Consider the following 60,948-nt stretch of genomic DNA (forward strand, 5'->3'; position numbering starts at 1 on the left):
GCTACGCGGGGTCTTTGTGCAGCGTTCCATCCAGCAGAAAGCTGTCATCATGGACTGATTTTGCATCTGGAAAGCCATCGGGATAAATACGCAAATCTACGGTGTCTCTGCCCCGAAGGGCTCCCCCTAGAGTTGTCCTTGCACAGTGCACAACCGGCACTCCCGGGCCCTGCCTCCCTGACTTTCCTCTCTGTATCACGTAGTTCTTCCCAAATCCACCCTTGTGACAAAGCATTTCCACATCTGGGGAGGAACTCTGAGGTCTAGTGGCCAAAATCGACCTTCCATTAGAGAGATCAAGTAGCCACCCTTCCCAGTGAGGGTGACAGCTTCCTGGTTTAGCCTTAGGAGGTCAATTGCTTCAAAGAGATCATGTTAAATGGTGGAAGTGAAAATGTGTCACTCTAAATATGTGCAAAAATATTTTCTCCATTGCATGCGCTGGAGACTTTGGTCCCCTGATCTTAATCCTCACACCTTTGTGAATTCATTCCTTCCCCCATTTTATGGATATTGAAGTTGAGGCTGTCCACGACCCAGCACCCCCTGCAAGGCTACCCTGGGGAATGCTATGCTCTGTGGTCCCTTCCACGGCCAAATCCCCCGACAGCTCAGTAAACTGGAATAAAAGAGACCAAAGAGCAATTGTGTGTCCTCCAGGAGTCCTCGCCTCGTTTTGAACGTGGCTGCTGGGCATTTTCAGCCATGGGAAGGCCTCAGCTGTGAGCGTGGATGTCAGTTTTCATTTAGGGAAAATTTTTACACTGCAGTCAAAAGCCATTTAAGAAACAAACGCCAGGAAGATGATAATGGACGTGCTGGTGACGGCTAACGAACGCGGCGCTTGCGAGGCGTTCGGTTCGGGAAGGACAGACGCTTAAGCCAGAGCTCTTGTTAGAATCCAGTCATCTTCAGCAGCCGACATGAGCAGGAGGTGCCTACGGTGAACAAAAACACAGGAAAGGTTAATGGCCTTTTCTGCTAAAACAGTTCTGGGTTTTATCTCACATTCCAATTCATCCCCCAATCGTGATAGGCTTACGTTTGCTTTTTTTTTTTTTTTCCCTTTTTGATAATCAGGAGAAAAATTGATTACTAAAATTATAATTAAGAGCTGGGAAAATATGCAATAATTGGGCTGCTTCATTTCACACATATTTCAGGTTAATTGCATGATTTTACTAATGAAGATATTTGCATGAACATTTTCAGTGGCTACAATCAACTTAGTGTGTAATGAAAGATACTCTGCTAAGCAGATGACTTCATTTTTCGTTGGACCCAGGACAGAACCAGGCCAAAACCCATCAGTGAGATGTGCAGAGACACTGATTAGGATCACGTGCTAGGGTTTTAATTAGTAATCCATTACTCTCCCCCGGTAGAGCATACACTGTCTACTCAGCACAACTGGATCCTTTTCTAATTTCAAAAAAGACCGCACGATACCAATGAAAATGGAAAACCCACCCCATTACCACTTTTTAAGAAGTCTTTTAAAAAAGAAGTATGTCACTCATCTTTCTTAAATTCTCCTCCCCACAGGTAATCACAACTTGTTTCCACTTTTTCAATAACAAATGTGGTTCCTATAAAATTATAGAGGAATTTAAAAATACATAAAAACAAAATAAAATAAAATAAAAGTTATCCATAGTGCCACTATGCAAACCACTATTTAAATTTTGGGGTATATTATTCCTTTCCATAAGCGCACTCTTTACTTTTCACCAAAATGCATTATACTATACATACAATTCGGTATTTAAACTGTTTTTTTTAACCAAACAATTCACTGTGAACACTTTTCATATCAATGTTTTTCTGCCATTTGTGTAAAGTTTTTCATAGTGTGGATGTGTCACAATTTACTTAAATGATCCCCTTTTGTTGGACATTTCGGTTCAATCCAATCGTTCACTGTATAGACAGTGAACATTCTAAAAGTTCTTTTAGTGCCTCTATAAATATTTTCTTATGATAAATTCACAGATGCCAAATGATTGAAAATCCTTGAAAGATGTTGCCAAATTTGATCCCTAGAAATACATAAATTTAAAATCCTACCAGCAGGCCCATTTTCCTTCAAACTCACCAACACTGGGAAACAGATGCTGTCATTTGAAAAGGATACATAAAAATGTAATCTCTTTGTTGATTTAATTTGAACTTCTTTAATTACTAGTGAAGCTAGTGATTGTTCATTGGACATCTACGGTTCTTTTTTGCAAATTGCCAACTCATGCTGGGCCTATTTTTAAACTTGGGTCAATTTTCCTTTGACTGTTTTGTAGGATCTTTCTGTGTTTTAAGAGTATGAACCCTTCATCTGCTACATACGGTACAAATATTTTTCCATTGATTTTAATATTTTTTTATTTGTGCAGATAATAAAATGATGACATTTTGGTTCAACACATTCATTCTGTGTAAGAGATCCAGGCGGGGACAGAACGGATCCCAATACAGATTGGCAAGTCAAAGTCACACACCTGCAGACTCCACACCCTCAAGGCCATTTACCTGCAACAGTTGTCTTAATTCTCACCGTGTTCTCACCAGCATGTTACACCTCAGGGACCCAAGGTTCAAAGGGCTTTAAGCACTTGCCCCAGGTGACTCAGCTGGTAAGGGAGGAGCTAGGATTTGAACCCGAGATACAAACACTCTGTCTGCAAACTGTTGCTAATAGCAACAAACAACTCAGCAAGCATCCATTGTTGTGAAATACAGGCTTCAGCCAGTTGTATCTGTAGCAACACGTATCAATTAGGAATGCTTGGTGCAAGGAACAGAAAATCTAACCACAGTGGCTTTAACAAACATAAATAAAAGGCCATTTAATTATTGCTACATTTGACATGTGAACGGCAAATTGCGCGTGAGCGTGTTTGTCAAAACCTTGAAGCATCTCTGAAGGTGTCCACGACAATGTGTTTTATAGCTATTTGGGCATCAAGAAGGTGGGACCATAGCTGTATCTCCTGAATCCTCCAGGCTGCTTTGGTGGAAAGCCTTGAGTGAGAAGCAGCAGCTGAAAGAATCTGTAAAGTCAAAAGGATGTTGATAACAGAAGAGCCCAAGGAACGATGGTGTAGGGCGCAGCTGACGGTGTGCAGCGGGTAGAAATTTCAGGAGCTTCTCCACTTCACACCAGTTGCACCGGGTGGGTCACGGATGCTGTGTGAGGCTGAACCGGAGCCCCTACAAGGATTTAGAAGCATCACCACCCAGCTCTAGTCAAACCAAGGTGCATAGTCCTCAACCCAACAGCCCAGCTCAGGTGCAAATGCCCCTGGTGAGGACAGAAACCCTCACGATGCGAGAGTTTGGGGTTTCCAGTGGCTTCCTCCTCCTGCTGCATATGAAAAAAGACAGCAAAGGCTCTGAGTGCCAGGAAGCCAAGCAGGGGCCAGCCCACACAGACCCCTCACCTGTCCCCATAACTGCCCCTCACCTGTCCTTGCTTCCCCCTTGACCACTGTCCCCTACCATTCCTCTCACATAACACCCCATAGACATCTCTTTCTTTATAACCATGTTGTCTGGAAGAGTTCACATGTCCAGATAAAAAGAGAGAACACTGTGATAAACGCCTGTGTGCTCCCACCCGGTTTTATCAAATCTCAGCCTGCCATCACGTCGCCCCAGAGCTCATTTTTTGTAATGAATAAAACATCACTGATTCTGCTCAGGCCCCTCATGTGCCGTCCCCAGCCTCTTTCTTTCTCTCTCTCCCCCAAGGTTCTTCTAGTATAAACTTGGTGTTTCTCCTTCACGTGCATGTTTTCATACATTTAATACATATGTATGCATCCATAAACAATGTATTATTGTCTTCTAGGTGTTTAGTCTTTATATAAATATTATCATTCAGAACGCATCCTCCCATAACTTGTTTCGTTGGCTCCAGATTGTTCCTGAAATTCATTCAAGTGGATATATGTGGTTCTTGCCCATTCAATTTACCTTAAGCCTCGAATTTCATTGAATTTTAATATATCCTCACAGCAAAGCTTTTATCCTTTCTCCTGTGGATGGACATTTAAGTTGCATCCAATTGTTCCTCTATACAAACAATGCTGTGGCTAGCATCCTCACATCTTCTTGAGCACCTTGAGAGTTTCGCAGGGGTAAATTAACCTTTTAAGGAAATAAACCTGGTGGGAGGGATGGCGTTTACCAGGAAGCCTCCACCTAAGTCTCAGACAAAGCATCCAGCTCAACATTTGGGCTACGTGACTCACATCCCCATTCTCAGTCCCTTCTCCAGCTATTGTGCCTTGTCACCCAGTGATGTAAGGACTATATCAGTCAGGTTTTTGCTGCAGTAATGCTGTGTAATAAACAATCCCAGATCTCAAAGACTACAACAAATATTTTTTTCCTCATTCACACATCTGCATGTGAGCTAGGTTCAGTTCTGTTCCCTGCTGTGGGTTGAGTTCCCATTTGCTTCATGGGTCTTTTATTGCAAGACCCAGGCTGGAGGGCCAGTAGCTCCCTGGGACATGGTCTTCTCATGGCAAAGGGCTGGGGAGCACGAGGTCAAGCCAAAGCACGAGAGCACATTAAAGCCTCTGGTCCAGCTTGGCATACAGTAGATCCACTCATACTCCATTGGCCAAAGCAAATTACATGGTGTGTCAGTTTGAATGTATTGTGTTCCCCAAACGCCATTGTCTTCGTAGTCTTGTGGGGCAGACGTTTTGGTGCTGGTTGGATTTGCTTGGAATGTGCCCCACCCAGCTGTGGGTGATGATTCTGATGAGATGTTCCCATGGAGGCGTGGCCCCACCCATTCAGGGTGGGCCTTGATCGGTGGAGCTATATAAATGAGCTGACTCAAAGAGAGGGAACGGAGTGCAGCTGTGAGTGATGTTTTGAAGAGGAGCAAGCTTGCTAGAGAGGAACGTCCTGGGAGAAAGCCATTTTGAGGCCAGAGCTTTGGAGCAGACGCCAGCTGCCTTCCTAGCTAGCAGAGGTTTTCCAGACGCCATTCGCCATCCTCCGGTGAAGGTACCCGATTGTTGAGGTGTTACCTTGGATGCTTTGTGGCCTTAAGACTGTAACTGTGTAGTGAAATAAACCCCCGTTTTATAAAAGCCTATCCATCTCTGGTGTTTTGCATTCTGCAGCATTAGCAAACTAGAACACATGGCTAAGCCTCAAGTCTGCAGAGAGAAAAGTATGCTCCACTGACAACGAAATCTTGGTCAGGGTGGGACAGAAAGAAGAATTATGTAGAAATGATACCATCTTTCACTTCTCTACTCCTCCCACCACCACACATATACATACGCACACACATCCACACACAGCCACAAACATGCACACACACATGCACATGCTCACACAGGTGCACACACATACACACTCACACCTGTAGACACATGCACATACACACTTTCATGCATGCACACACACCCACACACACTTTCAATCACAATTCCTCCTTACCCTTCTTCCCCCAGTTACCAACTGTCTACTGCCCCATCCCCACTGATTGTTTCTGCAGCTGAACTGGAGTGGGGAATGATCACCCAGACAGGTGCATGACGCGCCGATAAATAAAGGAAACAAAAATACCATCAGATACGTCACAACATGGAGGAAACTGAACCTGCCCAAAACCTTCCTGGAAGACCGAAACAGCCAACTAGAAATGATAATATGATAAGCCACTGATGGAGAGTGAGACCCCACAGGAGAAGTTCAAGGTACGGTAGAGGGTAGCCCCACTGCCCTCTCAGGAGGCAGGGTTTGGTTTGCCGCCAAGCCTCTGTGCTGGGGATAGATGTTGCCCGATGAGACTGAGATGAATTGCCTGGGGCAAGAAGAATGCTCGAGTGGTGCCAAGGCAGCAATTCTTTCCCACTGTCCTCACCCACTCAGTGTCCCCTTTAAATACAAGTTGATTAAAAAAATCAAAGAATATCCATTTGAGGGGTTTCGAGTATTATTCTGCCTGAGATACCCATATATCCCTGCTCATCCTTGACAATAGATTCTGGAATTCTAGTGTGATTTTCAGGTTTAAGCCTTCCATTCTATCAGGAAACATATTTCAATGAAGGATTCGTTGTGGATGTTTGCTGACTGCACATCCAGCATCCGGGCCCCCTTCTCCGAGGTCCATGGCCCCATTTGAGGCACTGGACACTTGGACGGTGCAGACCAGTGAGCAGGAGTGAAGCCACAGGTGCGGGGGGAGCTCGGGCCCAGGACCCAGGCAGCTGTGTCACCAGCAGAACGGAGTCAGCCTGAAGGTAAAGTTGACATCAGAAGAAGTAGAGCCAATAGGTGAATCTTGGTGGTGTCATCTGAACCTGGACACAAGCCAGAACCTCCTGGGAGCTTTGTAGCAACATAAGCCAATGCATTCCCTTTTGCTCCAGCCATGTTAAGAACGCCTCCTTATTGTTCCCGACATACAGAGGCCAAACTGATCCAACACCCAGGTCTTCCCAGGCTGACACTAGAGGAAAAGCTCATTGTACGGAGAGGCAGTAGCACCTCAGATTTCAAACGCTCGGAACCCTAAGCCAATCCCCACCGCCAACGCCACACAGCCCTCCTCCTCCAGAGAGTTAAAAGGAAAGGAGTAGTGAACATCTGGGGAGAATTATGAAGCCCCAAGTGGAAACTACCCTCAAAAGTTCTGGAATGCATTACACCAAGGGCGCTGGCCATTTCTTAAATGGTCATGGAGACAAGATTTCAGACTGGACTGAAGACGAGATGGGGGCTAAGTCGGGGCAGATAGAAAGACACTGGGAAACCACCTGGGCAATTGCAAAGAGAATACCCTAATGTTTGCTGAGTTCTTTCATGGACAAGATCTGAGCTGCCAAATGGACAATTGTTTTGATTAAAAGGACAAGGGACGAGGTGGACAAATTGGTCACCCAGAGCCCTATGCTGAATAAAAGTAGGACACAGCACCTGCTGCTAAGAATCCCAATCATCCCAAGCAGTTGAGACCTCCTGAAATAAACCTGCTTTGAAATGTCGAACCCTGTCTCACAGTGCTGTGAGAAATTAGATTCGCCAATGTCAGTTCTAAAGGGCAAGCTGTCTTCTCTTCAGTTGGCAACAGAATTAAAATATCAGAGAGGACATCCCTTTAAGTATTTAGCCTCGCATGACAAATATTTATTGAATGCCTGATATATGCAAATGCTCCTCTTGCCTGATGATTTGCAACAAGGGTTATTTACTAAGGATTTGAACGGGGCCGTCTCGCACAAGACATGGCATGTGAGCTACAAATTCCACCCTGAACTGTCACAAAGCCACCACTTCCATGCACACAGAGCTACGACAGGTGTGTGATAGCTCGTAGGTGTCAGGCCCCAGAAAAAGAGTCTAACATATAAAAGGAATGTCTGATCCACGGGCCCTGCTGCTTATCTCATAAATAGCAGGTGTGCCATAAACTAAGGGTTGAAGGCTGCTTTAGGAATCCCAGTCACAGTGGCACCTAGACTCCAGGGGGAGGACAAGGCAAGATCAGATATCCCCATAAAGATGAATGACCGCAAACAAGCCAAAAGGCCTGCTTCCTCCACATAGATAATATAGTGCACATCAAAGAAGAGTACTGTGTTAAAACCCTAGTAACCAGTCAGCAGAAACTGATAAGCACTCACCCAATCGAGGCCCAGAACACACTCAGCAGGATCTTCCCCCCAATACCCAACGTGGGTTTTTCCTTTAAAAAATGCTGCTCTCAGATAGAGAGCCGGAGCCATTTTTCCTTTCTTTCTTTTCTGATGGCTCCCACCTGCTTTCTTCTGCTTTCTTCCTCTAATAAACCTTAAATTGTCTACTTAAACCATGACTCGCTGCGTTTGTGTGGATTCTTGAACGGCTCTGAACCTAACAGTAGGTTTTCCATTTAGCTTGTTAATGAGTAAAAAGCCGTGTGGCTGGAGCACACCCAGGGAAAACGGTTTGTTTAATTAAACGATAAAAGAATGGCATCGAAATCAATACTCAATCTATTTTTAAAAGTCAGAGGCACCCACATTCTGTATAGGTTACTCATGCTGGGCACTAACATGCCCCCAAATAATAAACCAAATAGCCATCTTTCAACATACCCTGGCCTCTTCATTTTGCTCTGGCTTGGAAAAACGGGAGCCGTTAGCTGCATTATTCAGGGTTAGGAAATCGATAATGAGCCAATTATTAATAGGCACACACTACTAAGCAGACTTAAAAAATTGCAGAACGGCTTTCAGAGAATGATTGCTGTGTTCCTTAGAGCAATGGCCACACAATTCTAGCTTTCAATTCCTATAACATATTCACCAAGATTTATGGGGCTTTTGTAACATCTAATTGGGATTGGGAACAAAACCCTTGCTTTCACTCTGAGTGCTTTAACCACCCATCAACTCCAGATGAAAAGGACAGAAATAATAAAATCTCAGAAATCATGGGGAGGGGACCTCAGAGTAATTGAAGGCCTCTCCTACACTATCACAAATTGTCTCACTTAAGTTTCACAATCAACTTATTGTCATCTCCACTTCACAAAGGCTCAGAAAGTCTTGAAACAGGGATCAGAAAGGTGAACTAACTTGACCAATGTCGCTCAGCTAAAGAGTGGTGGAATTGACATTCAAACGGACATCTGGTTGGGAAGGCCGCTCCCTTTCTACCAGGCTTTGTTCCAGGTTCTCTCCAAGTCCCATTACTTAGTGATGTCAATAAGATGTTCATGGAGTGGGAGGGGCAACACCTTCAGGGAAGGTGGAGGAACTCAGTAATTGTGTGATTTGCAAGTCAAGAACTACTGCCTCTCCATCAGCACCATCCCCTCCCTGCCTCTGCAACCAATACCTTGCTTAACATGGCCAACGGGTGCTTACTTTACGGCCATCACATTCCACTGTTGGTCTGGAAGTACCAGTAACTCCCAGAGCTTTTCATATGAACTCTTAAGCTAGTTCTGTCTCACCCTATACATGTGGGGATTGGATTGGCAGGAGTTGGGTGGGGGCGGTGGGGGTGGTATTAGTGTGTGATTGCATTAAGACCAGTTGTTAGCATTCACCCTTGTTTAATTTACTTGAGTTGGTGTCCAACTATCATTTCAAACTTTTCAGATGTTTTTGAAACTTAATTCTGTCATTTAGTGTAAGAGTCAGCTCTTTGTGGTCTGTCCCATCTCCAAGTCTGATAAGTAAGTCTTCTATCTCATCTGAGATGGGCAGAGTTGAGTGTGCCACCGGAAATGGACTGTCAGCTCTAGAGGAACATCTTCTCATCAAAGGGCCAGCAGCCATTGAAGATGTGCAAAGTCCTGCCAAAGTCCCTTTACTCCTTCCTGTATAACCAACAATAGTGCAAAGCTCCCATCCATCCAAATTACCAAGTTCCTCCTTGTAGCTTGTGCTATAATTCTGCTCCCATCTGGGTCCCCAACACCCAATCTGCACAAGCTTGTGCACAGATGTTTGTTGAATGAATGACAGGTTGAAGGAATGACATTACACTGTCGCTCCTCAACCTCTGCCCATGCTGAGCATCCCAGCAGGTTGGTAACTTTGATGGAGCCAATGCTGTTGGATTTCTAGGGTGCTGTTTCCTGATGGGGTAGTTATCACCCTCTTTGGAAGTTTGTCTGGGGGCGGTTCTGGTTGTCAAAATAGCTGGGGTGGGCAGTGGCCTTCAGAGGGAAGCTGGACATCCTGCAATGCATGGAGTGGTTGCCATCAAGAAAAATGGGTTGCTGTCCTTCTGTTATCTCAGCGGGCATTCCTGAAGGTGGACACCTCTGTTTACATGTAAACCTAAGGCACCTCTTACATGGTTTTAATACACATGAAATGTATTAGTTTGTATTCTCATGTATATGAATACAAACATGATCAAAAAAGACACGGCTTTGTTCAAGGAGATTACGGTCTGGTTGAGGAGTGAAAGGCGTAATGAGAGAGAATAAGGGGAACTCTGCCACCTCCGAGTGGATGGAGGAAGTCTTCCTTGAGGAGGTGATTTTGGAGCCAGGTGGGTGAGTTAACCAGGCGAGCAGGGAAAGGGAGAGTGGTCCAGGAAGTGGAAACAGCATGTGCAAAGGCCCAGTGGAAAGCTGTATGAAAGCAACTGCTACTTTTTCTTTCTATTCTGCCTTATGGTGCTGCTCATTTCTTTTCACGCCTGACCCCCACGTTGGATCAGAAGAGTCTTGAAGGCCAAGACCATGACTCGCCTATCACTGAACAGTACCAGGAACCCAGTACCCACTCAGAGAGTGTTAGCTGTTACTGATTTGCGGTCAGGCAATTCTAGACCTCTCCGGATTAGAGGGGAAGGGGCAGCTGTCAAGGCCCCTGGGTACCCTGTCCACAACCTACTGCTTCTTTAGTTTGATGACGCAAGTCCTATCTTTGGGTCTCAGTTTCCCCTTCTACAAAATGCAAGCTTTAGGTGAGCTGATTGGGGGGCCCCTTTCTGCAATAGCAGAAGAACCTCGTTGTCTAGCCTTACCTGAAACACACAAACCCAGGCTCTGATTCGGCATTAACGTGACATGTAGAGACACTGATTTTAAGACAAGATGGATGACTCCACATCAGACATGGTGCTCTATTTTGAATCAGGAACTGACTACTTGAGAGGTAGAGATGGGGAAGAGGAAACATAACCAGCTACCAAAGGCTCTCTGCTCATGATTAGTGTTGAGGCTTTGGAAGAGAAAGAGAGGGTTTTCCTTCTCTCTGAGGGCAAACACTATTTGTTTCTTATTCCCAAGAAGGAAACTGAAGGGTTTGTGGGGGCTCAGAAATAACCACTAAGGGACCAGGAAAATGTTCTGGGGGTTCTTTGTACCACCCTATGGGCTTTCAAATGCTTGCTGTTATAGATGTGATCATAAATAGAATGTCTTTCCGGAGATCTCTGCATTAATTGCCATCACTGGAGACACATTATCTATATTTACATAATAGCCTCCCAGGTTTTGCTAGTTTAGAGTCAAGCTAACAAATTTGTAGTGATTAAGGAACACAAATTGCCCTGGTATGTTTTAAATTCTGCAAAAGGAAACCCTTGCCTGTTTAGAGGGGTGGCTAGAACCCTCAGCAATTATATCTAATAATTCATTCATGTTGGAGAAGCACAAAGATACAGTTTAAAATATGTTCCTTAATGTCATACATAAAAAAAGAAAAGCATTTTAAGAAACCATAATCCAGTTAGGCATATTAATCTGATTGCATGTTTTTTATAAAATGTAAAAAACTCCCGGTAGATTTTAAAAAGAGACAGCTGGAGCCTGCACCCTAACTTTTACCACCGAGTTGCCCTGTCTTGGAGACTAACGATGGGCAGGTTTGGGGTTCACTATGGCAGGATGGAACTGGAAGAATGGCTGGATGCAGGGGTCAAGGGTTGAAAGACAGGTGGAGAAGGTGGTTATTAGGGGGCCCACTCAGTACACTTGCCTCAGTGGAGTCATCACACCACTTGATCTGAGCCCTTGCAAGCTCCCAGAATTGATTTTCTCAAACTTTGTGAGGATGCACACCCAAGGTGCTCAATGACATCCAAGCAGGAAGAACCCAAAGAGTCCCACACCAGGCCATGTTATAGTCAAACTACCGAATGTTGAAGATAAGGAGAGAATCCTGAAAGCCACAGAGAGAAGCAAGATGTCATACACAAGGCAGCTGATTTCTCATCAGAAACCACAGAGGCAAGAAGGCAGTGGGAGAGCACATCTAAAGTGCTGAAAGCAAAAAAAAAAAAAAATTGCCAAGCAAGAGTTCTGTATCTGGCAAAACTGTCTTTAAAAACGAGGAAGGAATTAAGACATTCCCAGATAAACAAAAGTTGAGGGACTTCATCACCACTAGAATGGCCCTATAACACATGCTAAAAGGAGATCTTCAGGTAGAAAGGAGAATAGACAATTGACAATAGACAGTTGACTGAAGCCACATGAAGAAATAAAGGTCTCCAGTAAAGATAATGACATGGGTAAGTAGAAATATAGTACCATTGGGTTTTTGATTTGTAACTCTCCTTTTTACTTCCTACAAGACCTGAAAGGCAAATTCATAAAATGTAATGATAAATCAATGGTTTTGGACTCCCAAGATATAAGCCTGTGATTTGTGGCAAGAACTACATAAAGGAGTGGGACATGGGGTATAGGAACATAGTTTACATACACTATTGAAGTTAATTTGGTATCAAAGCTGAAATGTTCAATTTAAGCCCAATGGTAACCACAAAGAAAATATCAGAGAATATGCAAACTCAATGAGAAAGAAAGTAGTGTCCAGGTTACCAGGGGCAGAGGTGGGGGGCAGTGGGCAATGGGGGATTAGTGCAAAATGTGGGGTTTCTGTTTGGGGTGAAGGAAAGTCTCTAGTACTGGATGGTGGTGAGGGCACTGCAACGTTGTGAGTGTAATTAATCCCACTGAATGTTACGCTTGGGAGGGGCTGGGGTGGGCAGATTTTTGTTGTCTATATGGCTCCACAATTTAAAAAAGTAGAAAGAAAGAGAAACTAAAGGGATAATGACAACTAAATGCAGTACTTGATATTGGATGGGATCTAAGAATGGAGCAGAAAAGACTCAAAAGAACATTACTGGGACATAAGAATAAATTGGAATATAGAGTGTAAGTTTCAGATCAATGTTAAATTTCTTGCACTTGGTAACTGCACTTAAGGTGGCTACATAAGTGAATGTCCTTGTTTGTAGGAAGTGTACATGGAAATAGTATATGTTCAAGGATTACAATTTGTGCAACTAGCTCTCAAATGTTCAGAAAATAGATAGATGGATAGATGGACAAATAGATTGATGGATGGATGGATAGAAAGAATGATATGGCAAAGGTGGCAAATGTGCAAATTGGTGGATCTGGGTATCTGAGGTTTGGAGTTCTCTGTATGGGGATTGTATCATTTTTTAAGAGACCAAGTTTCATAAAATTTTTACTTGAAAAAAAAAAGTTTTACAAAATATCATTCTTCCACAATCAAAGAAACTTTCCCATCAGGTACATGTAAGTTTGCTGTCTCAGAGATATAGCATGACATTCAAAGGGGAGAGGCTTATAATAGCCACCTAACTGCAAAACCTACAAGATAAGTAGGTTTTATAAAGTGTCTTTAAAATGCTGAAGCAAGTTAGGAAATATAATTGTTTGAAACTGTTTGAAATTTTTAAAGTTTCTTTAAAATCATCCATATGGTATGCACAATATCACAGCTGGTACAAAACTGCCTGTATTGAAATGCAAAAACAACGCATAAGAACAGTGCTCTTTGAAAAATAATTCAAAATGCTGCCACTGCATCATAAGGCGAACTTAGACACGGGTTTTGATAGTATTCAAAGAATTAACAAAATAAGCTGAATATTAAGGTATTCAAACATTTACTTTAATTTTAATACCACTCTAAGGGTAAGAGAGCTTGCTGTCAAATTAACTCAGGATCCCTTATTTCAAACTTACATGTCACATATTTTGCTATATATACTCTAAACAAATGCAAAACTAGGTTTGGGGATGTAACCTCCCATTTCCTAGGCAGAGCCTAGTTTTCCTGTTGCAATCTCACAGCTTTGAGCTTTGAAATCCTCTTGGAATTTCTTCTGGCACATCTAACAAAAATTCTTTTCATTCTAGAATAGTGGGTAACACGAGATGAGCAATGGCTAGATGAGGTGTTGAGGGTAATAAAATTTCTTTTTCCATTACAGTTCCAGAAAAAAAATCCTCAGGGTGTTCCTGATAAGGGCAAAAGTTTCTTTTGATGATTTGGTTGTTATTGTTCTTGCAAAATGCTCTCCCCGGTATCACGGTATCACTGCAAGTGGCTTCTCCACAGCTAACACTCCTCAGAATCCCGTCTAGCATCCAATTCAGCAACGCGGCTCTCACTGGGTTCACTACAAACCCTGTTTCTCTGCTTAGAAACTCCAGGATTGATTTACAAATTCTCCTTTCACAACCCCAACAAAGACTGAAAATCCAGCAGGATTCCTAAAGGCTGCAAGTTCCGGGGCAGAGAGACCACTGCCAGAGCTGTACTTTCGCTTAAGTTTGGCTTCTTTCTTTCCACTAAATTTTAAAGTGGTGTTCTTTCCAATTTTTATTCAGACCCTCTTAGGTTCAACAATATGAGAAAAATGCATCATCAGTACACAACTATCTCCAAGCCCTAAAGCATCATGGCTGTGTTCATTTTCACCCTTGTCGTCACCATCATCTTCTTCATTACTCGGAGAAGGATTTGAACCATTCACTGAACAATTCAACTGACTATTCAGTTGACCACTAAACGGTTCTGAATTTGTAAAACCCTCATAACAACTGCTGCTCCTTTATGAGTCCCATTCCCATTTGGGGTTTGATCTTTTTCCTCTTCAGAAGAAGTTGTATCTCTGCCATTTGCAATCCCTTAATCAGGATGACTATTGTGTTCACCCAGCAATTTTTCTTGTCGCTCTAGTTATTCAAGTTGAGCCTACAGTTCGGCCTCAGCAAGCAAATCGTTGGATTTTACATCATTTGGAGAAAAATCTGCTTCTAAATTATCTAAAGTTTTGGTTTCGGAGTGAGGTTTACAGGCAATTTGGTGTTTCACCTTAAATTCAAATTCACTTTTAATTTCTTCTCTTATGTCAACAATATCACCTGCAGCATCCCTCATTTTCTGCAAATCTGTGAATTCAACTCAGGATTGAAAATTTTGCATCACTTTTAAAATTCATCTATTGTTTTTCTTACATGTTCTTTCCTGGACTCAACTGAGCCTTCAACCTGCTTTGCTGGGCACTTTGCAAGCCAGTTATCCCCAAGGGAAACAGTGACTTCATCAGCATGGCCAAGTTTTCCTGGCATGATGGCTCAGGGGCCAGACAAAACCCAGGGATCACAGAAACTTACCAGGCGACATGCTGAGTCCTTCCTGAAAGCCATTAAATACAGTCATTCTCTCCCTTCTTCGAATGCTCATGGTTGGAATATATACACCCTAGGGAAAAAAAAGTGTTTTTAAATCTAATCCATTCCTGTGGCTGTGAACTCATTATAAACAGAACTTTCAATGAGGACACTTCAGTTAAGGTGTGGCCCAGACCAAACAGGATGGGTCTTAATCCTATTACAGGAGTCCTCTATAAACGGAATGAAATTCAGACTGGGAGAGAGAAGGCCACAGGAAGCAAGAAGCTGAAAGAGAACCTAGAAGAGAAGGGAGAGACCAGGAGATGCCACCATGTGACAGAGGAACCAAGGATCACCAGCAGCCAGCCCCAGAATGCCACACTCTTCTGGGAGAAAGCATTGCCTTGAGGGGGCCTTGATTTGGACATTTTCCTGACCAGTCAAGAGCAAATGCATTCCCACCATTCAACCCAACCCATTGCATGGTGTTTGCTTAGGCAGCCTAGAAACTCCAACAGTTTGATAGCATTGCTTCATCACATATCTTTTGATCTATCCAGCCCTCTTTCTGTTATCATTTTTTGATGCATTTCAAAGTTACAGACACTTTCACCCCAAATTGCTTTGGCATGCATCTCATTAAAGTTCAATCTTTTTTAGTATTTTCTTTCTTTCTTTCTTTTTTTCCTTTTTTTTTTTTTTTTTTTTTTTTGGTGCTATTTTGAGAACATTTCATACAATTCACATACATGGAAGTGCACAGGACTCAGGAGTGTCATTTGCTGAGTTTTGATAAATGCATACAACATATGACCAAAATCCCTATTCAGATATATGTTTCCATCACCTCAGAAAGTTCCTTCATGTCCCCTCCTAGTCAACCTCTGCCCCCTTCCTCCCCAGAAACAACCACTCTTCTCATGTTTTTCACCCCAGCTTAGTTTTGCCTGTCTAGGACTTCAAATGATCAAAATCACACAGTATATACTTCTGGGGTGTGGCCTCTCTCACTCAGCAAGCTTCTGAGGTTCATCCTTGTTTTTGCTTTTTCAGTAGTTCATCCCTTTCAACTGCTGAGTAGTATTCCACTGTCTGAATATATGGTTTGTTTCAGAAAATTCCTTCTGTTGATAGACTTTTCAATTGCTTCCCACTTTGGGATAATTTAAATAAAGCCATGATGAACATTTTTTTACAAGTCTTTGTAAGAATATTTTCATCTCTCTTTGGTAAATACCTAGAAAAAGAATTGCTTTGTCATAGGGTATTTGGATATTTCAATTAAAAAGAATATTCCAGACCTTTTTCTAAAGGGTTGTCAATACATGAAAATATACATGGGCACTGAATTTGTGATATGCTGACACAAGTCTTCGGGGGTAAGGCCACAAATCAGATTCCCTGCAATCTGCCCAAGTCTGAGGTCCCCCTGTCTGTTGTAATGCCTGTGTCAGTATTTTCAAACTCAAATTTCTCCAGGTAACTAGGTATACACAAGGTTGCTGAGGTGGCAAATCCTCCCTTTTCCCAGAACTTCTGCAAAGATAAAAAATAAGAGGCACGTGCTCTCACCACAGTGTCATATTAATACATTTAAATCACCATACATCTACCACACCCCTTTCTAAGCCTCTGTGGATATACTGCCTGCAGAATTGAAGCCGTCATTCTTAGCAAGACCTTGAAAAACTTAACATCCAGGACATGAAGATAAACCTGCACAGTTTTTAGAGTAATATGTAAAATCAGGCAGTTCTCAGTCTAGCCCTTTACAAACTTATACTGAATTTAACTATAGTTATGCAAAAGTGTCTTTTGAAATTTCTCAGCAACAGAGACACATACCACTGGAGAAATGCTTGGTCTTCCTCCTGCTTAAAAATGGGTAAACTAATATAAAGAAAAATGCAAAAAGTAAAATGCATTTCTTTGTTAGCATTGCCATTGGAAAAGGCATAGAAAACATTGAAGAGTTGCAAAAACTAGAATGAGAAGACAGTGTGCTGTGTGGGAGGTTTTCCATACAATTGGAAGAAAGTACAGATTGTTAAAAAATATGTCAGAGGTAATGGTATTTGCTAGATTTTGTTTCAATAAAGGAATACACAAAAGACTACTTTTTCATGAGCCATTAAATGAAAGATGTACCAGCGAATATATATTCTCAATAGTATGCTACTTTGTTAATAAGACTAATGTTTTATGAGAAAACTGTATAAGGATAACTATGGTGGAATAGGAAACCTGAGACACTTGTGTGAGTGTCTGTGTGTATATATGAAGATATATATATACAGATGAATTTAATATACAATAAAGGTAGCACCACAAATTAATGGATAAAAGGTAAATTGCTTAATAGCTGGTATTAGGAAAAATTAACAGAGGAAAATAAGACAAGTTCCCTATGTAGCACCACATATGAAAGTGGACTCCAATGACTTAAAGAGTTGAAAGTGAAAGACAAAACTTTAAAGCTAATAGAAAAAGCCTAGAAAAATATTTTTGTGAGCTTGGTTAGGGGAAGAATTGTTCAAAAAATTTTTTCAAAATGGAGACAAAATCAATGAATTTGACTACATCAAAATTAAGGCTTTTTTCCAAATAAACAACACTATGGAATAAAGTTAATCAACAGGGGACAGAATGGGAGAAGACATTGACAACATCCAAAATAGACAAGGGCTTAATATCTGGTCCAACACTGTTCACTAGAAAAATCATTTATGTAATTTTCAACTTTCTAGGAGCTACATTAAAAAGGTGAAAATAAGATGTGGGGCAAGATGGCTGCAGAGGGAGGTATGAAATTTAGTTGGTCCTAGCTTATGGCCTGGAACAACTAGTAAATAGTCTAGAACAACTAGCATATAGTCTGGAACAACTGTCGGGGGACATCTCCGACCGAACACCCATCATACACCAGCCTGGAATGGGTGGAACGGCTGAGAACTCAGCATAAAAACTGTAAGTAAAGTTCCCCAAACTGCAGAGCTAGCACCCCTTCCCCACTGGCACAGTAGGCTGAGCTGAAACACTTCCCTGTGGGAAAAGAAGCAGTCCACTAGAAGGAAGGGAAGAAAGCTCAACCAAGCTCCAGTTGTGGTTTTAGTTAATGATTTTGGGCTACTGAATACAAGCTATGAGCACAGATAAACCTGGAGCAAGCAGGAAAGAGCCCTGAGGTTTCTCCTGGCAGGAAGAAGACGGGGCTGATAGGAAAAAAAAATACATAAATAAATAAAAACGGAGGCTTTTGGAGTTGGCTGAGCTCAGAATACTGAAAAACGGCTGTGTGTCAAGTAAAGAGGCACAAAAAAACAGACACCAACACTGGTTCTTGACTGGTAACTGGGGTCTGAGGACTGGCTCTGAAAATGAGATTTCTTTCTTTTTTCCTTTTCTTCTCTCATTCTAAGCAGCTCATTAGAGAAAGCCTCGGGCATTTTCAGTTGTCAGCACTGACCCAGGCAAGAGTGGAGTTAAGATAGAGAGACAAAGGAAGAAGTCAAATGTAGGAAATAAATCCCTAAAGGGCTTGTCTTCCCTAAGAAAAGGGGGAGGCAGGGCCCAGCTCAAGTGGCTGCCCTCCCTTAGAGAACTCAGACCCTGTGGCCTGTGGGGTGCGGGGTGGGGAGAGAAAAAACTTAAGCTTGGCTTCTGACACCCTCGGTCCCTGGCCAGGACAGGGTCTACTGAGAATTAAAGGCAATGCACTGCTTTATGCCAGTGGGGAGCTGCAGGCTGACAAGCACCACCTGCTGGGCAGGTTAGGAAAAGCACCGAGTCTAGAGGCCTCACAGGAATGTCTGACCATGTGCTGAGTCTCATCTTCAGGAAAACTTGATACTGATTACACCCTCTTCCTGAGACCTGGGCCCATCTGGTCTGTGAAAATCTGATTGGGGTAATTAAGGAAGTCAGATGCCTTGACAACAAAAAGATTATTATTCACACTAGAAAAGAATGAAGATATGGCCCAGTCAAATGAACAAGCTTACATTTCAAATAAGATACAGGAGTTGAAACAACTCTTTAAGATCTGCAAATAAATATGCAAAATCAATTCAAAAATCAAATCAATGAGTTGAGGGAAGATAGGGCAAAAGAGATAAAGGACATAAAGAAGACATTGGGGGATCATAAAGAAGAATTTGAAAGTTTAAAAAAGCAACTGGCAGAACTTAAGGGAATGAAAGGCACAATAGAAGAGACAAAAAACACAATGGAGACTTAAAACAGCAGATTTGAAGAGTCAGAAGAAGGGATTCAGGAACTAGAGGACAGGACACCTGAAATCCAACACAAAAGAAAAGAACAGATAGGGAAAAGAATGGAAAAATATGAGCAGGGTCTCAGGGAAATGAATGACAACATGAAGCACATGAATATACATGTCATGGGTGTCCCAGAAGGAGAAGAGAAGGGAAAAGGGGTAGAAACAATAATGGAGGAAATAATCACTGAAAATTTCCCATCTCTTATGAAAGATGTAAAATTGCAGATCCAAGAAGTGCAGTGTACCCCAAACAGAAAAGATCCAAATAGACCTACTCCAAGACACTTAAGAATCAGATCATCAAATGTCAAAGACAAAGAGAGAATTCTGGAAGCAGCAAGAGAAAAGTGATCCCTCACATACAAAGGAAGCTCAATAAGACTATGTGCTGATTTCTCAGTAGAAACCATGGAGGTGAAAAGGCAGTGAAATGATATATTTAAGATACTGAAAGAGAAAAACTGCCAACCAAGAATTCTATGTCTGGCAAAACTGTCCTTCAAAAATGAGGGAGAGTTTAAAACATTTTCAGACAAAGAGACACTGAGAGAATTTGTGAACAAGAGATCTGCTCCACAAGAAATAGTAAAGGGAGCACTACAGGCTGATAGGAAAAGACAGGAGAGAGAAGTTTGGAGAAGAGAGTAGAAATGAAGACTACTAATGAGAGTGAAAAGAGAGAGAGGGGAAATAAATAGATAAATAAATATTTATTTATTTTAAATATAAATAAATAATAATATATAAATAATAAAATATATAAATAAAATGAAATATGACATAAAAAATCCAAAAGACATTGAGTTACCCCAATCAGATTTCACACATTACATTGAGTGAAATTAGCCAGAAACAAAATGACAGGTACTCTATGGACTCTCTAATAAGGACTAACATTGATGAGCAAAATTTGACAGTTAAAGTTAAGAACACAGGTTATCAGGAGATAGAAAAAGGTTAGAAATTGAGCATTTGATATTGAAGGAGTACATAACGGTAAAGAGGATTGATTGTATAGATCCAGAAATGAATAGCATAATACTGTGTGATGGTAGCACAATATTGTTTATTGCAAGTGCTCTGAACAAAGATGAGTACGTGGTTAAAAGAGGAAGGCTAGGGGCATGTATAACACCAAAAGGACAGATAGAAGATAAAGAGTGGGATGGTATAACTTAGTGAAACCTTAAGTGGTCAATGATGGTGATTAAATGTACAGATATAAGAATGTTTTTAAAAGAGGGAGAACGAATAAATGTCAACATTGCAAGGTGTTGAAAATTGGATGGTGAAAGAGAAAAAACAGCAATCAATGCAAATTAGAGTCTATAGTTAATGGTAACATTAACTGTAACAAAAGCAATACACCAAAGCTAAAAGTCTCTAAGAGGGGGTTATAAGGGACTGATATGGGATTCTTGGTGGTGGTGTTGTTGCCTGACCTTTTCATTGTATTTTATTTTATTTTTATTTTTCTTCTGTCTTTTATGTTTTTACTCTTAATTTTTTTTTTCTCCTTTTCCTCTTTCTTTGCCAAAGAAATGGAAACATCCTCATAGAGGTTGTGGAGGTGAATGCATAACTAAGTGTCTATACCAGGAATCATTGATTTTTTTACTTAGAATGATATATGAATAAAACTGTTTAAAAAAGACGGATACAAGTGCTGGAGAAAATGTGGAAGGAGGGATGTACCTATTCCCTGTTGGTGGGGGAGTAGAATAATGCAGCCCATCTGGAGGGTAGCGTGGTGGTTCCACAGGAAACTATCTATGGAGCTGCCCTATGATCCTGCAACCCCATTATTGGGTATGTGCTTTTGGAAGAACTGAAAGCAGGGACATGAATGGACATTGCACACTGGTATTTATGGTGGCAGTTTTCATGATGCACAACAGATGGATGTGACCTAAGGGTACATCAACCAATAAATGGAATGGTAAACTGTGGTGTATACATTTAATGGCATACTGAACAGAGGCAAGAAGAAATGAAGCTGTGAGGTATGCAACTGGGTGAATGGACCTTGAGGATAGTATGCTGAGTGAAATAAGCCAGAGTCGAAAAGATAAACATTATGTTGCCCCACTAATATGGACTAAGTATACTGTGCAAACTTTGAGAATTGAGTCTGAGAGCACAGGTTATCAGGGGGAGGCTTATGGTAAAGGTTCCCAGATTGTAAGCTCTTACAGCAGTCACATCTATTCATGAGTTGTAATGGTTATTTCTAAATTCTGAGATGATGAACTGTTTGTGTATAACCTGGTAGGTCCCTAGAACTTTGGGTATCTGTGTGACACCTGAGACTCAGAGCTGGAGTTTGGCATCTATGAATGTCAGCATTACCCCATACAGCAAATATTAAAGAAGCTGAAAAAGAGATCAGACTTTAATTAGAGATATGAACAAAATGGACTTGGTTAGGACTAAGGTAAGCCAGACTAAAGGGAATAGAATGATATTGACTGTGTTTTAAAACTTCAACTTCTATGTGAGACCAAAGAAAGAGATGTTTATTTAGTGGAAAATCTATACTTTCTGTAGCATGCTATATGATTTAACTTTTATGGTCAGTTTATTCAAACACCATAATTACATGGATCCTTGAATGGGGGTGAGATCTGATTGGTTTGTACAGGTTAGCATGAAGCCCTGATACATCCCAGAGTAATTTAGGCAGAGAATAAAAATGTATTTGCAAAGCCCGTTTGAGGGCCTGATGAAAAATTGGAACTATTAACCTTTCCCGCCTAGGGAATTCCTGATATTCTTGCAAGCATTGTGGACCACTATTGTGGTGGGCCAAGTCCTCGATCTGGGGGCTTGCCCCTATGAAGCTTCTTACTGCAAAGGAGAGGCTAAGCCTACTTATAATGGTGCCTAAGAGTCACCCCCAGAGAACCTCTTTTGTTGCTCAGATGTGTCCTTTCTCTCTAAGCCAACACTGCATGTAAATTCACTGCCCTCCCCCCTGCATAGGACATGACTCCCAGGGGTGTAAATCTCCCTGGCAACAAGGGACCTGACTCTCATGGATGAGCCTGGACCTGGCATCATGGGATTGAGAAAGCCTTTTTGACCAAAAGGGGGAAAATAAATGAAACAAAATAAAGTTTCAGTGGCTGACAGTTCTCAAATGGAGTCAAGAAGTCATTCTGGAGATTATTCTTATGCATTTTATATATATATATATATATATCTTTTTTTGTTATTAATGTATTAGAATAGCTAGAAGGAAATACCTGAAACTGTTGAACAGCAATCCAGTATCCTTGATTCTTGAAGACGATCATATAACTACATAGCTTATACGGTGTGACTGTGTGATTGTGAAAACATTGTGGCTCACACTCCCTTTATCCAGCCAGGGTATGGATAGATGAGTAGAAAAAAGGGAGACAAAAAGTAAATGAATAATAAGGGGGAAAGGTGTATGAGATGTTTTGGGTGTTCTTTCATACTTTTATTTTTATTTTTATTCTTATTTTCATTTTTATTTCTTGGAGTAACGAAAATGTTCAAAAAATTGATTGTGGTGATGAATGCACAACCATATGATGATACTGTGAATAATTGATTGTATACTTTGGATGATTGTATGGTATGTGAATATATCTCCATAAAATTGCATTTGTAAAAAAAAGGTGAAAATTACTTAGTGAAATTAAATTTGATGACGTATTTTATATAATCTGACGTATCCAAAATACTCTCTTTTTAACATGTAATCAATATAAAAATTATTAATGAGATTCTGTTTTTCTCACAAAGTCTTCAAAGTTCGAAGTATCTTTTACATCTAACAGTACATCTCAATTTGGAGCAGCCACATTTTCAGTCCTCAAATAGCCACAAATCAGCTAGCAGCTGCCATATTGGACAGCGCAGATATAGCTGATTCACAAAACTACTGAAAATCAGTAAGAAAAAGAAGGCAACCCCAATAGCAAAATAGACAAATCATATCAGACAATTTATAACAGAGGAAACGCAAAAGGCTCACAAGAATCTAAAAAGATGCTCAAACTCGTTAGTATTCAGGGAAATTAAAATGAAAAAAAATAATGCGATAGCACTTTACACCTATTGGCTTGACAAAAATTAGAAAGCTGAATAATGCCAAGCGTTGGCAAGTATGTGGTTGCACAGGAATCATCCCATACCACGGGTGAGAGATTAGAATGGCACAACTATTTGGGGGAGCAGATTGGCCCTTAGTTCGACTAAAAAAAAAAAGCCACACCTACCCAATGGCCCAGCAATGCTACTCTTGGGTCTACATTTCATAAAAAATGCTCACTCCGGTCAGTAAAGGGACAAGTACAAGGTGGCCGCAGTTTTGGGGGTGGTAAGGAGAGGCAAGCTGGATTTCCAGCCCCGGAAGAAAAGGAGGTAAAATGCAGGTGGCACACCCTGGCAGCAGTTAGAGGAAACAGGTAGATACGTGCACAGAAACATGAATGGATTTAAAAACAGATGGCCCGTGAAAACGTAATGAGATAGCACATGGTACTGTTAACAAAATTTTAAAATACACACAAAATAATAATGTAGTGCAACCCAGTGACCTTGATACATGAGGACGATTGTATAGCTATGTAGCTTGCATGGTGTGACTATGTGATTGTGAAGACCTTGTGGCTCGCACTCCCTTTGTCCAGTGTATGGACAGATGAGGATGAGTGGGAAAATGGGGACAAAAATTGGATGAAGAATAGGGTGGGATGGAGGGGATGGAAAGTTTTGGGTGTTCCTTTTTGCTTTTACTTGTATTTTGGAGTGAGGAAAAGGTTCGGAGGTTGATTCTGGTGACAAATGCACAACTGTGTGATGGTACTGTGAATAATTGTGCACTGTGGACAGCTGTAGGGTGTGTGAATGCATCTCAATAAAACTGTATTTTTAAAAAGTAAATGAACAATGTGGGGAGGGGAAGAATGGGATGTTTTGGATGTTCTTTTTTATTTTAACTTTTGTTTTGTTTTCTGGAGTAAAGAAAATGTTCAGGGATTGATTGTGGGGATGAATGCACAGCTGTGTGATGGTGCGGTGGACAGCTGATTGTGCTCTGTAGATGATTGTTACGTAAATGTATCTCAATAAAATTGCATTAAAATTAAAAAAAAATGCTAGCAGTCAATAGTGTTTAGTGGTGACTTTGTTAAATAAAAATATATATCTTCCATTGCTTCTAGAAAAAACAAAACAAAACAAAACAAACAATAATGTACATTTTGTAAGGACACATACCAAAAAAAAGAAAGCTGGTGACGTCAGAAGTACACGGTGCTCCAGAGCAATGACTGCCGTGGAGCAGTAAGCCCATGGAATCAGACCTCAGTGTGAGATGGGGAGAGCCCACACAGGCACACGGAGGGCCTCGTGGCACAAAACACACACATAAGAGTTGTTGAACTTAAAGTCATATTTTTAAATAACAAAACAAAATGAAAAGTGTCTCGAGTGTGCCGACATTTTCTGTGATGACAAGTAGCTCTGAGGACCCCAAGTGGATAGTTTCAAAAGAAGGACACATCAATCTGTCCATCAAGGTGAAGCGGCTGCCTTTTTAATACAAACGAGAAAGTAATTGGTTTCCTAAAAGAAACTCCTGCTATGTCTTTTTGGAAAGTTTTTCATTATTTTATGTTTTTATTTTTTTCCAAAAACCACGTTTCAATGCGTCACCTATAAAAGTGCTCATAGCTGCATGCTTAAAATCTTACAAATAAACTGTTCTAATAGGGGTACAAAATCTTTCAAATAGAAAGCCTTATTGGGTTTTGGACCCACTTGTTAAAAATATCAGAAAAATGCATCTTCCAATTAGTTTGCAAGAGCAATATCGAGCTCAGAGAACATGGATATTGACCAGCCAGATGTCAACAAAAACTTTACATAATTGGGAGTTGTGATTGAAAAAATTGAGTACCATTAGCTTCTTCCACACAGAGCCAATAATCTTTGTGTGGAGTATTTTTCAGGTTTATATAGTTTTATACCTTTGAACCATATATAAAAATCTACTGAATCTTAGAACCAGGTCCTTAATTTATAGAATCAAAAAATGTTAAACATAGATTTTAAGATACAACGAGGTATATTCAACCCTTCACTCTGATTAGAAATATTACTAATTTTATAATGCAAATAATTTTAATAACGAAGAGTTTTGAACTGTTGATACATTTAAAATTAAACATGCGTTTTGAAATATTCATAGTGTCCTCTTCATTTTATCCTTTTTAATTTCCATGTCTGTGTCTGCTTTATGATGTATAGGATGTATCTGCGCAGTGCAAACTTTTTACTGATATGTAAAATAATATGTAAATCAATATGTAAAATGTTTGGAGACTAAATTTCCTATTGCTATCATAACAAATTACCATAAACATAGTGGCTTAAAAGAACACACATTTATTCTCTTACACTTCTGGCGGCCAGAAGTCAAAAACAGGCTTTGCGGAGCTAAATCTCGGGGCACGCAGGGCTGGTTCCTTCTGGAGGCTCTAGGGGAGAATCCGTTTCCTTGGTGTTTCTAGTAGGTAGAAGCTGTTCACATTCCTTGGCTGGTGGCCCCATCACTCCAACCTGTTCCCCTCACCAAGTCTCCTTCTGACCCTGCCTCTCCTGCCACCGCCTGATAAGGACCTTGTGATTCCATTAGATAATCCAGGGAAATCTCTCAACATCCTTAACTCAATCACACCTGCTAAATCCCCTTTTCCATGTGAGGCCACAGATCCTGGGGATTCCGGTGTGGGCATTTTTAGGAGACAATTACACTGTCTATCACAGAGACCTTGGGCAGAAACTATAAAACTGACCCAAGAAAGAAAGTGGGTGCAGTTGCCAGGGCTGGATGGGGTGTGTCAGCTCCCCAGCAGGTGCTCACCCCGGGTTCCCTTTCTGGGCTGCGCTTTGAGGGGCAGCTGGGACCTCATCTCCAGCTAATGCACATGGTATTTCTGTGATCACATTTTTGTCCTTTTAGTTAAAGGTAATAAACCTCTTCCTATTTAGGGGAGGTTAGGATGATTACTTATTTTGCTTCCTACCAACAAGGCTTCAGAGTCAGCTAAGCCAATGTCCAGACCTCAGCTGAGTCACCCTGTAGGACCTGAGCAAATTCTCTAACCCGGCTTGACCGTCTGCTACCCTCTTTTTAAAATGGAGAAAATAATTCAGACTTTTCAGGGTGGCAGAGAGAATTGAAGACTATAAGGTAATGTCTAGAATGAGGAGACCATTGAAGAAATGCCGGTTTCTTTCCTGCTTCGAGTTAGAATTTATATCTATTCAGTTCTGCTCCCAGGGAACAAGCCTCATCTGTAAAGACGCAGAAACAAGAGAATAAATTGATCCTGAGAACAAGTGCCACTTTGCAATGATTTCTTGTTTTATCTGGGGATTAAGAATCATATAACTTCATTCTTGGCTTCCTCAGAAGAGTAGCAAGCAGGACAAGACAAGTGAACCAACCTAGAACAAAAAGCACACTTGATATGGCAAACGATGTCAAACTGATTCCCCCCAAACCCATTAAAAACAGAGATCTTAACTAATTTACCAAATTTGTGCTTTGACAATTTTCCAAATCCTGGGAACATGCACAAAATTGGCTGGTTCTTGTTCTACAAAGTGCCTTGTGCTGCATCTGAAACCTCTGAGAACTGGACATCTTTTCAAAGGAGACATCTCTAATTTCCTGCTCTGGAAAGTGAGGCTTGCAAATTCCATTTTCCTGCCAAAGACTTTTTCTTTCATGCAGCAACATCCCCCTCTGCTGGAACTTTTGAATTTTGCTACAAACATTCTTAGTAATAAGTAAAAAATTGGATATGGATGCACTCTGCATATAAGCTGATGGTTCTTAAACTGTTGCATGTCTAAGAGTCTTCTAAGGTGCCGTTTAAAATATGGAGATTTTTGTAGCCCATACCCACTTCTTAAGATTTAGAATAAGGAAATCTGGAGTGGGGTCCTGGATCTGCATTTTAACAGCATCCCCCCTCCCCAACTCCCTGCCTTCTCCAAAGAGTCTTTTTTATGCACACGGAGCCCCCTTGGGCAGGGCTGAATCCTAAATGAAGGTGGGGTAGGGGCAAGCAATGGAGACACAGGCATCTCATCTTCCCTCCAAGAAGATTTAGCAGGGAAATCGGTGAGATTTTCAGACTCAAGAAGTCTGCATCTTCTTGAAGGCAGACAGAAGGGAAAGGAGGAATGGGGAGAATTAAATATCTTAATAATTACTGCATTTGTTTCCGATGGCCGCTATCACAAATTACTATAAACTTAGGGGTTTAAAACAGCACAACACCTCCAGAGAACCTCTTCATTGCTCAGTTGTGGACTTTCTCTCTCTAAGCCTAACTCTGCAAATAAATTCATCACCCTCCCCCCCCACCAACATGGGACAGGACCCCCAAGATGAATGAGCCTTCCTGGCAATATGGGACATGGATTCTGGGAATGACCCTGGCTCTGGCATCGAGGGGTTGAGAATGCCTTTTTACCAAAAGGAGGATAAGAAAAGCAACAAAATAAGGTTTCAGTGGCTATAAGATCTCAAATAGAGTTAAGAGGCTGTCCTGGAGGTTACTCCTATGCAAGCTTCAGTTAGGTATTCCAAATGGCCACAGTATGACAGGTCCAAGTCAACAGTAGCCCCGAAAACCCTAAAAAATGCCCAGATCCCTATCTGAGATGCTATAAAAGTTTCACTTACTAAGTTTATATTTCAGAAACTTAAATCCTCCAGAGAACTCCTATGCCAGCTAAGTCCCCAAACCTAGAGCCAATAGCCTCTTCAAGAACATCAGCTAGAAGTGTCCCCTTTTCCCATAACGTTGACACCCCTTTTTAACATGAACAAGTTAGGATGTCACTCTCTAGACATCCCTGAAGATCAGGAAAGTGAATAAATTAGAGGAAGGGGTAGCAACAGACAAGATAACATTTAACAAAGGATTATGAATGCTGAATCTCTATATAATTTTCTTCTTCTTAGTTGCTAGGGTATGAGAATAGTTAGAAGGAAAGAATTGAAATGGTGGAACTGTAACCAATAGTATCCTTTGAAATTTGTTCTATAGCTACTTGTTAAATTGTAATTTGAAAGTTATCACCTTATTATGTATATGGTATATTTCACAATAAGAAAATAACTGAAACTGTGGAACTGTGACCCATAACATTCTTTGAAATTTGCTCTCTAACTACTTGTTAAATTACACTTGGAAAGTTATCACTTCTATGTATATATGTTATATTCCACAATACAAAAGAATGAAAAAAAAAAAACCAACACCACAAACTAATTACCTCACAGATTTCGGGGTCAGAAGTCTAAAAACAGCCTCCCTGGGCTAGCAGGAAGAACAGCAAACCAGGGGTCTCCAGGACCCTGGCCGACTCCCAAAGCAGCCAAATGGGAGCTGGGCTCAGCCACCGAGGCAGGGGCTGCCGGGAGCCAGGGCTGTGGCGGCCCCATGGCCAGTGGCCCCGGGCCCGGAGCAGCAGTGGTCAGGATGGGGGCGAGGAGCCGGGGAAGCCAAACCCGACCAGAGCCCTCCTGGGTGGGTGGGGGAGTGGGTGGGGAGTTGAAGGGTCCCGGTGGGAGAGTCTGCTGGTGACTGGTGACTTTCTCTCTGGAGACAGCTTCCCAACTCGGGCCCCCAGGAATCCCTCAGAATGTGGTTGCATCGGTTTCCTGGGGCTGCCATAGCCACAGACTCGCTGACGAAAACAACAGGAATTACCCTCTCCCAGCTCTGAGGCCAGAAGTTCGAAATCAAGGTGCAAGCAGGGCCACGCTCCCCCAAGGCTCTAGGGGAGGCTCCTTCCCGCCTCTCCCAGTTTCTGGGGTTCGTGTCACCCCTTCCCTGCTTCCTCTGTCCTCGCGTGGCCGGCTCCTCGGTGTCTGTGTCAGTGTCCAAATTTCCTCTTCTTATAAAGACACCAGTTAGGGACCACGCCAATCCAACGTGGCCTCATCATAACTAATTACATCTTCAAGGACCCTGTTTCCAAATAAGGTCAGATCCCGGTACCCGGGATAGGCCTTGAACACCCCTTTTGGGGGAGACACAGGTCAACCCGCAACAACGGTCAAGCACTTCTCCGTAAGAAATGCAAACCTCAGCCATTCGTTCTCCTTGAAGCAGAGAAAAGGGGGGCACTACCTTGTGGAGAACAGCCTCCCCAACTTCCCACCCCCCAGTGGCACGGGGGGCTGCAGGCCTGACAGCCCCCAGCCCCCACCGTCCCTTGGCACGGACCACAGGAAGTATGAAATTTGAAAGGGCTGCCCCATTTCCTCTTTACCAAAGCAGTAAAATGAAGGTGTTGGCTCAAACAAATCATCCACTTCCCCAGAAAAACAAATCTGTGGAATGGGAGAGATAATTATAAGATTAAATAAAGGATGGGTTTTGCTTTCTTTCTATTCAACTAACAGAAGTACCTGCTACATGCTAGGCCCCGAGCTAGCCAAGACCCTTCTCTTGAACAACTCTAGGGGGCGCCACTCACAACTTTGCAGCCCCGGATTATTAAAAAAAGAAGTGAAACACAGCTGCCACGCCCAGTAAATGCACTATCTAATAAAGCGAGCAGAATTGTAAATAATTAAATCACAGAACAGCATGGTCAGTACCAAAAGCAGAAGCATGTGTGGGGAGCAGAGAAACGACGGTGGAGAAGAAAGGACGGCCTTGTGGGGCTGGGGAGAGGGGAAAGGTGGCGAGAGGGGAGGGGGAGGCTCCCGGGAGAGGTGGCAGGTGCTCTGGGTGTGGGAGATAAAGAGGAGTTTCTCTAGCAGAGCAGGGGAGCAGGGGGCAGTGCCGACGGCAGAAAGAGCTCACGCAACAGCTACCACAGGATGCAGGGCAGCACTGGGGAGCCGAAAGTGACGGGGCAGGGTGGGTAGGACGGGACCAGATCACAAAGCATCTTTCTCTAGGTCCGTGGTTCCAGTCGTTCGCCAGAAGGGAGGGACAATAGTCCCACCCTCCACACCGTCCAGGCGGGCACCACATTCCAATCACATCATCTCTAATTCCACCCGTCCTCTTCTTATACCCCAGAAACATTTGGGAAGGAAAGTGAGAGTGGAGTGATGATTAATACATGGGTGATGTCAAATCCACTCTTTATGTGCTATCGCACTCATGCTTACATCTTAAGTGTATATCCACGCACAAATCTTAAATGTGCAACTCCATTTTTACAGATAGACATCTGTGCAACCACCACTCAGATAAAAGTGTCATATCATTTCAACACCCAGAAGGCTCCCCTCCCAGTAAATGAATTCACCCAGATGTAACCACTATTCTAATTTTTCTCACCAAAGATTAGTTTTCCCTGTTCTTTAACTTGACACAAATGGAACAGACAGTGCCCAGACAGAGCCTGGTTTCTTTTGCTCATTCATTATGTTTGTAAGATTCATCATGTTGTTGCATGTATCAGTGATTCACTCTTTTTTTACTGGTGAGTCATGTTCCATTGCACTTATATGCTACAATTTATTCACCATTATCCTGTTGATGGACATTTGGGTTGTTTCCAGTTTGCACTATTATAAATATCATATACATATATATATATCTTTTGGAAATTCACTCCAATTAAAAAAATGTTAAACCGTCTGCAGTCATGTTTAAGTTTTAACAGTAACAAGGTATTTGGGGCATAACTCACAACTGCTTGTATCAATTTCCTAACTGCTCAAACAAACACCATGCAAATGAGTTGGCTTAAACAATGGGAACTTATTGGCTCACAGTTTTGAAGCCAGGAGAAATCCAAGATCAAGGTGTCAGCTAGGTGAAGCTTTCTCCCAGAAGACTGTGGCGTTCTGGGGCTGGCGGCCGGCGATCCCTGGTCTTTGGGTTTTCTGTCACATGACAATGCATATGGTCGCGTCTCCTCCTTTCTTATCCGAGTTCTGTTGACTTCCAGCTTCTGGCTGGCCCCATAGCTCCTTTTGCTTAGCAGATTCCTTTAGCCCTATTGGATTAGGAACCCCCTCATTCAGTTTGGACACACCCGAACTAATAACATCTTCAAATTCCTATTTACAAATGGGTTCACACACACAGGACCAGGAGTCAGGACATGAACATGCCTTTTGTGGGGGGCATGCTTCAATCCCCAACACTGCTCAAGACCCTAAATGCTACAGCAGCTGGAAGCTGTGGAGGAATCTCTGTTTGGGGAGTGCTGACGAGCTCTGAGCACAAGAGTGATGAGTATCTAGAAGTTGAGGTGCACCCCTCTGGCAGCTCTTGCTTCAGGGGTCCTGTGCCTCGCAGCTGAAAACACAGGCATAATCAAGGAAAGAGGCTGCCCATTGTTAGTTTATTTTGCTTTTTACTTCTGCCATTTTGGAAAAGCGTACAGCTGAAATTAAATTTTCAGCTCAACGGGTAGATGTGTTTCTCCTTGCCCTGTAACTGTCAGATGATATTGATTCAGCAGACTAAAATCCCCCTACCATGGTAAAAACACTTCCCTTCCACCTCCAATGCCAGGCACTGGGGATGCTGTAAAGCAAAGAGCTCTTGTTGCCTGTGGCCAGGACAGCTAACACAGGGACCAGCCACCTGCCATTCAGCCAGGGTCAGTTTCTCTAAAGAAACCTAGGCTAAAAGCGGGAAGCGTGGAGTTGGCTTAGGATTGGAGGCTGAAGAAATGTGCAATGGAAAGCTCTGGAGGTGTCACTGGAGCCCATTTCTACATCCACCCCCGCAACCTTCAGAAGGAACTGCTTTGTGCCTCAGCTCTTCCTGTCATAGCTGACTGGATCAGGGCTACACCCCAGTTTGAGAAGCGCACTCTGTCAAGAATCTGGAAGCAGGGTTCAGAGATGCTTCTCAGCTGCTGACGGTCTCTCTCAGAGGACACATGAGTTGAAAGATGCAAGGGCCGTGTGCTGCCAGTCACCCACAAACACCACGTGCCAGGCAGAGTTCTAGACCCTGCCATATGACATAAGGCACAGTGGTCCCTGCCTTCAAGCAGTTTATGTTTTAGTGGGGAGGAGAGAAACAAATATCAAAATAATACTTTTGATATTTCAAAATATCAAATTTTTAAATACATCAAAGTATCAAAAATAATTTAAAAATAAATAGATAAAACAATTACAAATTTGGTAGGTGCTATGATGGGAACAAAAGGCTTTGATGGAGAAAAGGAGGAGTGAGCAGTGTTTTCATTTGCCAAAGCTAAAAAGCAATATACCAGAAATGGGTTGGCTTTTACAGCGGGGATTTATTAATTTACAAGTTTGAGGCTGTGAAAAGAGTACAAATCAAGACATCATCAGAGTGATACCTTCTTCCTGAAGACAGGCTGCTGGCATCCCGACTCCTCTGTCACACGGGAAGCACACGGCAATGTCTGCTGCTCTCTCTCTTTTGTTGCATCCATCTTCTGGCCTCAGTGGTCTCCTCTCTAAGCTTCTGCACGTCTCCTTCTCTCTCAGCTTCTCTGGGGCTTTTTCTGTCTTTTGTCCTCTTAGAAAGGACTCTAGTAAGAGGATTAAGACTCATACCTCAACTGAAATAACCTAATCAAAAGGTCCTACCCACAATAGGTCTACACCCACAAGAATGGATTAAAAGAACATGATCTTTTTTGGGCTACATGCAGAATCAAATCATCTCAAGCGGAAAGGATGGAGGAGATGCTTTTGATAAGCAATGACCTCTCTGAGAAGGTAACACAAAGCAGTGGAGCTGGCCGGGCAAGAAACAGAGAGAACATACGTTCCAGGCAGAGAATGCAGCTTGCGCACATGCCCAGGACTGGGAGACAGCCCAGTATGTTAGAGGGACTGAGAGTCGGCAAGGGGCAGTGGGGCCCTGGAGGAAGTGGGAGCAGCCAGAAATTAGGCTGTGGAACAAGGCAGGGGCCAAACGCGAGGGTTATGTGGAACGTGGAATGGAGCGTGAATTTTTTTTTAATGTAGTAAGAAACTCTGACCAACATTAAGCCAGGGGCGACATGATCTAACTTAGCTTTTTAGTGAGAATTATGTGTCTCATGAAGATTTGATACAACTGACCCATAAAACCATTAGTGCAAAGTTCTTTTTTGAGGGGTCAAGGGGAGCAGTGATTGTAGCCCTTTTACTATCACTTCAATGTCATCTATGGCTATTCAGGTTTTCTACTTCTTCTTGGGGCAATTTTTAAAACTCTTTATTGGATTACAGCATAGATAGGAAGAAGTGAACTTATCATGATAAGTTTTCGGTCAGTGAACACACCCATGTACAAAGCATCCAGATGGGGAAATAGGACATTCCCAGCCCCCTGAAGCCCTCCTCCTTTCTCTTTCCAGTCACTAATTGCCGCTCCACCAGGCAACACCACCCTGACTTGTAACAGCTGAGGTTAGTTCTGACAATTATTGAACTTATATAGTGGAATTAGGTGGCATGGCCTCTTTTGTATCTGGCCCCTTTCATTTCCTATTATTTCTGGGGACTTGTCCATATTGCTCCATGTGGTAGTTGAGATGATCATCCTCACTGAAGGGTATTCCATTATGAACTGACCACACTCAACTGATCTATCCTTGATGGATGTGAGGCAGAGTCTAAAGTGGCCCCCATGATACCATCTCCTGGGGTTCTCAACCTTGGGTGATCCCTCTCCTTGAGGGTGGACTGGACATAGAACACAGCCAGGGTGGTGGGATGCCATCTCCATGATTGCATTCCATAGGAGGGTGACCTCCGTCTTCAAGGAGACTCTCTCCCTTGCTGGCTTTGATGAAGTAAGCCATCCTGTTGGTAGCCCAAGTGGCAAGGAACTGAGACTGGTCTCCCTTCCTGCTGATAGCCAGCAAGAAGCTGGGGCCCTTACTTCTGTGGCTGCAAGGTATCAAATGCCGCCAAGGGGAAGCAGAACCTCCCCCAGTTGAGCCTAGAGATGAGACCACTGCCCTGGCCATTACCTGGCTGGCAGCTTCGTAAGACCCTGAAACAGATGCTATGCCCAGACTCCTGACTCAAAGGAACTGTGACATAAAACATGCATGTTGCTTGACGCCACAGAATCTGATGCAATTTGCTATGCAAAAATGAAAATCAGAAACAATGGACTCTGGGTAGCGTGCAGTTTTGAGCCTTTAAAACCCTGGGCTGCTATGGACATTCTAGTTGATGCCTTTTGGTAAACAGGTATATGCACTTCTGTTTAGCATCTACTTAGGAGAGAACTGCTGGGTCATGAGAGATGCAGATTCCCAGCTTTAGTAGGTATTGCCAAGAGTTTTACAAACCAACTTATGTTTACATGGGTAAAGATGGGAGTCAACCCCAGGTCTTCCCAGCCACAAATCTTCATGTTTCCAACAACCATTTTTGCTTGCTTAGTTATAAGTGGCAAGCAGCCCTTACAAGAAAATAAATGCTTCTTCTTAATGATATTAAATGAGCAAGGCTCACTTCCATAGAGTAGTTGAAGGCATTAAAACTATCCTGTATCCACAATCCCACTGGAGCCCCATAACCCAATAATGGAGGAACTATTATTATGCCCCATTCACAGATGATAAGACTGAGCCCAGCAAAGATTAAGGGTTTCCTCAAGCCCAGACAACCCGTATGTGTCTGAGGCAGCACATTCTGTGTCTTCAGCCCTGGGTGCCTGCACCTTCCACTGCATCCTGCCTCTTTTTCCCTTTCCCTTCTTTTCTTTTCTCTTTCCTTTATTTTTCTTTCTTTTTGCCTCTTCCTTTTTAAAGATATCATAGTCTATGACAGGACTGGGGGTGTACCAAGGAGACTCAAAGACAATTTCTCTTTCCTTTCTATCAGCCGCGTGCTCCTTAACGGCAGACACTATGCAGGAGCCATGCCCCCCAGACAGCCATTTCTGCTTGTTCAACATCAGGAGTGAGTTTCATAAGTTTAATCCCAGGCCTCAGAAACACCTTCTCTAATCAGCAATTGTTTGGAGGGTTTCTTAGAATGGATTCCAGCCACAATTTAAGTAGAAAGACAGTGTTTTAGATCGCTCTATATTTATTTCCATGTAGCCCCGACTGGTCCACACCTAGAATCTCATTGAACCTGCAACGCAGTAAGAACCTGTATTGAACACATGGCCCATGCCAGGCTCGGAGAGTAACAAAGATGCTTATGCATTGTGAACAGTGCCAGGCCCAGGCTCAGATGCCATCTCATCAGGGTACTTGTTCCAGTTATCGATCACTGCGTAACAAATCAGCCCAGGACTCAGTGATTTAAAACAACCTCCTCTCCCATCTCAGGCATTCAGGAAGGGCTCCATGGGACAGCTCTGGTTCCGATTTTCTCATGCCCTTTCGGTCAGATGATGGCCAGAGCTGGAACAGTGGGGAGGAACTGGGGGCTGAGCAAGCATGTCTCTCTCCAGTCATGTCATCTCCGAGCCTCTCCGCGTGTCTCAGTGCGTGAGCTCGTCTGGGCTTCCTCACCGCACGGGGCCTCAGGGAAGGTGATCTGCTTCTAGGGCAGGTGCAGGCTCCAAGAGTGGGTGTTCTAGTGAGCGCGGTGGAGGCCGCGTGGCCTTTCGTGGCCTTACCTTGGAGTCATGCAGTGTCACCTCTGCCATGTTCTACCGGTGACAAGCAAGTCATAGACTGTCAGGTGAGTCCCATGGACAGCAGACACCAAGACGGACTCAGAAGTACAAGAGGTTGATTGGGGGTAACTCCCGGGAAGGAAAATGGGGGGATGCATCTGTTTCCTAGGGCTGTGTAACAAATGGCCACAAACTGGGCGGGATGGGGGAGGGATTTGTGCTTAAAACAAGAGCCAGTTCTTCTCCCTCAGTCCAGAGGCCGAAGTCTGGATCCAGGTGTCAGCTGCAAGCCCTCTCAGCCTTCCAGGCGAGGAGTCTTCCTTGCCCTTCCAGCTTCTCACGGCTCTCAGCAATCCTCAGCATCCCGTTCCTTGGTTTACAGACACGTCCCTCCCATTTCCTCACTCATGTGGCCTGTTCCCTGCGTCTCCTCTGATCACTGTATTCAAATCCCCTCTCCTTTCTCTGAGAAGGACACCAGCCTTTTGGTTTACGGCCACCCTAATCCAGTATGACGTCACCTTAAGTTCCTTCCATCTGCAAAGACCCTATTTACAAAATAAGTCAATTCGCAGCACCTAACCTCAAACTTTCAAACCAAGACTGCTCATTAGAGGAGCCCCCATTGGGCAGAAATGGCCAGCCCCTAGACCCTTGCCCTTCTCGGTCATGGGCTGGAGGCTGCCCAGGAAGAGCATAACCTTGGCCTAACCTTGTCAGCATCCGGAAGGTGCTAGCAGTAGGGGGCTGTCAGCGAACTGCAGTCCTTGCAGCCGCACAGGAAGTCTTTCCTGAGGGCAGGTGGGAGAAGCTCCTCCAGAGCTACCACACAGGCACACTCTGATTCCGGGGAGGAGAATTAGGCTCCACCCCTTGAGGGGAAGATTCTGGAAGAACGAGTGGGAGGGGAGTTATTTTTACGACTGCCTTTGGAAAGCACAACTTGTCGCAGCAGGTGCCCACATCTCCTGCATGGAAATGTGGGTGGTGTCGCAGTGAACCCCAGCAGGGAGAGCTGGCCCAGGGGAGACACTCCAAAGATGGCCACTGATTGAATGTCATCTAACAAAGGGTAAAACTTTTGGTTTCCTAGTGATGCACATATTTATAACATCTTATAATGCTAGATAAAGATAGGCTCTTTTATTTCCTTCCAAACCTTCTGATTTAATTGGACTGGGGTGTGGTCTGGGCATGGGGGGTTTAAACAGTTCCCCACGTGATTCTAAAGGGCGGTAAAGTCTGAACAACACAGTTTCGTAGGAGAGGCTTTCAGAAGGGGGAAGGGCGATTTTGCCCCCGTGGGGACAGCTGGCCGTGTCTGGAGACATTTTTGGTTGTCACGACTGGGGATTTGCTACTGGGTGGAAGCCACAGACGCTGCTCCGCGTCCGGCCGTGCACAGGGAGCCGGCTCCACAGAGAGCCATCCGGCCCAGAGAGGGCACTGCGCCAAGGCTGGGAAACTGATCGAGACAGCCCCCATCCGTGTGCCCCAGAACCAGGAGACCTGCCTAAGGAAGTTGGTGGTACTGGAAGAGCAGATACGAACCCAAATGAAGAGTAATATCTACGGCAGCACATTCCTACCCCAGACCACCTCGGTGGGCTGCTGGTGGGGGAGAGGGGCAGGAAGGGGGCAAGGGGGAGAGAAGAGGAGCCTGCCTGGGCAGAGGAGGGCTCCAGGGATTGGGGCTGTGTTCCCAACTCCCCCCAGCGACTGGAGGTGCCTCTTTTCTGCTTGGTTAGTTTGGCATTTCATGGGAAATATGATCCTATTTGGTCTTCATAAGTAATTTGGAAATTCAAGTAAAGAAAAAAAAAATCAGTATGCATGAAAGTATTTCCTGCAGTATTTTATTTATTTATATATATAATAGCAAAAAAATTAGAAACCATGTAAATATCTGGAGATGGCAAAGTGATTTAGCAGATTATGGTACATCAACTCAATTGAATGTTATGCAGGATAATTATGAAGGTGATTTAGAAACATGGGGAGATGTTTGTGATGTGACAGGAAGTGAAAAGCACAGGAAATAAATAGCACAAACACAGTGATTACAACTCGGGGAAATATGTTGGCCTGTGGACAAATACTGGAGGGATTTGCAGAAATAAAAACTGTCATGATTAAGATGCTAAGCTTCTTGGTGATTTATTTTCCTTTTTTCCAAGATTTTCTTTAATGCTATTTTTTTATGCATAAAGTAGACTTCTTTTGGAACAACTACTCAATCCACACTTCTCTGAGCACCCAAAGGACTGAATCCCCAAAGGCCCCGCTTGCCCCGTGACACTGTGGCCTGTGGCCTAGACACCTGCCATTCAGATTCCTTCTACTGGACCGTGAACCTGGGGCTAGAGACGTCAATTCCTCTGAGGTAGTTCCCTTCCTTCCTTCCTTCCTTTTCTTTCCTTCTCTCCTTCCTTCCTTTCTTCCTTTCCTTCCTTCCTTCCTTTCCTTCCTCCCTCCCTTCCTTCCTTCTTTCCTTCCTTCCTTCTGTCCTTCCTTCCTTCCTTCTTTCCTTCCTTCCTTCTTCCCTTCCTTCTCTCTCTCTCAAGATAAAATTCACACAGTATAAAATTTAACTTAAAGTGTACATTTCAGTGATTTTTAGTATATTCAAAATATTGTGCACCCATCACCACTAATTCCAGACCATTTTCATCACCCCCAAAAGAAACTTCATTCCCATTAGCAGTCATTCCCAATTTCCCCTTCCTCCCAGCCCCTTGGAAACCACTAATTCTCTCTCTATGGATTTGCCTGTTCTGGGCATTTCATATAAATTGAGTCATACAATACGTGGTCTTTTGTGTTTCTCCTTTCACTTAGCATAATGTTTTCAAGGTTCATCCACGTTGTAGCAAGTGTCAGACCTCCATTCATCTTTATGGCCATTTATTTCATTGTACGGAGGGGTCACATTTTGTTTATCCCTTCATCAGTAGATGGACACTTGGTTTGCTTCCACCTTTTGGCTATGATGAATGCTGCTGCTATGGACGTTTGTGCACAAGTTTTTGCTGAACATATGTTTTCAGTTTTCTTGGGCATATGCCTGGGTCATGTGATAACTCTGTTTAACTTCTTTTAGGAACTGCCAAACTCTTTTCTACAGCAACTGCCATTTTGCAATGTATGGCTCCAATTTCTCCACATCCTCACTGACCCTTATGTCCCTTTGTTTTTTTCTCTTAACTTTTCTAATAATAACCATCCTAGTGAGCATGAAGTGGTGTCTCATTTGGTTTTGATTTGCACTTTCCTAACGACTCAAGATATTGAACTCTTTTCATGCATTGGTTGGCCATTTGTATATCTTCTTTGGATAATGTCTATTGTAGTCCTTTGCCCATTTTTTAATTGGATCATTTGTCTTTCTGTTCTTGCACTGTAAGAGATCTTTATATATTCTAGATATTAGACCCATTTGCAAATTGTTTTTCCCATCATATGGGCTATCTTTTCACTTTTTTGATAGTGTCCTTTGATGTGCAAAAGTTTTCAATTTTGATTAAGCCCAATTTATCTATTTTTGTTGGTTGTGCTTTTGGTGTCCTATTTAAAAAACCTTCTCCTCTGTGACCATCCAAGTTCACAAAGATGTATACCTATGTTTTCTTCTAAGAGTTTTATAGTCTTAGCTCTTACATTCAGGTCTTGGATCATTTTGACTTAATTTTTGTGTATCATGTGAGGAAGGGTATATTCTTTTTTATGTGGCTATCCAGTTGTCCCAGCACCACTTGTTGAAAAAACTTACTTTTCCCATTGACTGATCCTATTACCCTTGTCAGAAATCAATTGACAAGAGACTCATGGGTCTATTTCTAGATTTTCCATTCTATTCCATTGGTCTATATGTCTAATCCTTATGACAGTGCCATACTGTTTTGATTACTGTAGCTTCATAGTAAGTTTTGAAATCAGGAAATGTGTGTCTTCCAACTTTGTTCTTCTGAAATAGTTTTGGCTATCTGGGGCAATTGTCCCCCCTGCAATTCCATATGAAATTGAAGATTGGCTTTTCCATTTCTGGGAAAAAAAAAAAGTCACTGGGATTTTGATAGGGATCGCACTGAATCTGTAGATTGCTTTGGATTGTATTGCCATCTTAACAGTATTAAGTCTTGCTGGTCATGAACAAAGGTGTCTTTCCATTTATTTAGGTCTCCTTTCACTTCTTTCAACCATGTTTTGTAGATTTCAGTGTACAAATCTTGCACTTCCTTGGTTAAATTTACTCCTAAGTATTTTATTCTTTTTGATGCTATTGTAAGTGGAACTGTTTTAATTTCATTTTTGGATTGGGGTAGTCTTTTGTAGCAAGAACTTGAGCTGGGAGAAACAGAGAAAGAGAGTTGACACCTAGAGAAAAATGAGTAGAACACAGAGAAAAGCAGAAAGAACTTACATGGAGAGGGAGGAAATGAGGAGAGAGAGAGAGATGGAGAACTGTACTTTAAACAGATGCTTAAGCAGTTTTAGAATGTTTGGCAATGTTTAGAAACAAGGTTCCTGAGGGAAGACAAAGAGTGTTCCAGAACAAGGAAAATGTTGGACAGACACCAAAGGAGCCCATCTGGACCAGGCAGCTCCCTTACCGGCTGGTGATGAGTTTTAACCACTTCCTAGTTAAGGGAAGCTGGAGCGTGCTCAGAAGCCACCATCAGGCCTCCAGAATGCTTGGTCTGTCTGCTAGTCTTTGCCAAATGAGCCAACTGTAGCTTCTTCATGGCCTGTAAAATCAGACATGCCCAACAGAAGCTGTGGTTTTACACTGTGAGACCTGAACCAGAGGACTCTACTATAGGAATTTCGGCTCCTAGAGATAGCCAAACCAGGTACGCAGCCTCTCATCCTCAAAAAAGAGATGTTTCATTTCCAACCACGTGGACCCAAGTCCCGTTGTGTTCCCAATGCCTCCTAGAGTTCTGCTGAAAGGGTTGGTATGCAATATTCTTTTCCATAAATGTAACCTATTGGGGAAAAAATGGAAGGAGGCAGAATAGAGGGTAGTTCAGAGCAAAACTGCCTAGATGACAAAATAAATCCTTCTTGGTAACCGTAATTACTTGAAAATTATTTCAAAAGAAAACTTTTTTTTCCATCTGGCCATCGCTCAAGGACGATGACTTTCCGTTAGCATCTCTCTCACTCCCCTCATCTACAGCTGCTTCTCCTCTCACCTATTTCGGAATTCCAAGGAAACGCTGCACAGGAATCACCAAGGACTCACAGGTATGGGAGAATAATCTTGGTTCCCATCACTTCATTTTGAACACTTGGAGATATAACCCATCTCGAAATATTTTAGAAGGCTTTTTTTTTTTAACACTTCTAGTGACTTAGCTACATTTTCTTGGAGTCCTTGATATGAATTACTTCATTTAATCTTTCCGAGCTTGTGAGGTGAGTATAACTATTATCTACACCTCACAGCTGTAGAAACTGAGCCTTAGAGAGGTGATGGCATCTAGTTGAGGTCACTGGACCAGTGAGTGGCAGGCCCAGCCCCAGGGCTCTCTGGCTGACCTGGGCACCCATGCTTCGTGTCATTATGCGATCCTGCATCCCTGTCCTTGCCTCTGTGGATGAAGCTGCTCCAACCGAGTCACCCCGATCCCCATTTTCATTTCCTGCTGGTCGGGAGACTCTCTGGAGGAGGATTCTAAAACCTGAGTCCTGGGTCCTCACCAGAGGTGATGGTTCCATCCTCCCCGGCTCCACCTTGTCGGAACCCTGATGCCTTTCCACTGGTCCTGCTGATTGGATGTGTCACGGAGTGCCCTAGGTCTGACTCGAACTGTCACTAACCCACTCACCTGCAAAAACTACTGGTCAACTTGTAATTTGGATAGGGATTGCAAAGTTACCTTCCATGAGCAAATGTAAGAGACTGCTTGTTTCCCCGCAGGCTCACAAGCACTGGGTTTTATCCAGTTTTTTGATCATCACAATCTGATAAATGCAAACTGATAGCTTACTGGAATTTTAATTTGCATTTTCTGAAATGAAGCCAAGTTGAGCACCTTTTCCTATATTAAGAGCCATTTCTTTTTCCTTCTCTATAAACTCTCTGGTCATATCTTTCTCCATTTTTCTGTTGGGTTGATAGTTTTGGGTTTTTTCCTTATTGCTCTACAAGTCTTTATATATTAGGAATGTGACAGAAGTTGCAAATATTTCTCTGAGACAGTGTTTGTCTTTTGGCTATGTTTCAACAGTGAAGAACTTTTAATAATTTTCAGGTACTTAAATTTATTAACCTTCTCTTTCATGGCGTCTGGGTTTGGGTCACACACTGAAAGATCTTTCTCATTCTGAAGTTATTTTCTTCTAATACTTTTTGTTTCCTTTTTAAAAAATTTTAAATCCTTGAGCCATCTGGAATTTATTATCTACAGTCTGAGGTTGGGATACAACTTTGCTCTCTTTCTTGACTGTGATTCCAACACCCCCACCCCCACCCCAACCACCACCACCTCTATGTCACCCCAGTCCTACTTCAGTCCTCCCAGTGTCTTAAACTCTTATTTTTTTAAACTTGTCCCCAAATCTAAAAGCCTGCCATTGGTGCTGGGAAGTGGTTGGTGAGCCAGCGAATAGCACGGTTAGATGGATGGTTTGGAGAGTTCATTCCGCAGCTGATGAGAAGAATGGGTTTGAAGGGTAAGAGTCTGGACGGTTAGTGCTGTGGTCCTACAGAGAGGTGACTGTGTGAGCGCAACTGGGGCAGTGGGCCAAGGGAAGGGATGGACCCAGGAGCCCTTTAAAGCAGAAATCAATAAAACACAGATGTTGGATATTGGGATGAAAGGTAGGGCAGAGGTTACAAAAGCTATGGTTTGGAGCTTGAGTTTGGCAGAATATACGGGTCAGCCTTTTCAAAAAAAAAAAAAAAAAATCCCCATAGCTAATGTATGGTCTTGGCTCAAATGTCACTTCCTCAGAGAGGCCTTGCCTGACCACCCTGTCCACAGTGGGATGCCCAGCCCAGCCCATTTATTTTCTTTTACAGCACTTAATCACAATTTGAGATTATTTGATTGCCTGTCTCCTTCATTAGACTACAAACACCCTGAGGGCAGGGGCAGGCTCCTCTGGCTCAGCTCTTTATCCCCAGGCCTCGCACAGGGCCTGGCACATAGCAGGTGTTCAATAAAAATTTTGCTGAATGAATGAATGAATGGGGACCAAGAAAGGAGAGACAGGTTAGGGAACAGGCTGCCCAGCAGAGAGCCTTTTGGAGGCATCTGGACATCCGTGTGAGGCTGCCCAGGGGACAGCCGGAAGCATGGGGCTGGAGCTGGGAGAGTCATCCGAATCAAAACCCTGGCAGCGGTTTGAGAGCGCCCAGACAACGGCTACCTTGACAGAGAATGACCAGGAAAGCTTCGGAAACACGCAGCGTCCTGGGCTCCTCCGCAGACACACTGGGTCAGGATCTCCGGGAGTCAGGCCCGGGAATCCGCCTGGGTCACACGGTCCCCAGGTGACCTTAATGCACTTTGAGCCCCGGGACGCTCGGCCCTACACTGGGAGAGGCGCGGTGGCGCGAGCGAAGCCTTTAGTATTTGGGTCGGAAGGGCAGAAGGGCTACAGCGCGGGGGGCTGAGACGGTGACTTCAGGAGGCCAGAGATCAGAACAGGGGCCAGAGCAGCCGCTGAGCGGGAGGGAGGCGACCCCGGGGCCGCGGGAAGCAAGCACACGCCGCGCTCCACACCCCACACCGCCGGCCAGGACCTTTGCCTGCACTTGGCCCCGCGCCGCGCGCTGGAGGCCGGCCCGCCCCCGCCCTCCGATTGGCCGCAGACCCATCCCCGCCCTCCGATTGGCCGCCAACCCGCGGCCCCGGCCAATGGGGCCAGCGCACGCCGGAAGCCGGAAGCGCGGCGGCCCGGGAGGCAGTGCCCCCTGCGCAGCTGTTGCCTGGCGCTATGCGGTGCTTCGGGCCCGGCCTGGCGGCGCGGCGTCTCCTCCCGCTGCGGCTCCCCCCGCGGCCGCCGGGACCCCGGCTGTCGAGCGGGCGGGCGGGGCCGGCTGGCGTCCTGGAGCGGACCATGGACGAGCTGCTGCGGCGCGCCGTGCCACAGACGCCGGCCTACGAGCTGCGCGAGAAGACGCCGGCGCCGGCCGAGGGCCAGTGCGCGGACTTCGTGAGCTTCTACGGCAGCCTGGCCGAGGTGGCCGAGCGGGCCGACCTGCTGGGCCGCCTGGCGCGGGGCTTCGGCGTGGACCACGGCCAGGTGGCCGAGCAGAGCGCCGGCGTGCTCCAGCTGCGCCAGCAGCCGCGGGAGGCGGCCGTACTGCTGCAGGCGGAGGACCGGCTGCGCTACGCGCTGGTGCCGCGCTACCGCGGCCTCTTCCACCACATCAGCAAGCTGGACGGCGGCGTGCGCTTCCTGGTGCAGCTGCGGGCCGACCTGCTGGAGGCCCAGGCCCTCCGGCTGGTGGAGGGGCCGCACGTCCGGGTAAGGCCTTGCCCGGGGCCACGCTTTCGCCTTGCGCCGGTGTCAGCGGGCCTCTTGGCGGCTCTCCGTATACTTCTCACCTGCCTCTCACGCCCCAGACACTCCGCTTTCCTTTGCCTGAAGCCGCGCGCACATCGCCCCGAGTTACAGCACCCCCCACATCCCGTCCCCTTCCTGCCTAGGCTTTCTGAGTCCTCACCTCTTCGGAGCATACCCCTGCCTCTCTCGGTCCTCACGTGTACGGTGTTTGTTAGACAGTCGGTACTTTGTGTTTAAGCCCGGTGCGTGCTTCGTGTGCTCCGTGTGGCCTTAGGCGAGGTGTGGTGTGCTTGCACAAGTACTGAACTGTTGTGAGAACCTGGATGCGTCAGCATTAGTTATTGGAGCATCCACCGTGTGGAAGGCATTGCCCTGAAAAGTTTCCAGAGCTATACAAGGATGCCTAGAACTCATAATCACCCCCGTCTAGGAGTGTTAATGCATCTGGCCTGCTCTGCATAAATTTGAGCAGAGCATCTTACCTTCCTGAGTTCAACCCTAAAATCTGATGATTCTGAGTTGACTTATTAGGGCAATCAGAAGCTCAGAGTGAGCTCATATTGAGTGCAAATAAATACTTTTAAGTTGTTATGACTTGGAAGATTGCGTGTAACAGAATAGGGTCCTTTTATACTGTTAGTATTATATGTGGGGAAACCATTAACCTGCCCTTTTACTGATAGAAAAAAATAGGTAAATGTTTCAGGAAGTTTCTGACACTCAGAACCTGATCAGGGCTGATTGGCTTTTTAAAAAAGTGAAACCAGTGAACAATTATTTTCTAATTCATTTAACAATTCTAACATTGGCATAATAGTTTTGTATTCATCGTCTCACTCTTAGGTGGGTTATATGTGTATCCCCTTTTACGGTCAAGGAAGTAAGATGTTGAGGTCATACTACTGGTTCAAGAACTCAGAGCACATAGATATTTTTTTCCGATCACCCACCCAAACCTGGGGTTCTTTGCACTATGCTTTTATCACTCCAACATGCTATTCAGGTTATGGCAATTATCAGAAATTCTGTCTTTCTTGGCTACTTAGCCTATATGCCAAAAAAACATTGGATGTAATTAAGGATGGGATTAATTTCAGTCATGAACATGGCATTTGATTTCTCGAGGTAGCTGATTAATTTACAGTAAGTCCCTTCGGTGCTAAGATTCCCAGACTGACAACCAAATCCATCATGGATTCTTGTTCTTGAACTGAGTTCCCAGCTCCAGCACGGTGTGAATGGCTCAGCCTTCGTGTTCCATGTACTGCTGACATCCTCTGTGCATTCCCATCCAGTTCCTCTCAAGGAAGGTTGGATTCAGTCTGCAATCTTAGCAGACATTTTTCCCTTGACGCAAAGACTAGTGCTCCACAGTGGTCTTTCTGAAACTTGATTTTTATTGCCTGGGCTGCTTAAGAATTAGGTAGACTATCACCTCTTCCCAGAGTGAAATCATCCAGACAGCCAGCCAACCATCTGTCCATCCATCCATCCAGCACATACTCATTGAGTGTGTATCCTGGGCCAGGTGTGCTCCAGGCTCCAAGGTCACTTGGTCAAGGAACTTCCACTCTAGCCCGGGAATAGTTAACACTTATTAATTGCCATTACGTGGCAGGTGCTGTGGGTGGTAAGTGCTTTTCACGCTCTTGCTCATTTAATCCTCAACAGCCCTCGGGGAGCTGTTTTACAGACAACGGTTTTACACATACAGTGCCCCAAGCACAGAACCAGTGAGCCAGAACTCATGCCCAGCCTTGACAACTCCAAACTTGTGTGCTCCGTCATTACATACTGACTCTTGACGATTTAACTAGGTCTCAAATGGATTGTTTTCTTAGAATTTGCTTTTTTCTATCAACTGGGGAGCAAGACAAAACAAGTCATCCAGTTAATGACTGGTCTTGTTTTATTCAGTCTCACTGAATCAGGACTTTAATATGCACTAGTTATGATTGTATTCACTCTTTCCAAGACTTTGTACAAGTTTCCAGCTTAGAAGCAATTTCAGTGTCCCTTCCCAAGTCCCTCTTTACTTTCTTGTTGAAAAACTATCAAGCCTCTACAGCCAGAAGGATAACATGTATTGTCTTTCCTTTGACCTTTTTGATGTACCCCAAACCATCGCGCCCCTCCATAGACCGCCCCCCCCCCCCGCCGCCGCCAAGCTGATTCTTGGACTGAAAGTTCCTAAACCCCCCGTGACTAATTTCTGCATAGAGGGTCAAACAGAATCTCACCCACATTTTTAGAGCTATCTCCAGCCCCTGCTCCTTAACTAAACTCTAACCAACCTCTCCAGCACAAAGTGGTTTTCCCGTTCTGAGATTCGTAACGTGTTGTCTCTATCTCTTACGTTAACTATGTAATTTACTAGTTGAAATATATTCTCTCTCAGCTCCTCAAGCACTGAGAGCCTTGTCTTAAATGTTTCACATAACAAAGCAATGAATAAATTATCAAGATAGACTCTTGGGTGTCCTGCCATAAGATAAACTTGGCACACTGATATTTCGCCATTTGTCTTGAGGTCAGACTGCTACACCTCTAATAGAGTTCTGAGCCTAGAAGGAAGCCAAGAAGGGCCAGACATGTGGACAGCCCTCAGCAGATGTCAGCCTGCTGTGGCCCTCAGTGATTCCTAACATCCTATCCAGTTCCAAATCCTCTGATTCTGTGAGTCGTTCCTGAATACGTTCCCTCTTTTGTCCCCACACATGCAAGTTCTTGGTTATGGCAGAGTCAGGAAGGAAAATCATGGCAACTGAAAGCTGGGGCATTGGGCTTGACTTTGCTGGGAGAGAGGAGCTGGCCCCTGGGAAATCAGAGGCTGCCACAGTGCCAGGTCCTGAGTGTTCATAATGTCCCTTATTCTTTAAACCAAAGCCACCCACACCTGAAAGGGGTAAAAGTCCTAGCAGACTGCCAGGCCCTGAGTGGTGTGGAGTGAAGGTAATGTACAGAGAACGAGTGCTGCGAGCCTAGCCTTGGTTTCTTCATGGTGTGGACACACCTGACGCAGAAGGCTTTTCTGGTTGCTCTGAAACACCTTTTCTATTTCTCTACCTGGAAATGCTCTCCCATGGCCAGTGCATATAAACGTTAGGAGCTAACTCTGTTCATTCCCTTCTCCTTTGCTCTACTTAGTTACTTGAATTTTTTTTAAAAAGCCTTATCATTGAAATCATTCAGAGACTCAAGTTTTTCAAATCTATCCTTAGAAATTGCCAACTGGGATCTCACCTGGTCATCTATCCCCAGAATTGCTTAATAGGTACAGACCCCATTTTTAATCCACTTATTTAAGGTCATTCTGGATTTTGCATCCAAGTTAAAGAGGAGGTGCAGTAGATCCTTTCACTTCTTGGAATTCCGTGTTAGAAAGCACCAGACCTTTGATTCCCAAAGCTGCCAAGCAGGCATTGGAACCCCACGGGGCCGTGACACCCACTGCTGTGCTGCACATGGGTTACCCGGTGTCTGCCTTCAGTGGTGAGTGCCCCGGGCCCAGGCTCTCACCTCGTGTGTCCACACGGCCGTCCCTCCACGCATGTATGAGCCTTGCCTGCCCCCGTCAGCCCTCGAGCTTGCTAGATGAGTCTGGGCGAGGACGTGCTGCTTCCCGGGAGCTCTGCTATGGGCTTGTCCCGGGCACCTACCCGGGGCCTCTGTTTCCTGCGTCCTGTGGGAGGCCAACGGCACTTGTAGAGCAAGTGGCAAGTGGGAGGCCGCACAGCAGTGCTGGTTTGTGTATTGGACAGGACACTGGGTAGAGTGGAGGACGCGGTGGGTGGGGAAGGGAAGGGCTGGTTTCCAGGCCTGTCTTTCCCATCCATTCATGAGTGGTGTGATTTGGGGTGGTTTAAGCTAAATCGCGTAACTCCCCTGGGTCTGTGTGCTCCGGGTCAGCCTGCTTCTCTTCTGAGAAGTGGCCTAAAGGATATATTGGAGCTTTGCTAAAAATATGGTTTTCAAATGAGGGCATGGTTTGTCAAGGCCTTTCTCTCTGACCAAAGGCTGTTATTGGAAATTTGGGAAGTATCTAGAAGACTGATGCTTCCATCACAAGCATAGCCCAGCGTGAGAACCTAAGCGTGTGACCAGACGGGGGGGTTTCCCTTCCTTGGACATTTAAAATCTGATGAAGGTTCACTTCTCTCCCTTCGGGTTCGTTAATCCTCTTTGACAGGAAGTTCAGAGTCAGGATCAAGTCTCCTTGCTGGGAAGGCACAAATATTTTTTTGAAGAAAGTTTTACAGCCTGGCAAAGGTCAAATATCTGTGTTTGTTTTTTGAGATAACAAACCTGTTGCGTGGAGTCCCTGAACATTGCCCAGCGTCAATGAGAAGGTCTTTGGAAGTGTGAATACATTAGAAGCAAGCCTCAGGCATCCTGAGTCAGAGCACGCTCCCACTCCTGGTGTGTATTCATCTGATGGAAGAGTGTTGAAACCTTTGACTTACAATAAATAAATGAATTGACCTTAATTTGTTTATTCCCAGAAAGGAATTTTGAGTGTTTTAATAACTATGGAATTTTTAGAGGTTGTTTTCAATATTCTTGACCTCTGTGATCACAAAAGCCCCCATTTTAACCTGTAGAAAATGGACCAGTAGATGAATTACCTAGTTTGCAGAGTGATTGTGAAATCTATAAAGTGGCTTAACCCCACCAAAAATCTTGTAACACCCTTTGTTTACAAGATAAAATGTTCTTTAAAAAAAAAAAATGCTTCTTTTCCTCTGTAAAAGGTCTGAGTGAGTTCGGAGGCTTGTTGGTGTGCCTGGCTACGTGACCTTTCGGTGGAAATGTCATGTTCTGCATGTTCCTTCCCGAAGTGGGGAAGCTCGGAGAGGCACGTCTGCATTCCGAGCCCGCCATGTGCTCGCGGTGCTTCTGTCCTCATTGCCTGGTCCCTGACGCGCAGTCGGCCCACGGGGCTGCTGTCAGCCCCATGCGACCCCCTCCCAAGGCCAAAGTCCCGCAGGGGAGTGGAGGCCGAGTGCCTGCCCCCGAGCTGTGGGTTTGTGGGTGTGTGGTTGAAGCTCCGCTGGGCTCAGGCCTGCCTCTTGGGTGTTGTGCAAAGATGAGTAGCACCCTGAGCTCGGCCTCCTCTGGGAGGACCCCAGCGTCAGGCAGAACGTGCTGCATTTTAAAGTAGAAGGACAGAGGGCTGGAGAGCCTGCAGGAGGGGTTTACTATGAGTGAAATAGAAGGGGAAGGTTTCTGGGGAAACATGGGGTTCGAGTGGGCCCTGAAACACAGTCAGATCTCGCTCAGTTGGAAGTGACCCAGGAGGAACCTTCCAGAGGTAAGAGCCGGGCACCACTGCAGGATGCTGAAAAGTAGAGGGAGAGCGAGCTCGAGGGCAGGCGGGGAAGCTGGTGGCCGCCGCGAGAGCTCAGCCTCTGAACCGTGCTGGGGCCGAGAGCGAGGGCCGAGGTAGAGGCGGTGAGGGCAGTGCCCTGGGCCGGGGCGGCTGGGGGCGCAGGGGAAGCAGAATTCCGAGAAGGAAGGGCGCCTCGATGGGCGACGGGAGCCTGGAAGCTACACGAAGGGAGTGACCCGTGAGCCTCCCAGGGAAGAAGGGGCTTGGCTCGTGCCGGACCCAGGAAGCATGCCCAGCTGGGGTGGGACCTTTCTGTACAGCCTCTCTTGGTGGGTTAATCCTGTTTGATGTATGGCTTCTAGTTGTTTCTAGAAAATTCTGTGCTGGGCTAGGCTAAGAGGACTTCTCTCTAAAAAGAAGGAACAGATAGCCCTGTCCCCTGGGGCGTCGCTCAGCCCCTGCCGTGTAACCCCTCCCCCTCCTCGGGGCTGCAGAGCCCTGGGAAGCAACTTTTCTGCACAGAGCAAAGAGGGGGCGATTCTTGGCTTAGACAGAAGCTTCAGAGTGCAGGGTGGGGACCCAGAGCGTGTTCTCTGCTGCAGGGGCGGGCCAGCTGGCCTCCCACCGCCTCGGCCGGAGAACTGGGCTCAGCGGGACAGGGCAGCACGAGCCTCGCGCAGATCCCTTGCTCGGAGAACCGACATGGCTCTCGCCTCGCCAGGATGTTCCCACAGTTGGGTTTTCGAGTCTGGTGTTGGTAGACGATGGCTGAGTTGGTGCAAAGCACGAGCGGCCCCCGCCCTCCTGCGATGTGGGACTCACCCACCTTTGCTGCCTGAGGCCGCGGCTCCGTGCCAGCCCGGGCAGCCGACGTCGGCGGGGAGACAGGCAGTGGAGGCTTCTAGCCTTTAACCTACATTCCCGGCTCTCAGTACCCGTGTCACATTTTACAGCTATTAATAGCCCTGAACAGAAGGAAGAAACTTTTAGGGGGAGGGCATTCTTCACCCAAACCATTGCTTTCATAAGTAGCACTGCAGCCAGGTATTTCCAGCCTTTTCCTCTCGTGGGCCATGAACCCCTGAAAATTATATGCAAAATGTTGCTTCTGTGTTTGCATTTTCCTGGGGAGAGCATCCATGCAAACACAATAAATGTAGTTTTATAGAGTCATTCTACATTGCCTAGCAGATATTTTTTTCCTCCCTTCCTGCTACTTTCTAATCACCACCCTTCCAGTTTTCCTTTTTTTTCCCCTTCATTTGATATCAGTCTGTTAACCATCTTCCATGTGGAAGGCATCGTTCGCTGTATGCTGTGGAATTACAGAAATAAATCAAAAGTAGCTCTGCTCTTCTGGAGCTTAGAGCTGAGTGAAGGAGATTAGATACAGATAATTATTATAGACTCTAGAATTAAAAGGAATTGCAAAGGTCATCTGGTCCAGCCACCCTTTTTAAGACAGCTCCACCAAGTTCTTGTCTACCCTGTGCTTTATCCCTCCAGCAGTTGGTCTCACCCGCTCCTAAGGGTCTGTCCTTAGATGGCCCTAACTTTTCAAAAGTTCTCCTTTGCATTAAATCAAGCAGCCTGATGTTCTTTGGCTTCCACCAGCTGGTCCCAGATTTTCCCCCCACCCCATCCCACCCTTGGAATCAGATGGAGCTCATCCGTGGCCTCTTCCATATCCCAGGGCTTAACTACTTAAAGATGGGTGGTTGTTTTTCCAGAGTCTTTGAGCCATCAGCCCCACACCCTCCAGCTTTCCTCAGATGACAGAGTTCCGAATGCTTTTAGCTCTCCCAGGGATTAAAATATGAAATGGCCCCATACAATTTTTACAGCTTTTGTAAAACTGCTCTTTATAAGTGTTGTCCATTATGCTCTTTGTGATCCTAATGCAAAAATTCTTAAGACCAGTTCTGTACCAGATATACAGAGATGTGTGCTGTTAATCAATAGTAATAGCGTTGTACCTACTAGTATACGGATCATCTCTGAGCAGAGAGTCCCCAAATAATAGTGGTTTGAGTAAAAGAGAAGTTTTTCTCTCATATAAAAGTCTGAAGGTAGCAGCCCAGGGCTGCATGATGGATCTGCTCCACGTCTGTCCTGTGGCTCTACTCTGAGAAACCTTCATCCCCAAGCTCACCTCATGGCCCAAAATGGCCACTCTGGCTCTATCCATCACACCACTTTCCAGCCTGCAGGTAGGAGGGAAGGACAAAGAAGAAGGGCAAAAGGTGTATTCCAGCTGTCTTTTACAGAAGGTTCCAGAAGCTTCTGAAGGACACCCTTGCTTACATCTCATTGGTCAGAACGCAGTCACATAATTACCCCTAGTACAGTGCAGTCTTGATCTGGATGGCTGTGTGCCCAGCTGACAAATGAGGCTTCGGTTAATTTCAAAGAAACGGGAAACAGCTATTGGGGAAGCAGCCATGTCTGCTCCTTGCTCTGGCCATCAGGAAGCTCACTGCTGTAGGCGCAGCTGTGGTCGTGGAGTCCTAAGCTGAGATGCTTCTGCTCCTGCACCCCCTCCTTTCCTTTCGCATCTCTTGTTCTTTTATTCTTGCTGTAAAGGCTTCAGTGCAAATGAAAACGACTCAGATTATTTTTGGAAGTAGGTAAGATAGAGATAAGTGAAATGAAATCAGAATAAGGTTTGTCCATGAATTCTAAAATGTGCTGATCGCCAGGCACTGTTATTTTATGCCCCACTACGGTAGGGAAAAAGTGCTGCTTGTCAAACTGTCGGTTGAAAGACGTGTCCTGACTTCAGATGTGTTAAAATACGAAAGTGTGTGTGTCTTTGGGTTGAAGAAATATGGTACCTGGAACCAAGTACTTGTTTCTCGCAGGGAACTTAGGAATTCTGTTTTGGCAAATTAAAGAAATGCTCCTGAGAAGATGTGGACTTGTGAGCTCAGTGATGCCCTGGTCAGTATTTCCTTGTGACACATCTTTCGTTGTCATATTCGCCTTATTGGAGGGTTGTGTTCACTGTGGAGAATGAATTGAAACATACTGATTTGGGAAGCTTAGTTCACACTGGATATTCCCATCCAGGAATCTTACAAACTGAAATAGTTACGTCTAAATTATAGAGCAGAATTAAAGTCCAGCCTGGCTTGAGATGAGGGTTCAGTCGTGCTGTCTCAGCAAAAGCCGGTTGGAGACCCGTCTTGCGTGGTCTCTCTCTCCCGTGCCTTGGCACTGCCCCTGAGTGTGCGGGCGGTGCTGCCGGCGGGGGCTGATCCGTGTCGTGTGGCCCGCTTTATCTCGTCCCTCCCAGGAGCTGAACGGAGTGCTGAAGGGCATGCTCTCGGAGTGGTTTTCCTCAGGGTTCCTGAACCTGGAGCGGGTTACCTGGCACTCACCCTGTGAAGTGCTTCAGAGAATCAGTGAGTAAGTAATCCGGTCTGCACGTCCTTACGCTCGGCCGAAAGCCGGTCTTCATGCACACATGCGTTCTATTTCAAACCCAGCAAAACCCAAACCGTTTTCCCCAGCATGGCTGTCGTGGCAGGTGGTGCTGAGCTCGTGGCCAAGGAAAGGGAGCGGGTGGACGCTGACCGGGCGTCAGTTAACCTGCACCCGAGGTCTCAGACGCCTCGTGTTTGTAGCCAGCAAGCCCACCTCTGGGCTCCCCGGGAAAAGGCCCCCTCTTAGCAGAGTCGTTCAGATTACCTGGACCGAGTATCGGTGTGAGTGATCAAAACAGCATTTATTTCATCTAGTTGTTAAATGTTCTCCTTTGGATAAAATCTGTAAAATAACCGTATTGTGCATATTTACAACCCTTCCACACACTGCCTGCCACAGCTGTCCCACAGCCAGGAGTCTCCTTCCACCTCAGGACCTCCGCATGCCACCTTGTTTCATGGAACCGAAGGCGTGAAAGATGCCGCAGTGTTGGAAACATCACACGTGAAGGGCCTGCCTGCCGCGGCCATGCGACCTGCGGAAGTGAAGTAGGGTGGGCGGGTTGCTGGACAAGAGGGAAGTGTTTGCAGCAGTGCATCGATCCGAAACCACAGGCATCGAAAGGAAATAAGAAGACTTAGAATGTTCAGTGATTGTGCATTTGATTGGGTTTCTGAGTTAAAATTTGCTGCATAGATGGCTCCCGAGAGCCCCACAAACTTGTCTTAACACTTGGTGTTGAGAATTGAAGCATAATTTTGAATGTAAAATGGTCATTAATTGTAGTTGCTTTTAGTTGGTGCTGTTTCACATTAAAATGATTTTCTTTGAATTTTCCTAAAGACTCAGTTAAAGCAGTATTAAAAGTATTTGACTTGTGTGAATAATATGAATAGGAATCAGCAATCGTTATTTAGCTTGTGAATGATACTTTGTTAAGGTATCTTTCCATAATTTCTCATCAGGTCTGAGGCTGTGCATCCTGTAAAGAACTGGATGGACATGAAGCGCCGGGTTGGGCCTTACCGAAGATGTTACTTCTTTTCTCACTGTTCAACCCCTGGGGAGCCCCTGGTGGTTTTGCACGTGGCCTTGACCGGTGACATCTCCAGCAACATCCAGGTACCTCCATGCTCAGGCCGCCTTCAAATAGCCGCCCCCTGAAACCCCTTGGTTGTTTTTACTTGATTTTATCCTGTTTTGTTTTTTTTTTTTTTCCAAATAAACTGCTTTGGTTTTTTGTGGATTTTTGCATTGATTAAATCAAATCTCCAAATTTGTAGTTATAGTGTGTAGAAATGTAGTGTATGGAAAGCAGTGGAATACGAACAGTATTCCTCTGGGTGCACTGGTTTTCACTGAGACAAGGTCGAAGTCTCTTATAGAACATGTTTGTGAAGGAGGGAGAGAACAGAGAGAAGGGCACGGGGTTCAGCTGTGCAGCATTTGTTAAATGTCTATTGGGGCTGTTAAAAGAGCCGTGATTGAAAAACAAATGTCTTCTTGTGTGTCTGACGTGGGCCCAGAACTCTGCCACGTCAGTGGAGGTTATGGCAACCCTGGTGGGTGGTCCCTGCCTCCTGGCCCACACTGCAGGCCTGGACATCAGGAGCAGACCTTCATGAGGGTCTGGGAAGGCGAGAGAGGAAGGGCAGGAGCTGCTGGCTCAGAGCAGGGCTGCCAGGCAGTGAGGGCTTGGGGGTGAGAACAGCCCATCGGGAGGTGGTGCCGACGGTAACATCGCAAGATGGGCCCTGGGCAGAGTTTCCTTGGAAAGAAGGTCCAGAAGTTGAGGAGGACAAATGAGCAGATGCTCTTGACCACCAGGAGACATTTCCTTGCAATGTTTGTGTTTGAAGAAGTTACCACTCATACACTTGGCGGGACAAAAACTTATTCCATTCTCTTTCAGGGCAGTTGGGAGACAGGTATTAAAATATAAAACCTGCATTCTTTTTGACCTAAAAATTCCACTCTCAAAAATCTCTCCTGGGAGTGCAGACAGCTACTCATTCATTGCAGCATTATTTAAGGTTTTGAAAGGCTGAACATAATCATAGAAGTGAGCTAACTGTCCATCAGTAGAGGATGGGGTTAAATGAATAGTGGCATCTATGTATGGCAAAAACACACATACATTGGCTTTCTCTGTGTGTACTTAAATGGCTTATACTTTTGACTTTGAAAGCCAACCCTGACATGCAAGTGAGTAAAAACTCCCAATTACAGAATAGCATGCAGAGTATGATCGTATTTATAAGATTAACAATAGCTATGGGATGCTTCGAGAATTGTCCTAATGGCCCGAGTGGAAGGGGTGGGATGTGGGTGGGAGAGCACCACAGCCAGTCCTCACAACTGTCCTCGATGTCTTCCAGGCCATAGTGAAAGAATGCCCACCCTCAGAAACAGAGGACAAGAACCAAATTGCTGCTGCGATTTTTTATTCTATCAGCTTGACCCAGCAAGGTCTACAAGGTGTTGAGTTAGGAACCTTCCTGATAAAACGGGTCATTAAGGAGCTGCAGGTAAGCATCACAGCCTAGTCTCCAGCGGGCCCTGACATCATCAGCTCCTGCTCCCGACTCTGTCCAGGTGGTGATGAATCCTGCCAGTCATTTAGGATGAGGGGTGAAGCGGGGAGCTGGGAGGGGGAATGCCAGGCACCTCTGCCGTTCCTTACCAGGCCTGTCAGCCGCAAGCCATGGATGTGGCCTCAGCTTGGGGTGACCCTCCTGGCTGGCCCAGGATGGTCCTGACTGGTGGGTGATGTCCTGATGTCCCTACTAGGAGTGCCTCTTCATGCCGCAGCTTGGGGGCTAAGCCACATGGCCACACCTGGCCATGCCTGACCCCCCCCACCTCTGCCCACACCTGGCCATGCCTGAAGCCCCCACCTCTGCCCACACCTGGCCATGCCTGACCCCCACACACACATACCTGTCCACACCTGGCCATGCCTGACCCCCCACACACACATACCTGTCCACACCTGGCCATGCCTGACCCCCCACCTCTGCCTGCACACCCAAGGCCTCCTGGCCCCTGGCATTTTTACTTGTTGGAGGGAGTGTCGAGGTTAGACCAGGCAATTTGAATCTAAGGACATTAAAGACATTGGGGTTTTTAGTATCTCTCTCTTCTCCTGGTTGCCCTGTGAAGAGCCCTTGTACAGGTCTACAGAAAAAACGCTCAGGTTCACTCTGGGCCTGGGCTTTAAAAAATTACCTCATAAGGAGTTTGGACGAACTACAGTGAGTAGAATCTAATTATTAGGTAAGTAATTAGATTGCTCCCAGTTGACTCTGAGCACACCTTCCTGTGCTGTGGGTGGTGCAGAGTAGACAGCTGAGGCCACGGCACTTCCTTGGAACAACGACTAGAATGGTGATGAAATGTGCATGGCTTCATATTAGATCGATAATCAATTTCAGATCTGGGGATTAGGGATTCGGTTGGGTGGCAGCATCATTAAATCACTCTCTGCCGCTTCTCCCCGGAGTTGATGACAGGCCGCATCCAGCGAATCCGAGTGTCTTCTGGTTTCCTTGATCCCTGCAGGAGGTGTTCACACCCCGTGTAGGGCCAGGGGAGTGGAGAGGGTGAGGACCTCAGTCACGGGCCCAAGGCCATGCGGCTTCTGGGTAATTCGTGCACAGGCCCTGTTTCTCGGGGAATCAGAGTTGGCTCCTCACCCCACCGGCTGTCCTGATGTCCTGTCAGTGGACACTCGGCCGACGGCCATGTTGTGGCCAGGGCAGCGTTACCCTCCGCACGCAAGTGTCCGTCGCCGTTTGTAAAAGCCAAAGATGGCACCATAAATGCCTGACAACAGGAACATGGTTGCAAAAATTGTGGTAGAGTCATCTCTTTTGATATTATTCTGCCATCAAAATTATGTTTTTAAATTTTCAATGTAAATGAGAAGATGCTCACAATGTAAATTCAGAAAGCAAGATATCAAATAAATGTCTCACCTATATAAAACTGCATCAGGAAAGACTGAAGGAATTGTACTTTATCAAACTATTGGGAGTAGTTATTGCAGAGTAGTGGAGCATGGCAGTTGTATTTTCTTCTGTCATAAGTTTTTTAAAAAATGTTTCCATGGTGAGCATGTATTACTTTTATAATCAAAAAATACTGGATTTTTAAAAAGTTAATATGTCTTAGCATTTGAATAATGATCAAACCTTATCATATGATGGAGAGAAATACCCTCTGCCGCCTCTCTCCCATCCTCTGCACCCCCGCGGCAATCAGTCATTCATTCAACAAATGGTCCTCGAGTACTTGGGTGCCACAGAGAAGTGCAGAGCAGTGGCATGGACTCAGGGTGGCGCAGAGACAAGGTCTGTAGCCAGAAAATCGCAATTCCAGGGCCGCTTCGCAGGGGCTCAGATGCTGGACCCTGGGCCAGGCCCAGTTCCCCGGCCCCTGTTTGTCCAGTGAGTGACGGTGTGGACGGAGGCGCCCGTCCAAGGCTAGGGCAGGGCCAGGCACACATCAGCTCCCAGGAAATGTTCTTGGAATGAGGAAAAATGATCCGCATCAAATCTCACTTTGTAAACCCTTAAGGCAGTGTGCGATGGGTAATCCTATGTTAGCTATGAAAGGAGAGGTTGTGCCCTGTCAGTGAAATGCTGCTGAACTCGCCTCATTTTCTCTGCCACCCTCTTCCCACCCCACCCATGCTTTACAGAGGGAGTTTCCTCACCTGGGGGCCTTTTCAAGCCTGTCGCCCATTCCTGGGTTCACCAAATGGCTTCTGGGGTCCCTGAACACACAGGCAAAGGAGCCCGGCCGCAGTGAGCTCTTCACAGACTACGAAAGCCGAGAAATTGCCGAGATCACCGGTGGGCCCATCAACGAGACCCTCAAGGTCTGTCTCAGCAGCAGCGAGTGGGTGAAATCGGAAAAGCTGGTCAGGGTGCTGCAGGCCCCCCTGATGCGGCTCTGCGCCTGGTACTTGTACGGGGAAAAGCACCGCGGCTACGCCCTAAACCCCGTCGCCAACTTCCACCTGCAGAACGGGGCCGTCATGTGGCGCATCAACTGGATGGGTGACACCAGCCCCAAGGGCCTGACGGGCTCCTGCGGCCTGATGGTCAACTTCCGGTACTACCTGGAGGAGACGGCCGCCAACAGCACCAGCTACCTCGGCTCCAAGACCATCCGGGCGTCTGAGCAGGTGCTCAGCCTGGTGTCCCAGTTCCAGAAGAACAGCAAACTCTAGGAGTGCACCTTTCCTAAGGCGGACGTCCGGGCTTGGAAAAGGATGGCTTTCTGGATGGGTTCGGGAGGGCTGTGTATCAAAAGGAGCTTTTTCGGTAAAGCAGAAATTGAACCTTGTTCTCTTCCCTGTGGTGGGGCGCGTAGCACGAGGGAACGGGCAGTGCCCAGGGCAGGGGGCTGTGGGAAACACGTGTGTGCAGGAGAAGCACGCTGCGGGGGCCGCTGCTCTCCCTCCACAGCCTGGGGTCTCTGGTGGGTGCTGCGCCACCTCCCGCCCGCAGCAGTGTCGCCAGCCCCTGCCGGGGCTCCAGGCTGAGCCAGGACCAGCGGCCCAGACTAGAACAGACTTTTCCTCTGAGCTTGTAGAAAATACTTCAACCGTGGTTGCTTCAGCCGTTTCTCTCCACTCATCTCAAAGGGAATAAAGGGCTGTGGTACCTTTTAGCAGTTAAATTTTGAAGATCATAAATGTATGAAAAGGTTCGCGACTTTGCACAGAGCTGAGTGAGTTCCGTCAGGCACTGACTGAGGACACCACAGCTGTTGCTGCTTGTGGCATAAGTTAAATTATAGACTTTAAAATTAGCCATTCAGGTTCATAATGAACTTAGTGGTAAAGGGCAAGTTTGTTCTGGGACACAGGAAACGTTTGGTTATTTAATAGGGTGTGGTGGGTGTCTCCAAGGCTCAGGAACTTGCGGGGCTGGAATGGCTCTGGGATGTCACCTGGGCCATTGGTCCCCAGCAGCCCGGGGGGACGTCCGGGTGCTCCGCGAACGGCACAGCTTGAGGCAGTGAGCGGACCGTGACACGGAAGGAGAGGCGGGAAGGGTGGTGGTGGAAGGAGGGTGGGCCTCTGTGTGTGCCTGTGTGTCTGTGCCTGTCCAGTCCCTGCTCCCAGACGAGGGGGCCTCCCCTCCCGTCCTCGCTTCTCTTCCTCCAGACCCACCCCATGAGCTGCACGTGCTCTGTGGTCAGCCAGACTTTTGCTTTTTCCGACTCCTGGTGGAAGGATCTGGTGCTTCCTGGCGTTGCTTTGGGCTAATCCTGAGCCCCTGTGCCCACTGGGTCTTGGCGGGTACCAGCCCCCCGATGGCAGGATCCGTGCCGCAGGATAAGACCTCCGGGCACAGCCTGCCTCGCGGCCCCGCCGTGCACTTCCCTGGCCCTCAGCCTGGGTCTCCAACTCCAGAGAAGACCCACGGTCTGTTCTCTCCCTCCACCTCCTGTGTGCCGTGGGGACACCACAAGTGCTGGGGTCACGCGGACTGGGGTGTGGAGCCCAGCTCCCTCTCTCCCAGCAGGGCTGGCCCACCTGCCCTTTCCACCTTCCTCATGGGAAGAAGGCAGCGGATTCCCAGCCCAGAGAGCAGTGGGCAGGGAGACAGGAATGTCCTGGAGGGCCTGGCAGCCCAGGGCTGTTTGTGTTGTCAGTGGCCCTACCTGGAGCCCAGGGCTCCCGGGACAGGTCTTCCAGTAGTGGTCAAATCCATTTCGCTCAGGGGCCAAGGCCCACTCTCCTCCCAGAGTCTGGCTTGCCACATGGCGTTTCTCTTCAGGCCAGATTTGACCGCCCTCTTCGATTTAACACTGAGGCAGTGGTTCTTAGCCTTTTTTGAGTTATAGATCCCTTGAAATTCTGATAAACTGTGCCCTAGGAAAACAGACAACCATGATGCACTGTTGTTCTGCAGTTCTAGGGAGTTCCTGCCTCCTCACAGCCACACTGAGCCGCCAGATGAAGTACCCCTGCTCTGAGGAGTTTGGGGTGAAACTAGACCTCATCTGGCGTGCTACACGGTCCGGCCCCTCACAGCCTTGGGGCATAGCAATAGCGGTTCTCCCCGGGCCGGGCTGCTGCTGGGAAGGGTTCAGCAGAGCAAACAGCGGCCGGCACCCTGTTCTGGCCCGAGGTCCGGGCAGGGGGAGGTGGGGAAATGCCCGGGAGCCCTGGCCTGCAGGCCCTGACAGGCACCGGCTCCGCGTCCCTGCCGCTCGGGGTTGCCCTTCCTTTGGCAGTTTCCCCCCATCTGCTGCAGCCTCCCCCCACCCCAGCTGCTGTGCCGGGGCCACTGTGGGGCTGGTCACCTCTGGGCTCCAAGGTCGCGCCCTGAGCCAACATTCTAGTGCAGGAAGAGGCAACGCCACCCCCCGGTGGGCGGGCTGCCCCGAGGCCATGCACCCTGGCTCCCTCGTTCTGCCCTCATCTCGGTGACCTTCTGTATGGAAGTGCACAAACATCCACGCAAGCAGAGGCACCAGCAGGCACAGCTCCTGCTCAGGCCCCTGCTGCCCTCCGAGGGGCTGAAGCAGCTGGCGCCCTGGACACATCAGGACGGTGGGCGGCTCTCTTCCCCCGCTGTGGGCCCGTGCCTGCCTCACCATCCCTCTCCCCGCTGTGGAGCGTTGGAGTCCTTCGGGGACCAGGACCGGGGCCCCCTACTTTCCCGAGGGGGCCCCACCTCCGTCACGTCTCTAACTGCCACCTGCACACCGATGAGTGGGACCATGTGTCCCTGTTTGCCTGCGACAGTCCCAGCTCCCCACACTCTTAAGTGTTGCAGCGTGGTCCCCACCAAAAACACCACACACACCCCCAGGTTCCCTGGCTCTCTCACAACGGGAGCCCAGGTTTGCACGG

General features: G+C 45.7%; 1 protein-coding gene and 1 pseudogene across 2 annotated transcripts; one reads left to right on the top strand and one right to left on the bottom strand.

The window, feature by feature from the left end:
- Positions 1-13,568: 13,568 nt before the first annotated feature.
- On the bottom strand, positions 13,569-14,169 carry LOC119518583 (annotated as a pseudogene).
- A 29,535-nt stretch (positions 14,170-43,704) lies between these two features.
- MLYCD (malonyl-CoA decarboxylase) lies at positions 43,705-58,760 on the top strand. Of its 2 annotated transcripts, XM_037816077.1 has the most exons (6): positions 43,705-44,278; positions 52,942-53,054; positions 54,038-54,194; positions 55,451-55,600; positions 57,775-57,954; positions 58,102-58,760. In XM_037816077.1, exons 1-6 carry the CDS (start codon positions 43,745-43,747, stop codon positions 58,306-58,308), a joined length of 1,341 nt encoding a protein of 446 aa, XP_037672005.1. In that variant the 5' UTR covers positions 43,705-43,744; the 3' UTR covers positions 58,309-58,760. The 2 variants fall into 2 exon arrangements, with proteins under 2 accessions (XP_037672005.1, XP_037672004.1); XM_037816076.1 differs by having other exon boundaries at positions 43,708-44,278; positions 57,775-58,760.
- The last annotated feature ends 2,188 nt before the right edge of the window (positions 58,761-60,948 follow it).

This window comes from Choloepus didactylus, chromosome 22, assembly GCF_015220235.1.
Source record: "Choloepus didactylus isolate mChoDid1 chromosome 22, mChoDid1.pri, whole genome shotgun sequence".
Taxonomy (NCBI): Eukaryota; Metazoa; Chordata; class Mammalia; order Pilosa; family Megalonychidae; genus Choloepus; species Choloepus didactylus.

Excerpts from the sequence above, each read along its gene's own strand:
- MLYCD (XM_037816076.1), top strand. The coding sequence starts at position 43,745 with ATGCGGTGCTTCGGGCCCGGCCTGGCGGCGCGGCGTCTCCTCCCGCTG. Across the intron at positions 53,055-54,037 it reads GTGCTTCAGAGAATCAGTGA|GTCTGAGGCTGTGCATCCTG; the intron begins GTAAGTAATCCG and ends ATTTCTCATCAG. Across the intron at positions 54,195-55,450 it reads ACATCTCCAGCAACATCCAG|GCCATAGTGAAAGAATGCCC; the intron begins GTACCTCCATGC and ends GATGTCTTCCAG.